Below are 72,089 nucleotides of genomic sequence, written 5' to 3' on the forward strand. Positions count from 1 at the left end.
CAGTCGAGATCGCACAACCGCTGAAACGTGGCCGATCGCCCACAGTCGCTGTGCCAGATCAAACGCAACCGCCCGCCAGCTCGCCCGCCGTCCATCAGCTTCCACTTCAAGGCTACAGAAGTCAATCTGACAGGCTTGTCAGGCCTCCTCGCCATTTTACTTTTGCTATTAAAGACAATTCTGGGGGGGCGCATGTGGCAGAGCCACTAAGGGACTCCGATCAATTGTATATAATTCCCTTTAATAATATGTTAGCTACAGCCTGAGTCTGTATCTTTGTTTTCACTGTTTACATGTACAGAGCGCGATCACTTTAATAGCGCGGGTAAACGCGATGACATCACGCCGTTCATCACGTGATCCCCCACCGGCGGGAAAAACGTCATGACGTCATGACGTCAGCCACGGGACCGCCCAAGCAGTCTTCGTGGAGCCTCCGAACTGACTAGACCTATATTCGATGTTCTCCTGTAGTTATCTGTTAAACTCTGTTAGTTTTCATTAAACCTCATTTATTTGATCGCCTGAGTGGACCTCAGTCTTTTGGCTAGGAACTAGACATTCCTACATTATTCACCATAATATATACAGGGTGTTTTATTCACTATAATATATTCAGGGTGTATTATTCTCTATAATATATACAGGGTGTGTTATTCTCTATAATATATACAGGGTGTGTTATTCTCTATTATATATAGAGGGTATGTTATTCTCTATAATATATACAGGGTGTGTTATTCATGATAATATATACATGGTGTGTTATTCACTATAATATATACAGGGTGTGTTATTCACTATAATATATACAGGGTGTGTTATTCTCTATAATATATACAGGGTGTGTTTTTCTCTATAATCTATACAGGGTGTGTTATTCTCTATAATATATACAGGGTGTGTTATTCTCTATAATCTATACAGGGTGTGTTATTCTCTATAATATATACAGGGTGTGTTATTCTCTATAATATATACAGGGTGTGTTATTCTCTATTATATATACAGGGTGTGTTATTCTCCATAATATATACAGGGTGTGTTATTCTCTATAATCTATACAGGGTGCGTTATTCTCTATTATATATACAGGGTGTGTTATTCTCTATAATATATACAGGGTGTGTTATTCTCTATAATCTATACAGGGTGTGTTATTCTCTATAATCTATACAGGGTGTGTTATTCTCTATAATATATACAGGGTGTGTTATTCTCTATAATATATACAGGGTGTGTTATTCTCTATTATATATACAGGGTGTGTTATTCTCTATAATATATACAGGGTGTGTTATTCTCTATAATCTATACAGGGTGCGTTATTCTCTATTATATATACAGGGTGTGTTATTCTCTATAATCTATACAGGGTGTGTTATTCTCTATAATCTATACAGGGTGTGTTATTCTCTATAATATATACAGGGTGTGTTATTCTCTATAATATATACAGGGTGTGTTATTCTCTATTATATATACAGGGTGTGTTATTCTCTATAATATATACAGGGTGTGTTATTCTCTATAATCTATACAGGGTGCGTTATTCTCTATTATATATACAGGGTGTGTTATTCTCTATAATATATACAGGGTGTGTTATTCTCTATAATATATACAGGGTGTGTTATTCTCTATTATATATACAGGGTGTGTTATTCTCTATAATATATACAGGGTGTGTTGTTCTCTATAATATATCCAGGGTGTGTTATTCTCTATAATATATACAGGGTGTGTTGTTCTCTATAATATATACAGGGTGTGTTATTCTCTATAATATATACAGGGTGTGTTGTTCTCTATAATATATACAGAGTGTGTTATTCTCTATAATATATACAGGGTGTGTTATTCTCTATAATCTATACAGGGTGTGTTATTCTCTATAATCTATACAGGGTGTGTTATTCTCTATAATATATACAGGGTGTGTTATTCTCTATAATATATACAGGGTGTGTTATTCTCTATTATATATACAGGGTGTGTTATTCTCTATAATATATACAGGGTGTGTTATTCTCTATAATATATACAGGGTGTGTTATTCTCTATTATATATACAGGGTGTGTTATTCTCTATAATATATACAGGGTGTGTTATTCTCTATTATATATACAGGGTGTGTTATTCTCTATAATATATACAGGGTGTGTTATTCTCTATAATCTATACAGGGTGCGTTATTCTCTATTATATATACAGGGTGTGTTATTCTCTATAATATATACAGGGTGTGTTATTCTCTATAATATATACAGGGTGTGTTATTCTCTATTATATATACAGGGTGTGTTATTCTCTATAATATATACAGGGTGTGTTATTCTCTATAATCTATACAGGGTGCGTTATTCTCTATTATATATACAGGGTGTGTTATTCTCTATTATATATACAGGGTGTGTTATTCTCTATAATATATACAGGGTGTGTTATTCTCTATAATATATACAGGGTGTGTTGTTCTCTATAATATATACAGGGTGTGTTATTCTCTATAATATATACAGGGTGTGTTGTTCTCTATAATATATACAGAGTGTGTTATTCTCTATAATATATACAGGGTGTGTTATTCTCTATAATCTATACAGGGTGTGTTATTCTCTATAATCTATACAGGGTGTGTTATTCTCTATAATATATACAGGGTGTGTTATTCTCTATAATATATACAGGGTGTGTTATTCTCTATTATATATACAGGGTGTGTTATTCTCTATAATATATACAGGGTGTGTTATTCTCTATAATATATACAGGGTGTGTTATTCTCTATTATATATACAGGGTGTGTTATTCTCTATAATATATACAGGGTGTGTTATTCTCTATTATATATACAGGGTGTGTTATTCTCTATAATATATACAGGGTGTGTTATTCTCTATAATCTATACAGGGTGCGTTATTCTCTATTATATATACAGGGTGTGTTATTCTCTATAATATATACAGGGTGTGTTATTCTCTATAATATATACAGGGTGTGTTATTCTCTATTATATATACAGGGTGTGTTATTCTCTATAATATATACAGGGTGTGTTATTCTCTATAATCTATACAGGGTGCGTTATTCTCTATTATATATACAGGGTGTGTTATTCTCTATTATATATACAGGGTGTGTTATTCTCTATAATATATACAGGGTGTGTTATTCTCTATAATCTATACAGGGTGCGTTATTCTCTATTATATATACAGGGTGTGTTATTCTCTATAATATATACAGGGTGTGTTATTCTCTATAATATATACAGGGTGTGTTATTCTCTATTATATATACAGGGTGTGTTATTCTCTATAATATATACAGGGTGTGTTATTCTCTATAATCTATACAGGGTGCGTTATTCTCTATTATATATACAGGGTGTGTTATTCTCTATAATATATACAGGGTGTGTTATTCTCTATAATATATACAGGGTGTGTTATTCTCTATTATATATACAGGGTGTGTTATTCTCTATAATATATACAGGGTGTGTTATTCTCTATTATATATACAGGGTGTGTTATTCTCTATAATATATACAGGGTGTGTTGTTCTCTATAATATATCCAGGGTGTGTTATTCTCTATAATATATACAGGGTGTGTTGTTCTCTATAATATATACAGGGTGTGTTATTCTCTATAATATATACAGGGTGTGTTGTTCTCTATAATATATACAGAGTGTGTTATTCTCTATAATATATACAGGGTGTGTTATTCTCTATAATATATACAGGGTGTGTTATTCACTATAATATATACAGGGTGTGTTATTCTCTATAATATATACAGGGTGTGTTATTCTCTATAATATATACAGGGTGTGTTGTTCTCTATAATATATCCAGGGTGTGTTATTCTCTATAATATATCCAGGGTGTGTTATTCTCTATAATATATCCAGGGTGTGTTATTCTCTATAATATATACAGGGTGTGTTATTCTCTATAATATATTCAGGGTGTGTTATTCACTATAATATATACAGGGTGTGTTATTCTCTATTATATATACAGGGTGTGTTATTCTCTATAATATATTCAGGGTGTGTTATTCACTATAATATATACAGGGTGTGTTATTCTCTATATTATATACAGGGTGTGTAATTCACTATAATATTCACAGGATGTGTTATTCTCTATAATATATAGTGTGTGTTATTCGCTTTAATATATACAGGGTCTGCTATTCTCTATAATACATGAAGCCTGTGATATTCACCATAATATATACAATTAATACCTGAAGGAATGAGACTACACGGTGGCATAGTGGTTAGCACTGTTGCCTCACAGCGCCAGGGACCCGGGTTCGAATCCGGCCTCGGGCGACTGTCTGTGTGGAGTTTGCACATTCTCCCCGTGTTTGCGTGGGTTTCCTCCGGGTGCTCCGGTTTCCTCCCACAGTCCAAAGATGTGCGGGTTAGGTTGATTGGTTCTGATAAATTGACCCTTAGTGTTAGGGGGATTAAATACGTGGGGTTACGGGGATAGGGTGGGATATGTGTTGGTGTAGGGGTTACGGGGATAGGGTGGGATATGTGTTGGTGTAGGGGTTACGGGGATCAGGTGGGATATGTGTCGGTGCAGGCTCGATGGGCTGAAATGGCCTCTATCTGCACTGTGGGGTTTCTGTGATTCTGTGATACACACTAGTTGTAGTTAATTCCAGTACCAGAGAGGCTGATTGGCAGTAATTAACATTTATCACGTGGTTCAAATGGTACTTACGCTTTCATTGGCAGGACTTAACTTATTGTGGCGAGTTCAGTTTGTATCTGCTGTCCAAATGCAGCAACTGCACCACATTCACTGCATGGTCTTGGTGAGGCAGACAGGGAGATGCCGTTTTCTCGAAGCTAACAGAATCTCGGTCAGAAACTGTTGGATATTGGCATTTAACCGCCCATCCGCCCCTCGCCTGAAGTTGCTGCACCATTTACGCATAAATAACAGCCAGCGCCATTAGCCTCACTGTTGTTTTGACAGCAAATTAAACTCCATTATATCCAGGTCTGAGCTATTGGGAAAAGCTGAGGTCTTCAAATAAAAGTTTTAATGAAGGGATTAAAGGCAATTTAATGGATACATTTAATTATGTTGCTGTAAAATATATTTTTTTTAGCCCAACCCTAATTTCAGTTACTGAGAATAAAAGACTAGTGAAAACAAATTCAGAAAGCATTTTGAGCAGTTTGTGGGACCCCAGCAGGCAGATTTCGCAATCAGCAGGTGACAAGTTTACAAAAGCAGCACCCTTTATAAATGTGGACCGTGGAATTCATAACAGGAAAAATTGTTTCCAAAACATGACAGCTGGAAGTCAAATAGTGCAGTCAGGAAGTATGTGCAGATGTAAGCTGCAAGTCCATCTCCCATGCCATTGCTCAAACCGGCCTAGAATCTGGGACGTACACAGTTGCAATACTTCACTGCTAACTTCAGGTCAATGGTCAGTACTTCCTATGAGGGAGTGGTCCACATAGACGAATCCAGGTCATTGTAGCTCTTAACATCAAGCAGAGAGGCTTAGGGGGGCCTCGATTTTAAAATTCTCATCCTTGTTTTCAAATCCCTCCACGGCCTCGCCCCTCCCTATCTCTGTAAACTTCCTCCAACCCTCCGAGATCTTTGCGCTCCTCCAATTCTGGTCTCTTGCACATTCCCAATTTACTTCGCTCAACCAACCTTCAGTTGCCGAGGCCCTAAGCTCTGGAATGCCCTTCCTGAACCTCTCCGTCTCACTACCTCTCTCTCTTCCTTTAAGATGCTTCTTAAAACCTGCCTCTGACCAAGCTTTCAGTCACGTGTCATAATATCTCCTTATGTGACTCAGAGTCAAATTTTGTTTGATAATCACTCCAGTGAAGCGCCTTGGGACATTTGACTATAAATGCAAATGCAGTACATTGATATGCAAGTTGTTGTAAAATTATGAGGACAGGTTGCATAAATTTGGCTTATATTCCCTTGAGTATAGGAAATTGAGGAGTGATTTGATCGAGGTGTTTAAAATGTTAAAAGGGTTCGATACTGTAGATCGAGAGGAACTATTTGCTCTGATGGAGGAATGAAGAACATGGGGACATAATCTTAAAATTAGAGCCAGGCCATTCAGGAGTGAAATCAGGAAACACTTTTTCACACAAAGGATAGTGGAAATTTGGTAAACTCTCTCCCCGAAAAGGCAGTGGATGCTGGGCCACTTGGAGCCAATAGATTTTTGTTAGGTAAGAGTGTCAAGGGATATCGACAATGGGCTGGAAAATGGAGTTGAGGTGCAGATCAGCCATGATTTATTTGAATGCCGGAGCAGGCTCGAGGGGTTGAATGACCTACTCCTATGTTACTAGAGGGCAATTATAAATGCTTGTAAATTTCTGGCTCTGGTTCAGAAGAAATCAGCATAAAAGGATAGTATTTCTTTTTCACTTCTAATAAAATTGTTTTGCATCGCTAACAAAATGTGACTTCTAGTGTGTGACGTCTGAGGTATGACAGCCTCGAAACAGGACTCAACATTTTAATGCATATGATAGATATGAATGTGACAAGCATCGTTCAGTCTGTTCCAAGCACACTGACACAATCCAATGCTAATCTGTTTTGCACAGCACTTTTTACTACACATGTCCCAGAGCTCTGTTTATTGCACATGGCTCTGCATTGAGTGGCAGATACTGCGCTAATCCTTCCTGGGCGTCAGGCTGGGGCTCCAGCGGCTGGCTCTACAGCTGAGACCGGCAGCGAAATCGGAGGCAATCAATAACGGACTGGGAGGGAGCACTCGGGAGACGGCCGGCGCGGCAAGCAGGTCAGCGTTTAGACCTCCGGCGGGAACGAGTCTCCAACAGTAAATTAAAAAAAAAAAGAGAACGGAAACCGCAGTAAACAGCGTTGTTATCGGCAGCAGCGGCGGGAAAGCGCGGGAAGCGCCATATCTTTGCTACAGAAAATAAAAAAAAGCGCGGGAAGCGCCATATCTTTTCTGAAATGCCTAAGTCTGGCAATATTGATGCTTTTGATAGCAAAATAGAGGATTGGACCACATACGTGGAAAGAGTAGAGGTATATTGCACTGCAAATGGAATAGAAGATGAAAAAAAAGCTTCAGTACTTCTGAACTTAATGGGCGCAATGACATACGGGCTGTTACGAAATTTAATCACTCCAGCCAAACCAAAGGACAAGAATTTTAAAGAAATTGTTGATACCCTGCAGGAGCACTTAAACCCAACACCGCTGCTGATAGCGGAATGATTCAAGTTCTTCAAGAGAAATCAACACAAGAATGAAAGTAACGATGATTACCTAACCGAATTAAGAAAGCTATCAAAGTACTGCCAATTCGGGGCAGGACTATCAGATTATCTTCGAGACAAATTCGTTTGCGGTCTCTTAAGTGAAGGAACACAAAAAAGACTGCTTTCTGAAAAAGTTTTAACATTGGACAAAGCTTTCAGTATGGCTGTATCATACGAAGCAGCAGCAAAAGGAGCTGCAGAGATACAACAAAAGACACAGGACTTCGGCACCCATGAAATGACACAGGGTTTCAAAAGATGTTATCGCTGTGGCAGATCCACCCATAACCAGAGGGACTGCTGGTTCAAGGACAAAGCATGCAGGCAATGTGGAAAGATTGGACACATTGCACGGGTATGCCGATCTGGACAAAATAAATCCACTGACAAAAAAAAAAAATCAATAAAGAAAAGTACAGGAAGGTACAAATGATGACGGACAGTAGCTCCAAAGACCAGAAGAGCGATAGCGACTTCGAAAACAAGAGACTAAGCTGTCTCAAATTACATAATGTACTTGCCAAAGATGATTATCAAACCATTTGGGTTACCCTCACAATAGCAGGGTCCCCAGTTAAAATGGAGCTAGATACAGGATCAGCTCTAACCGTAATAAATCGACGGGATTACGAGAGGCTATTTTCGCATATACCTCTAAAAGACACATCCATTATCTTAAAAACATATACGGGGCAGAAAGTATACCCCAAAGGAAAAATAAGGGTGCCTGTGGTATACAACGGCAAAGAAATACAAAAGTTGTATTTATACATTTTACAAGATGGTGGTCCACCGTTGTTGGGACGTGAATGGATAAGGAAGATACGTTTAGACTGGCACTCCATTCAGGCACTGACGGTGACCAGTAAGGAAAAAAACAATGATGACATCATACCTGAACGATTAAAAGACATCTTGGCCAACGCCAAAGAAGTGTTTCAAGAGAAACTAGGAACCTTGAAAGGCATCACCGCCTCAATAAAAGTGGAAGATGCAGCAATTCCCAAATTTTTTAAGGCACGACCGGTGCCATACGCAATATGTCCAGCAGTCGAGGCAGAGCTGGAGAATTTGGAAAAAGCAGGCGTATTATCCAAAATAGATTGGAGCGAATGGGCAACACCCATCGTTCCAGTCATGAAAAAAGCATTGAATAAAGATAATTCTGAAGAACAGAGAAAAATTCGCATCTGTGGTGACTTCAAGGTGACTGTAAACCCGGTCCTTCACACAGTACAGTATCCTCTTCCGAGGATAGAAGATATTTTCGCCTCACTATCCGGAGGGAAACGTTTCATCAAAATTGACTTGGCACAGGCATATCTACAGATGGAGGTTGAGGAGGCCTCTAAAAAGTATCTCACGATAAACACACACAAAGGCCTGTACCAGTACAATCGACTGGTTTTTGGAGTAGCATCAGCTCCAGCTATCTGGCAAAGAGCTATGGAGCAAGTCCTGCAAGGGATTCCGGGGACTCAATGCTACCTAGACGACATCCTTGTAACAGGAGAAAATGACAACGAGCACCTTGCCAATTTGGAGCAGGTGCTCACTAGGCTGAAAGAACGGGGCCTACGAGCGAATCGCCCCAAGTGCGAATTTTTCCAAAATCAGATATCATATTGTGGCCACATAATTAATAATGAAGGGTTGCATAAGTCACCTGAAAAAATTGAAGCGGTTATAAAAGCCCCAGCACCTGAAAATGTTTCACAATTAAGGTCGTTCCTGGGATTAATAAATTACTATCATAAATTTTTACCGAACTTATCAACTCTTCTACACCCTCTTAATGAACTTCTACAAACAGGAGTGATTTGGAAATGGAACAAAGACTGTAAACGTGCCTTCCATAAATGCAAAGACTTAATCACATCTGAAGAAGTTTTGGCTCATTACAACCCATCACTGCCAATCAGACTGGCGTGCGATGCATCCCCTTACGGCATAGGAGCAGTATTATCCCATAAATTCCCTGATGGCTCAGAACGGCCGATAGCTTTTGCGTCATGCTCATTAAACTCAGCTGAGCATAACTATGCCCAAATCGACAAAAAAGCACTCAGCCTGGTATGGGGAGTGAAGAAATTCAACCATTACCTACACGGACAAAAATTTACCTTGTTGACTGACCATCAACCCCTCATCTCCATATTCAACCCTAAAAAAGGTGTTCCCATTATGACAGCGCAAAGGCTACAGAGGTGGTCCCTTTTTCTAGGGGCACACCAATACAACATAGAATACAAAGGGTCAAAACAGCATGGGAATGCTGACGGTTTATCGCGCCTACCGTTGCCAACGGTAGAAGAGGCACCTACAGTAGACCCAGTAGAGATGTTCCACTCTACCATAGTGGAATGTCTACCAGTGACAAATTCTGCCATTGAAAGGGAGAGGAGAAATGACCCGACTCTCTCACGGGTCTACGATTTAACAGTGAAGGGATGGCCAGCACATGGCGAACCACTGTTGCCAGCATTCTCGCAAAGAAGAGAACAGCTGTCAGTGTGCCGAGGAACCTTGATGTGTGGATCCAGAGTGGTGATTCCACCCAAACTCCAGGATAAAGTGTATGGTGGCCAGGTATCGATGGAGACATCAAAGAAATGACCAAGAGCTGCCTAGGATGCCAGATGGTCCAAAACGCTCCACCACAAGTCCCTCTACATCCATGGGAGTGGCCCTCATCTCCCTGGCAAAGGGTGCACATCGACTTTGCTGGTCCATTTATGGACTCAATGTTCTTAATCGCGGTTGATGCACACTCCAAGTGGCCGGAGGTAATAAAGATGTCCTCCACCACCACGGAAAAAACCATCACAGTATTAAGGACCATATTTGCCAGGAATGGGCTGCCGGAACAAATATGTTCTGATAATGGACCGCAATTTGTGTCCGAAGAATTCAGAAAGTTCTTAAAAAACAATGGGGTTAAGCACTACACGTCCGCCCCATACCATCCCGCCACCAATGGATTGGCTGAAAGGTTTGTCCAGACCTTCAAGAAGGCCATAAAGGCCATGGGTAATGAAGACATAAAACTTCAGCACAAGGTGGATAACTTCTTATTCGCATACAGGAATGCAACACATATGGTTACCAACCAAACTCCCGCCATGATGTTCTTCAATAGAAACCTAAGATGCCGGCTGGATTTGGTCAAGCCCAACATCAGAAGGGACGTGGAGAACCGGCAGTTTCAAGGCATGAATGAAAGGCCAACTAGAACCTTCCAGATAGGTCAACAAGTTTTGGCTCGGGACTACCGTACCGAGAAATGGCAGCCTGGAACTATCTGCACACGACTAGGACCACTGATGTATACCGTGGACATCGGAGAAAGCATAATAAGGCGCCATGCTGACCAAATCATAAAGTCATCCGAAAAGGGACAACCTACACCACAACTCTATACATCTAACGATGAAGTAGAGATACCCATATCTACCTCCGATCTGGTGATACTGGAACCCGATGAACCCGACACTGGCATTCAAGCTGAATCAGCCTTGCCAGAAGAACCTACTACACCACCAGAAACTACTACACCCCCGAGGCGTTATCTGGACCGAGTCAGGAAGCCTCCTGAGAGACTAACTTATAATTAATTAACTACAGCAATGTATATTATTTTGCTTATAACATGTAATTAATAATTACTTAAAATATGATGTACTGGTTAGCTAAAAGGGGAGGAATTGTGGTGTATGTGCCTTTAAGAGCCCCAGGTGTGCTGTAATGCCGGTAATTGCCACTCGGGCTATATAAGCCTGTATATTGTGTATATCCGTTAGAACCCCCCCCCCAGACTTTGCTTAGTAAATACCTATGAACCAACTCCTGTCTTCAGTGTCTTTATCAACACACGGACACTACAAAAGGGAAGTCTTGGGAAAGATGATGCTTGAATTTGGAAGGAATCCAGATGAAGTGAACCCAGAGAGGCTTTTGATGCAGCAACTCTTAATCCAAAGCAAAGAATTTTTTTTCTAATTAAAGCCCAAACAGAATCACTCCCTTCTCGAAAAGAACCTCATGGCACAAATGATGAGTCACTCTGGCAGTCTGAATTACAAGCTGCAATGAATGTTTTGCATAGTTGATCACTGTTGGAGAAATAGACATCTCTGTGGGGGATATGGGCCCAATCCAGTCAAAATACAACCGAGTAAAATAGCCATTGCAGGGTTACACAACAAATAACACATCTCTAGCCAACATCTATTGAAGTTGAATGAAGCTTGCAACCCAAACTCGGATTCAAACAAAGGATTACTTAAAATAGTTCAGGCTGTCGAAACAATATCCCTTCTGAGTGTCTTTAATGCCACGTTGACTCAACAAGGCTTTTCAGTCCCATGCTGAGAAATATTGATTTTTGTTTTAATTAATTTAGCTAATGACTACCTGTCTGTCAATGCCCTTTGACAGTTGGCAACGTCTCTCTTTGGTTCTGTTTGTGGACTGAGAGGCCAAGCTTCAGAACTTTGCCCAAGCTGCTGTAAATAGGGCTATTGAATTGATCACAAGCATGAAATGTCATTTATAAGGCATATTCGTAGCTATCAATTATCCACATGCTTATATAATCTATTATTCCCTTTGTAACACCTCATTTCTAGTACGGTAGTGTAGTGATTATAGGGTTCAGTAGTGTAGTGATCATAGTACTGGACTGGTAACCATTGGCGCCCATGCCTTTTGTAGTGTATGTACCTTTAAGAGAGAACTACTTTTACAGCTCCTGTATAATGTAGTACCGGCAGTGACCACACCTGTATATAAGCCTTGAGCATGCCTCTGTACTGTCAGTCTTTAGACTACCCTCCTCCAGTAAAAACCTGTTGATTGTTAAGTTACAGCCTCCGTGTAGTTATTGGAAAACATCATACTTTAAGAATCACGGATTCAACAGTGGTGACGAGGTCGATTCGAATCTACCTGCAACTCTGCATTTCCCTTCAAGGATTCGCTCCGGGAGGGCGGTGGAAGAAAGTCGAGGCCAGAAGCACGGGCGTCGACCACGAGCAACCGCCCAGTCATCCGGCAGAGAGTGAACATCGCATGGGAGGCTGTTGAGAGCTGGGCCTGGTTCCCCAGCCACGACGATCCAGCAACAGACTGGCAACAGGTACAGCGCAGACCCTTCCCGGACAGCGGCAGCTGAAGCCGACCGACGGCATAGAAAAAGCCGAGCAGCGTCGATGGGGTAAGAGAGAGAGTGAAGCGCACAGGGCGCAGCCGGGGGTTGAAAACCGAGTGGCGTCGAGGAAAAACAGAACAGAGAGAGAGAGGGTAAAGCAGCAGCCGGGTTCAGGACCGAGCGGCGGCAACGGGAGAGGTGCACAGGAGAATGCGCAGAGCACAGCCAGGGCTCAAGGGCTGAACAGCATCCGCGGGGAGAAGAAGGGAGAGCGCGGGAGATGCCATTGAGCCACGGAGAAGAAGGGAGATCGCGGGAGACGCCATTTTAGAAGCCGCAGCGGAGAAGAAGGGTGAGCGCAGGAAGAAAGGAAAGCGCGGGAGACGCCATTTTGTGCCAGCGGAGAAGAAGGGAGAGCGCAGGAGACGCCATTTTAGACAGTTAAATCACACTCAGGGATGCTGAAGAGTGGCAGTATCACTGCGTTCGACAATGAAGTCGAAGATTGGGCGACATATGTGGAACGCATTGAGGTGTACTGCAGGGCGAATGAAGTGCTAGATGCTAGGAAAGCACTGGTTTTGTTAAATTCCATGGGTGCAAAAACTTATGGCTTACTGCGAAATCTAATAACCCCAGAGAAGCCCGTGGATAAGAATTTCAAAAGCATAGTGGAAATCCTACAGGACCACTTAAACCCCACACCGCTGCTGATAGCAGAAAGATTTAAGTTCCACAAAAGGAACCAGCACAAAAACGAAAGTAATGCTGAGTACTTAACGGAACTGCACAAGCTATCGAAACACTACCAGTTTGGAATGGGACTAGCAGATACGTTAAAGGACAAGTTTGTGTGTGGGCTTCAAAGTGAAGGAACCCAGAAACGGCTTCTATCAGAAAAGGATCTTACGCTGGACAAGGCTTTCAGCATGGCAGTATCACACGAAGCAGCCGCAAGGGGCGCTGCAGAGATACAACGGAGACCGCAAGAATATGGCACCAATGAAATGTCATATGGAGCTGGGAAGTGTTATCGCTGCGGCAGAACAACACACGACCAGAAGGATTGTTGGTTCAAGGACCAAGTGTGCAGACAGTGTGGAAAAGCAGGACACATAGCAAGAGTCTGCAGGTCAGGGAAGAAAACCAGCAGCAAGAAATCTCCACAGGAAAAGTACAAAAAGGTACATAAGGTGATGGACAGTAGTTCAGATGAACAGAAAAGTGATACAGACTCTGGAAGCAAGGAGCTGGGTTGTCTGAAACTACATAAGGTAATCAAAATGGAGGATCACCAGACTATCTGGGTCACACTCAAGATAGACGGAGTCCAAGTGAAAATGGAATTGGACACAGGATCAGCCCTAACAGTCATAAACCAAAGGGACTACAAGCGGCTATTTTCACATATACCCTTGAAAGCTACAGAGATTGTCTTGAAGACGTACATGGGGCAAAAAGTCTACCCCAAAGGAAAAATAAGGGTGAAAGTGATATACAAAGGCCAGGAAATACCTAAAATGGACCTATATGTATTGCCAGATGCAGGACCACCACTACTAGGACGTGAATGGATCCGGAAGATACAATTAGATTGGCATACCATACAGGCACTGAAGGTTGAGGCCAAAAAGGATGACGACGTCACACCTGGACGACTGTCAAAAATGCTAACTGACACACAAGAAGTGTTCCAGGAGGGACTCGGAACACTAAAAGGCATAACAGCAACGATTAAAATAGAGGAAAATGCAAGCCCAAAGTCTTTTAAGGCCAGACCAGTGCCTTATGCGATCCGACCAGCCGTCGAAGCAGAGCTGGAAGGGTTGGAATGTTCAGGAGTACTGTCCAACGTAGACTGGAGCGAGTGGGCTACACCCATCGTTCCTGTAATGAAGCGGTCGTTGAGTAATACGCCTGGGGAACCAAAGAAGGTCCGCATCTGTGGGGATTTTAAGGTGACAGTGAACCCAGTCCTTCACACGGTACAATATCCGCTTCCACGGATTGAGGATATTTTCGCCTCGCTATCTGGAGGTAAACGCTTCACCAAAATTGATCTGGCCCAGGCGTACTTGCAAATGGAGGTAGAAGAAGCCTCGAAACAATACCTCACGATCAACACTCATAAAGGTCTCTACCAATACAACTGGCTGGTGTTCGGGGTAGCATCAGCTCCAGCTATTTGGCAAAGGGCAATGGATCAAGTCCTGCAAGGGATTCCAGGGACCCAGTGTTATTTGGACGACATCCTGGTCACGGGCGAAAATGACAGTGATCACCTCGCCAACCTGGAGAAGGTGCTCACTAGATTAAAGGAATATGGGCTACGAGCTAATCGCCACAAGTGCGAGTTTTTCCAGAAGCAGATCTCGTATTGTGGCCACGTTATTGATGAAGAGGGGTTACATAAGTCCCCTGAAAAGATTGAGGCAGTAGTCAAGGCTCCAGCACCGGAAAATGTGTCACAACTGAGTCTTATGTTCATTAATAAATAGACATTCTTATTATGAACACAGCTAGCTTTTGCTAGACACTTTTTATTGAGCACATGTGGACTAGGTACAGTATCTGTAGAGGCTTCCATCTTGACTGCTGCCTTGTGGGTAGCCTAGTGCCTCATGGGTAATGTAGTCTTAATATACATACAGCTGGGTAGTGTAGTCTTATACATACAGCTATATACAGCTCTACACAGCTCTACGGCTCCACCTAGTGTCCACTATAGAATGACACGTTATTGATCATTACATCCCCCTTTCTTTGAGGTTTAACAAAATCAATATCAATCAACTTCCAAGAAAACAATAAAGATAATATCAGTAACACTTTTGTTAGTGCTCTATAAACATAAAATTTTCAAAACAGTCAACACATTTTCAAAGCTTTACATTGTACTCAAAGATTAAGTCTATCAGGCTCTTTTACTTCACTTGTGGATCTTCTCAACACGGGTAAGTCTGATGTGTCTTCATGAGATTGTTCTGGCGGTGAATGACAAGATGCAGTTGCGGCATTGTCATCAATCTGCTCTTGTATAGATCGAGGTCTCCTTGCGATCTTTGCTTGGAGAGGGTTTCAGTGTTTCCTTCACTCTTCATACCATAACTCTCAATGTAGTCAATGCACTCTCGAAAAACTGCTGGCAGCTGGAGCCCATCATACAGCATAGTCCTCTCAGCAGCCTCGGCTAATGGAACACCAAAGATTGGCCTGAGGGAAGAAGGAGTATCCACCGGAACTGCTTCCTGCTCTGGTGCAGGCTTCTTCTTTTTCTTTTTCTCTTTCCACTGCTTAACAACATCTGCTGCGGTTATATCTTTGGACTTTTTCTCCTTGTGTTTTTCCTCTTTCTGCTTTCCTTTGACCTTGAAGTCTTTTTCTTTCTTCTTGGAGAAACTAGGCTTTTTGAAGACATGGATACCCTTTGGCCTTTTCATCCTTGCTGGGCTCTCTGCTTCATCACCTGACTCATCTGGTCTGCTTATGGCACAGTTTATACGGTAGACTCTCTTGACCAGTTCTAAGTCTTCACAAGCTTTGTCACCTAGTATCGAATCAAGTCTTTCAGCCACAACAGAAAATATGAGATGATGCACTTTGTCTTTGACTGTCACTTTAAGTCTGCATACACCTAAGCTATCTATTTTCTGTCCATTATAGCTCTTCAGTAGTACTGACTTTTTCTGTATTTTGGGCTTTTCTTTCATATTTTTTATGTCACTCATACTGATTAAGTTTGCTTTTGCCCCAGTGTCCAGTTTCAATGTAACTAATGCTCCATTTATCTGCAGTGGGATCATCCATTTGTTCACTTTTACTGCATTGACTTTATGTTCAGCATTGTCCATTTCTGAGGGCTGCACATTTTCTGTATCTTTTTTGATATCGTCACATGACACCATTCCTACAAAAAATGTCTCACTTAAATCAGTGTCCTCAATTACATTAACTCGTTGCCCTTTCTTAGTTTTTACTTTTGAAAAGCATTGTTTGGCAAAGTGATTCTTTCCATTACACTTTGTGCACATTTTTCCAAATGCTGGGCTTTGTCTTAACTGGTGTTTGTAACCACAGCATTTACAATTAAAAATTTCATCCTCCGATTGCTTTTCATTTCTGTTCTGCCCACGTTTCTTCGCCTTGTAGGACACAGCACCGACAGCAGCATTATTACTCATTACAATCGCATCATTATTGATTTCACTGAAAGTCTTCGCGTGCTTTCGAGCTAACTCGCTGGCTTGGCATATTTTCACTGCATTTTCCAAATTTAGTTTGGTTTCTCTCAACAGACGTTCCCTGACTCTTTTATCATGAATACCAAACACAATCTGGTCACGAATCATGGATGATTTCAGCTCAGAGAAATTACATGTCTGTGCTTTCAGTTTCAGATCAGTTATAAAGCTATCAAAAGTCTCATTTTGCTGCTGTGTCCTTAAACAGAAGATGTATCTTTCATAGGTCTTATTCTTTTTGGGAGAGCAATGTGCATCAAATTTTTTTAGTACATATTCTAATTTTTCTCTGTTCTCCTCTGGATTAAATACAAATGTATTAAATACCTCTATCGCCTGTGGGCCTGCAACCATAAGCAGCAACGCTATCTTCCTTGCGTCTGGCTTCGTCCCGAATCCGATGGCTGCAATGTAGAGTTCGAATTGTTGTTTAAAAGTCTGCCAATTGTAGTCGATTTTTCCTGTGAGTTTCAAACGCTCTGGTGGCTTCAAATTCTCCATGTCGCTTTTCACAATTTTCAGCAGATCTTCATCATCCTGGTACCATCTTATGTTCATTAATAAATAGACATTCTTATTATGAACACAGCTAGCTTTTGCTAGACACTTTTATTGAGCACATGTGGACTAGGTACAGTATCTGTAGAGGCTTCCATCTTGACTGCTGCCTTGTGGGTAGCCTAGTGCCTCATGGGTAATGTAGTCTTAATATACATACAGCTGGGTAGTGTAGTCTTATACATACAGCTATATACAGCTCTACACAGCTCTACGGCTCCACCTAGTGTCCACTATAGAATGACATGTTATTGATCATTACACTGAGGTCGTTCCTCGGGCTGGTAAACTACTACCAGAAGTTCTTACCAAATTTGTCTACAGTATTACACCCACTGAACACCCGACTGCAAACAGGGGTACCATGGAAGTGGAATGACGAATGTAAATGAGCTTTCCAGAAGTGCAAAGAATTGATCACATCAAAAGAGGTGTTGGCCCATTTCAACCCAGCACTACCAATTCGGTTGGCATGTGATGCATCACCCTATGGTATTGGAGCGGTGCTGTCGCACAAATTCCCAGACGGGTTGGAGAGGCCAGTAGCCTTTGCGTCTCGGTCACTAACCTCAGCCGAGCGCAACTACGCCCAGATCGACAGGGAGGCCCTCAGCCTAGTATGGGGAGTAAAAGAATTCAACCACTATCTGCATGGGCAGAAGTTCACCTTGCTGACTGACCGCCAACCACTTGTCTCCATCTTTAATCCAATGAAGGGCGTTCCGGTGATGACTGCACAATGGCTACAAAGATGGTCCCTTTTTCTAGGGGCGAACCAATATGAAATAGAGTATAAAGGCATGAAACAGCATGGAAACGCTGATGGGCTATCACGCCTGCCACTGCCTACTGTGGAGGAAGCACTAGCAGTGGACACTATCGAGATATTTTATTCGTTGATAATTGAACGATTGCCCTAACTAACGCGGATATAGAGAAGGAGACCCGCAATGATCCGACGCTGTCTCGGGTATATGATTTGACGGTGAGGGGATGGCCAACACATGGCGACTCACTGTTGCCAGCATTCTCATCCAGAAGAGAACAGCTGTCAGTATGCCAGGGGACAGTGATGTGTGGATCCCGAGTGGTAATTCCACCCAAGTTAAGGGAGAGAGTGCTCAATGAGCTTCACGAAGGTCATCTGAGAGGGGTGAAAATGAAAAGCCTTGCTAGGGCTTATGTGTGGTGGCTGGGGATCGATCAACAAATCAAGGACCTAACAAAGAGCTGCTCAGGATGCCAGAAGTTCCAAAATGCACCACCACATGCCCCTCTACACCCATGGGACTGGCCCTCCTCTCCATGGCAATGGGTGCATATTGATTTTGCTGGTCCATTCATGGACTCAATGTTCTTAATAGCAGTGGATGCGCACTCGAAATGGCCTGAGGTGATAAAAATGTCCTCAACCACTACAGAGAAAACGATTGCAGTCCTACGGACCATATTTGCCAGGAACGGCTTGCCAGAGCAGATTTGCTCTGATAATGGACCGCAGTTTGTGTCCAAAGAGTTTCGGAAATTTATGAGAAGGAATGGGGTAAGGCATTACACATCCACCCCGTATCACCCAGCCACAAATGGATTGGCTGAGAGGTTCGTACAAACCTTTAAAAAGGCGATAAAGGCCATGTGCGATGATGAAATTCCGCTACAGCATAAGGTGGACAATTTCCTGTTAGCCTACAGAAATGCGACACATGCAGTTACCAACCAGACCCCGGCCATGATGTTCTTTAACCGAAGGTTGAGATCTCGTCTGGATTTGCTCAGACCAAATGTGCGAAGAAATGTTGAGGATAAACAATTCCAGCACATCAATGAGAAGCCAGCAAGGAGCTTCAATGTAGGACAACCAGTCTTGGCCCGTGACTACCGAACAGAGAAATAGTAACCCGGAACGATATGCACATGGCAGGGGCCATTAATGTACACAGTGGATGTCGGGGAGAACATTGTGAGATGCCACGTCGACCAGATCTTAGCGTCACAGGAACGAGTCAACCCCATGTCTCGCGTACCTGGGGATGAACCCGACATACCAGTATCATCTACCTCAGAAACAGTAGCAGCGGAAACTGATGAACTAACCGACGAAAGGGGGCCAGAATCGTCTCCGCACCAAGAACAAGAACCTCAGGAAAGGCGCTATCCAGAAAGGATCAGGAAGCCGCCCCAAAGACTGAATCTATAAATGGACTATTTCAGTTTAATGTGCATGTTAAAGTGTTAATTGTTATTTGAATATTATGGGTACTGCTAATCTAAAAGGGGAGGAATTGTAGTGTATGTACCTTTAAGAGAGAACTACTTTTACAGCTCTTGTATACTGTAGTACCGGCAGTGACCACACCTGTATATAAGCCTTGAGCATGCATCTGTACTGTCAGTCTTTAGACTACCCTCCTCCAGTAAACACCTGTTGATTGTTAAGTTACAGCCTCCGTGTAGTTATTGGAAAACATCATACTTTAAGGATCACGGGTTCAACATCTTTAGCTGCCTAAGTTCTGTAATTCCCTCCTTAATTCTCTCCACCTTTCTCTCCTCCTTTAATGGCTGTAACTATTTGTAACATCAAAGTTCTGATTGGTCCCCTTGGAGGGCAAGACCGGATTTCTAATTGGTCCCCTTGGAGGACAAGACACACCCAGCAGTTTTTCTGGAATGTGTGATTAGATCCTGCCTGCCTGAGTAATCAAGTACTTTGCAGTGTGTAATATGAGCCATTCATTGTGACAGCCAGCTCCAGAGTTCCACAATACTAACACTACTGCTTTCAGAGAACAGTAAGGCTCACCCTCCCGGGTTAGGAGCGCTCACACTGCCGAGTTCGGATAGGAAGGGGTGAGGCCATGGAGGGATTTTAACATGAAGATGAGAATTTTAAAATCAAGGCGTTGGTGGACAATGTTCCTCCTAATACAAAAGCAAACTACTGCAGATGCTGGAAAGCTAAAATAAAAACATAAAGTACTGGAAATACTCAGCTGGTCAGGCAGCATCTGTGGAAAGAGAAACAGAGTTAACGTTTCATTTCAATGACCTTTCATCTGAGTATTTCCAGCACTTTCTGTTTTTATTTTAATGTTCCTCCTAATTTTTTTGGGGTGCGTGGTCCCTTTAACGGGCTGCACGGGACCTCCAGCCAGCTGCACAGGGGCGATGGGTGAATGGGACCTGCTGCGTGTTGGGATACGGGCAGCAGAGTTTCGGACGAGCTCAAGTTGATTGAGGGTGGAAGACGGGAGGCCGGCCAGGAGAACATTGGAATAGTCGAGTCCGGAAAATAACACATCAACGTAAGGTTATGCATGTTGTCGGACCAACACAGAATATGTTCTCATTTTTTTAAATTCATTTATTTATTGCCCAATCCTGGGTGCCCTTGAGAGGGTGGTAGTGAGCTGGCTTCTTGAAGAGCTGTGGCCTGGGGCAGTGAGGTGGGAGGGGGAGGAGAAGGCGAATGTGGAGAAGTGGGTGCAAGAACATGAACCAGGCCTAACAGAGGGCGGGAGATCGTGATCTTTCTTCCCATTTGGATCACGTTCTTCCCCCCTCCCCACTGTTCTCACTGTGCTTCCCCCCCGCCACCACCAACAAGCTCCTAACCTTCTCCCCCTTCTCTATCCTCTCTCCTCTTCCCCCTTCAATCTCCTCTCTCCCTCCCCCTCTAATTTCCCCTCTCCCCCGTCGATCTCTCTCTCACCCCCTCCGATCTCTCTCTCCTTCCGATCTCTCTCTCCCCCCCTTCAATCCCCTCTCCTCCCCGCCCACCCCATACCCACCGCCCCTCCCCCCCCACAGCTATCAACCCGATCCCCTGACCTTCTCCACACGGAGCTGAGGTAAGTGTGGCCACAGCCACTGCACTGTTTGGTACTGCACATGCGTGACCAGATTGAGTGCGCATGCGCAGTACTAAACAGGCGCACATGCGCAGAGAGAGTCAGAATGCGTTGCAAATAATCACTCCATCCTTTAAGACACTCCTTAAAACCTGCATAAGGGATATGGGGACAGGGCGAGAAATTAGAGTTTAGGTAGATCAGCCATGATCTTATTGAATGGCGGAGCAGGCTCGAGGGGCCGTGTGGCCGACTCCTGCTCCTACTTCTTACGTTCTTACCTCTTTGACCAAGCTTTTGCTCAGCCAATATCTCCTTATGTGGCTCAGTATCAAATACGCTCCTGTGAAGCGCCTTGGGTCGTTTTACAACATTAATGGTGCTATATAAATGCAAGTTGTTGTTGTTGTTGTCATAAATTCAAATCCAGACGTGGCAAGTTGTGAGCTTAAATTCAATAAATCTGGCCATTTGTGAGCTGGCACTGGGGAAAAAGATAGCTATAAAAGCTGTCAGATTGATGTAAGAACACCACTGATTCCTGAAATGCCCTCCAGGTTGTACATGTGCAGATACCTTCAGCAGACACTGTGAGGGTTTGCGTACTGAGCCAGCTTCACACCGCAAAACCATTGTGCCGGCCCCGTACATCAGGGCATTCGGGCCATAATGGGCAGTTGTGTCGTGATCTAAAGAAAGACTTGCAAAGAAAGACTTGCATTTCTATCGCGCCTGTCACGGCCACCGGACGTCTCAACGCGCTTTACAGCCAATGAAATACTATTTGAAGTGGAGTCACTGTTGTAATGTGGGAAAGCACATTGACATGATTGCAAGGCAATCAAAGGGGGCTCGGAGTGTCAACGGAAGGCCTGGGGACCCACAAAAAAATGGGATCTTCACTACAGCTGATTCAACACACGCCAATAAGTTTACACTGAATAATGTCGTCAGCTGCACAGGACCCACGCAACAGGACTCAATGGCACTTTGTAATTTATTGCAAAGGGAATGGAGTATAAAAGTAGGGAAGTCCTGTTACAACTGTACAGGGCGTCGGTGAGACCACACCTGGAGTACTGCGTACAGTTTTGGTCTCCTTATACTTGTATTGGAGGCAGTTCAGAGAAGGTTCATGAGGTTGATTCCGGAGATGAAGGGGTTGTCGTCTTATGAGGAAAGGTTGAGCAGGTTGGGCCTATACTCATTGGAGTTTAAAAGAATAAGAGGTGATCTTATTGAAGCATATAAGATTCTGAGGGGGCTTGACAGGGTAGATGCAGAGAGGATGTTTCCCTTCGTGGGGGAATCTAGAACTAGGGAGCATAATTTCAGAATAAGAGGTCACCAATTTAAAACGGAAATGAGGAGGAATTTTTTCTCTCAGAGGGTCGTGAATCTCTTCCCCAGAGAGCTGTGGAGGCTGGGTCATTGAATATATTTAAGGTGGAGATAGACAGATTTTTGAACGATAAGGGAGTCAAGGGTTATGGGGAGCGGGCAGGGAAGTGGAGTTGAGGCAAAGATCAGATCAGCCATGATCTTATTGAATGGCGGAGCAGACTCGAGGGGCCAAATGACCTACTCCTGCTCCTATGTCTTATGTTCTATGTTCGATGTAATGTAAAGGCACATAGACTGGTGATGGGGAGAACGAGTGGCTGACAGCAGTGTGATTACGTGAAGCATGACTCGGAGGAGCGTGCCAGGTGCACCAACACCTCCTGCCAACCCCGCTGAAAAGTCCCTTTTGTTTTTCTAATGCCTTTTCACTGCCTGACTGAGATGATCTTTGTTTATTGTCCAACCACGTTTTTAATCTCTTTCCAGATTTCTAAAAGGCCTGCTCACAGGCTATTAAACCCGTTAACTGCTCGTGGTAGTATGGCATGGCTCAGTTGACAGCAATCTTGCCACTGAGTGAAAAGGTTGTAACTTTAAGCCACACTCAAGAATTTGAGGGCAAAATCTCGGCTGACACTCCAGAGCAGTAGTGAGGGAGAGCTGCCTTGTCAGAAGTGCCGTCCTTTAGGTAGTGTGCTAAACTGAGCACCAATCTGCATATTCCATTGGAATGAATGGGGTTTAACGGTCCTAGGCCACTATTCCAAGAAGAACAGGAAATTCTCCACGTGTCCTAGCCAACATTCCTCTCTCAAACAACATGAGTAAAACAGAATAACTGGTCATTCATCACATTGACTGCCTCTATGCTGTTAGACTGCTTATCCAATATTCAGTCTTGGATGAGTCTTTACTTCCTCCAGCTCAAATTGGGAACACCAAAGGCGAGGAGTTGAATTTCCACGGCAATTCTGTCGATTGTCCAAATATTAGATTCCAGTCTGTAATCACTCCCAGGTATCCATTATTCTATATTGAATGAGAATGTAAAAGGTATGATCAGCAAGTTCGCAGATGACACGAAAATTGGTGGGGTGGTCAATTGCGAGGAGGAAAGCCTCAGGCTACAGGACGATATAAACGGGTTGGTCAGATGGGCGGAAAAGTGGCAAATGGAATTTAACCCTGAAAAGTGCGAGGTGATGCATTTTGGACGGACAAATAAGGCAAGGGAATACACAATGAGTGGTAGGACCCTAGGAAGTACAGAGGGTCAGAGGGACCTTGGTGTACATGTACATAGATCCCTGAAGGCAGCGGAACAGGTAGACAAGGTGGTTAAAAAGGCATATGGGATACTTGCCTTCATTAGCCGAGGCATAGAATATAAGAGCAGGGAGGTTATGATGGAGCTGTACAAAACGCTGGTGAGGCCACAGCTGGAGTACTGTGTGCAGTTCTGGTCGCCTCACTATAGGAAGGATGTGATTGCTTTGGAGAGGGTGCAGAGAAGATTCACCAGGATGTTACCTGGGATGGAGCGCCTCAGCTATGAAGAAAGACTAAACAGGCTGGGGTTGTTTTCCTTGGAGCAAAGAAAGCTGAGGGGGGACCTGATTGAGGTATACAAAATGATGAGGGGCATAGATAGGGTAGACAAAGAGGAACTTTTCCCCTTAGTAGGGGGGTCAATAACAAGGGGGCATAGATTCAGGGTAAGGGGCAGGAGATTTAGAGGGGATTTGAGGAGGAACTTTTTCACCCAGAGGGTGGTTGGAATGTGGAACTCAATGCCCAAAAGGGTGGTAGAGGCAGGAACCCTCACAACATTCAAGAAGCATTTGGATGAGCACTTGAAATGCCATTGCATACAAGGCTATGGACCAAATGCTGGAAAATGGGATTAGACTGGACAGGGATGGATGGGCGGCGCAGACACGATGGGCCGAAGGGCCTCTTTCTGTGCTGTAAAACTCTATGACTCTATGACTATATATAAACCATCTGAACCCCTCAATTAGATTCCTGTCTGCAATCACTCCCAGGTATCCATTATTCTATATATAAACCATCTGAACCCCTGGATTAGATTCCAGCCTGTAATCACTCCCAGGTATCGATTATTCTATATATAAACCATCTGAACCCCTCGATTAGATTCCAGCCTGTAATCACTCCCAGGTATCCATTATTCTATATATAAACCATCTGAACCCCTCGATTAGATTCCAGTCTGTAATCACTCCCAGGTATCCATTATTCTATATATAAACCATCTGAACCCCTCGATTAGATTCCAGCCTGTAATCACTCCCAGGTATCCATTATTCTATATATAAACCATCTGAACCCCTCGATTAGATTCCAGTCTGTAATCACTCCCAGGTATCCATTATTCTATATATAAACCATCTGAGCCCCTCAATTAGATTCCAGCCTGTAATCACTCCCAGGTATCCATTATTCTATATATAAACCATCTGAACCCCTCGATTAGATTCCAGTCTGTAATCACTCCCAGGTATCCATTATTCTATATATAAACCATCTGAACCCCTCGATTAGATTCCAGTCTGTAATCACTCCCAGGTATCCATTATTCTAAATATAAACCATCTGAACCCCTCGATTAGATTCCAGCCTGTAATCACTCCCAGGTATCCATTATTCTATATATAAACCATCTGAACCCCTCGATTAGATTCCAGCCTGTAATCACTCCCAGGTATCCATTATTCTATATATAAACCATCTGAACCCCTCGATTAGATTCCAGTCTGTAATCACTCCCGGGTATCCATTATTCTATATATAAATCATCTGAACCCCTCGATTAGATTCCGGTCTGTAATCACTCCCAGGTATCCATTATTCTATATATAAACCATCTGAACCCCTCGATTAGATTCCAGTCTGTAATCACTCCCGGGTATCCATTATTCTATATATAAACCATCTGAACCCCTCGATTAGATTCCAGTCTGTAATCACTCCCAGGTATCCATTATTCTATATATAAACCATCTGAACCCCTCGATTAGATTCCAGTCTGTAATCACTCCCAGGTATCCATTATTCTATATATAAACCATCTGAACCCCTCGATTAGATTTCAGCCTGTAATCACTCCCAGGTATCCATTATTCTATATATAAACCATCTGAACCCCTCGATTAGATTCCAGTCTGTAATCACTCCCGGGTATCCATTATTCTATATATAAACCATCTGAACCCCTCGATTAGATTCCAGTCTGTAATCACTCCCAGGTATCCATTATTCTATATATAAACCATCTGAACCCCTCGATTAGATTCCAGCCTGTAATCACTCCCAGGTATCCATTATTCTATATATAAACCATCTGAACCCCTCGATTAGATTCCAGTCTGTAATCACTCCCAGGTATCCATTATTCTATATATAAACCATCTGAACCCCTCGATTAGATTCCAGTCTGTAATCACTCCCTGGTATCCATTATTCTATATATAAACCATCTGAACCCCTCGATTAGATTCCAGTCTGTAATCACTCCCAGGTATCCATTATTCTATATATAAACCATCTGAACCCCTCAATTAGATTCCAGCCTGTAATCACTCCCAGGTATCCATTATTCTATATATAAACCATCTGAACCCCTCGATTAGATTCCAGTCTGTAATCACTCCCAGGTATCCATTATTCTATATATTAACTATCTGAACCCCTCGATTAGATTCCAGTCTGTAATCACTCCCAGGTATCCATTATTCTATATATAAACCATCTGAACCCCTCGATTAGATTCCAGTCTGTAATCACTCCCAGGTATCCATTATTCTATATATAAACCATCTGAACCCCTCGATTAGATTCCAGTCTGTAATCACTCCCAGGTATCCATTATTCTTTTTATAAACCATCTGAACCCCTCGATTAGATTCCAGTCTGTAATCACTCCCAGGTATCCATTATTCTATATATAAACCATCTGAACCCCTCGATTAGATTCCAGTCTGTAATCACTCCCTGGTATCCATTATTCTATATATAAACCATCTGAACCCCTCGATTAGATTCCAGCCTGTAATCACTCCCAGGTATCCATTATTCTATATATAAACCATCTGAACCCCTCGATTAGATTCCAGTCTGTAATCACTCCCAGGTATCCATTATTCTATATATAAACCATCTGAACCCCTCGATTAGATTCCAGTCTGTAATCACTCCCAGGTATCCATTATTCTATATATAAACCATCTGAACCCCTCAATTAGATTCCAGCCTGTAATCACTCCCAGGTATCTATTATTCTATATATAAACCATCTGATCCCTCGATTAGATTCCAGTCTGTAATCACTCCCAGGTATCCATTATTCTATATATAAACCATCTGAACCCCTCGATTAGATTCCAGTCTGTAATCACTCCCAGGTATCCATTATTCTATATATAAACCATCTGAACCCCTCAATTAGATTCCAGCCTGTAATCACTCCCAGGTATCTATTATTCTATATATAAACCATCTGAACCCCTCGATTAGATTCCAGTCTGTAATCACTCCCAGGTATCTATTATTCTATATATAAACCATCTGAACCCCTCGATTAGATTCCAGTCTGTAATCACTCCCAGGTATCCATTATTCTATATATAAACCATCTGAACCCCTCGATTAGATTCGAGTCTGTAATCACTCCCAGGTATCCATTATTCTATATATAAACCATCTGAACCCCTCAATTAGATTCCAGTCTGTAATCACTCCCAGGTATCTATTATTCTATATATAAACCATCTGAACCCCTCGATTAGATTCCAGTCTGTAATCACTCCCAGGTATCCATTATTCTATATATAAACCATCTGAACCCCTCGATTAGATTCGAGTCTGTAATCACTCCCAGGTATCCATTATTCTATATATAAACCATCTGAACCCCTCGATTAGATTCCAGTCTGTAATCACTCCCAGGTATCCATTATTCTATATATAAACCATCTGAACCCCTCGATTAGATTCGAGTCTGTAATCACTCCCAGGTATCCATTATTCTATATATAAACCATCTGAACCCCTCAATTAGATTCCAGTCTGTAATCACTCCCAGGTATCCATTATTCTATATATAAACCATCTGAACCCCTCGATTAGATTCCAGTCTGTAATCACTCCCAGGTATCCATTATTCTATATATAAACTATCTGAACCCCTCGATTAGATTCCAGTCTGTAATCACTCCCAGGTATCCATTATTCTATATATAAACCATCTGAACCCCTCGATTAGATTCGAGTCTGTAATCACTCCCAGGTATCCATTATTCTATATATAAACCACCTGAACCCCTCGATTAGATTCCAGTCTGTAATCACTCCCAGGTATCCATTATTCTATATATAAACCATCTGAACCCCTCAATTAGATTCCAGCCTGTAATCACTCCCAGGTATCCATTATTCTATATATAAACCATCTGAACCCCTCGATTAGATTCGAGTCTGTAATCACTCCCAGGTATCCATTATTCAATATATAAACCATCTGAACCCCTCAATTAGATTCCAGCCTGTAATCACTCCCAGGTATCCATTATTCTATATATAAACCATCTGAACCCCTCGATTAGGTTCCAGTCTGTAATCACTCCCAGGTATCCATTATTCTATATATAAACCATCTGAACCCCTCGATTAGATTCCAGTCTGTAATCACTCCCAGGTATCCATTATTCAATATATAAACCATCTGAACCCCTCAATTAGATTCCAGCCTGTAATCACTCCCAGGTATCCATTATTCTATATATAAACCATCTGAACCCCTTGATTAGATTCCAGTCTGTAATCACTCCCAGGTATCCATTATTCTATATATAAACTATCTGAACCCCTCGATTAGATTCCAGTCTGTAATCACTCCCAGGTATCCATTATTCTATATATAAACCATCTGAACCCCTTGATTAGATTCCAGTCTGTAATCACTCCCAGGTATCCATTATTCTATATATAAACTATCTGAACCCCTCGATTAGATTCCAGTCTGTAATCACTCCCAGGTATCCATTATTCTATATATAAACCATCTGAACCCCTCGATTAGATTCCAGTCTGTAATCACTCCCAGGTATCCATTATTCTATATATAAACCATCTGAACCCCTCAATTAGATTCCAGCCTGTAATCACTCCCAGGTATCCATTATTCTATATATAAACCATCTGAACCCCTTGATTAGATTCCAGTCTGTAATCACTCCCAGGTATCCATTATTCTATATATAAACTATCTGAACCCCTCGATTAGATTCCAGTCTGTAATCACTCCCAGGTATCCATTATTCTATATATAAACCATCTGAACCCCTCAATTAGATTCCAGCCTGTAATCACTCCCAGGTATCCATTATTCTATATATAAACCATCTGAACCCCTCAATTAGATTCCAGCCTGTAATCACTCCCAGGTATCTATTATTCTATATATAAACCATCTGAACCCCTTGATTAGATTCCAGTCTGTAATCACTCCCTGGTATCCATTATTCTATATATAAACCATCTGAACCCCTCAATTAGATTCCAGCCTGTAATCACTCCCAGGTATCCATTATTCTATATATAAACCATCTGAACCCCTCGATTAGATTCCAGTCTGTAATCACTCCCAGGTATCCATTATTCTATATATAAACCATCTGAACCCCTCGATTAGATTCCAGCCTGTAATCACTCCCAGGTATCCATTATTCTATATATAAACCATCTGAACCCCTCAATTAGATTCCAGCCTGTAATCACTCCCAGGTATCCATTATTCTATATATAAACCATCTGAATCCCTCGATTAGATTCCAGTCTGTAATCACTCCCAGGTATCCATTATTCTATATATAAACCATCTGAACCCCTTGATTAGATACCAGTCTGTAATCACTCCCTGGTATCCATTATTCTATATATAAACCATCTGAACCCCTCGATTAGATTCCAGTCTGTAATCACTCCCAGGTATCCATTATTCTATATATAAACCATCTGAACCTCTCGATTAGATTCCAGTCTGTAATCACTCCCAGGTATCCATTATTCTATATATAAACCATCTGAACCCCTCGATTAGATTCCAGTCTGTAATCACTCCCAGGTATCGATTATTCTATATATAAACCATCTGAACCCCTCGATTAGATTCCAGTCTGTAATCACTCCCAGGTATCCATTATTCTATATATAAACCATCTGAACCCCTCGATTAGATTCCAGCCTGTAATCACTCCCAGGTATCCATTATTCTATATATAAACCATCTGAACCCCTCGATTAGATTCCAGTCTGTAATCACTCCCAGGTATCCATTATTCTATATATAAACCATCTGAACCCCTCGATTAGATTCCAGTCTGTAATCACTCCCAGGTATCCATTATTCTATATATAAACCATCTGAACCCCTCGATTAGATTCCAGTCTGTAATCACTCCCAGGTATCCATTATTCTATATATAAACCATCTGAACCCCTCGATTAGATTCCAGCCTGTAATCACTCCCAGGTATCCATTATTCTATATATAAACCATCTGAACCCCTCAATTAGATTCCAGCCTGTAATCACTCCCAGGTATCCATTATTCTATATATAAACCATCTGAACCCCTCGATTAGATTCCAGCCTGTAATCACTCCCAGGTATCCATTATTCTATATATAAACCATCTGAACCCCTCGATTAGATTCCAGTCTGTAATCACTCCCAGGTCTCCATTATTCTATATATAAACCATCTGAACCCCTCAATTAGATTCCAGCCTGTAATCACTCCCAGGTATCCATTATTCTATATATAAACCATCTGAACCCCTCGATTAGATTCCAGTCTGTAATCACTCCCAGGTATCCATTATTCTATATATAAACCATCTGAACCCCTCGATTAGATTCCAGTCTGTAATCACTCCCAGGTATCCATTATTCTATATATAAACCATCTGAACCCCTCGATTAGATTCCAGTCTGTAATCACTCCCAGGTATCCATTATTGTATATATAAACCATCTGAACCCCTCGATTAGATTCCAGCCTGTAATCACTCCCTGGTATCCATTATTCTATATATAAACCATCTGAACCCTTCGATTAGATTCCAGTCTGTAATCACTCCCAGGTATCCATTATTCTATATATAAACCATCTGAACCCCTCGATTAGATTCCAGTCTGTAATCACTCCCAGGTATCCATTATTCTATATATAAACCATCTGAACCCCTCAATTAGATTCCAGCCTGTAATCACTCCCAGGTATCCATTATTCTATATATAAACCATCTGAACCCCTCGATTAGATTCCAGTCTGTAATCACTCCCAGGTATCCATTATTCTATATATAAACCATCTGAACCCCTCGATTAGATTCCAGTCTGTAATCACTCCCTGGTATCCATTATTCTATATATAAACCATCTGAACCCCTCAATTAGATTCCAGCCTGTAATCACTCCCAGGTATCCATTATTCTATATATAAACCATCTGAACCCCTCGATTAGATTCCAGTCTGTAATCACTCCCAGGTATCCATTATTCTATATATAAACCATCTGAACCCCTCGATTAGATTCCAGTCTGTAATCACTCCCAGGTATCCATTATTCTATATATAAACCATCTGAACTCCTCGATTAGATTCCAGTCTGTAATCACTCCCAGGTATCCATTATTCTATATATAAACCATCTGAACCCCTCGATTAGATTCCAGTCTGTAATCACTCCCTGGTATCCATTATTCTATATATAAACCATCTGAACCCCTCGATTAGATTCCAGTCTGTAATCACTCCCAGGTATCCATTATTCTATATATAAACCATCTGAACCCCTCAATTAGATTCCAGCCTGTAATCACTCCCAGGTATCCATTATTCTATATATAAACCATCTGAACCTCTCGATTAGATTCCAGTCTGTAATCACTCCCAGGTATCCATTATTCTATATATTAACCATCTGAACCCCTCGATTAGATTCCAGTCTGTAATCACTCCCAGGTATCCATTATTCTATATATAAACCATCTGAACCCCTCGATTAGATTCCAGTCTGTAATCACTCCCAGGTATCCATTATTCTATATATAAACCATCTGAACCCCTCAATTAGATTCCAGTCTGTAATCACTCCCTGGTATCCATTATTCTATATATAAACCATCTGAACCCCTCAATTAGATTCCAGCCTGTAATCACTCCCTGGTATCCATTATTCTATATATAAACCATCTGAACCCCTCAATTAGATTCCAGCCTGTAATCACTCCCAGGTATCCATTATTCTATATATAAACCATCTGAACCCCTCGATTAGATTCCAGTCTGTAATCACTCCCAGGTATCCATTATTCTATATATAAACCATCTGAACCCCTCGATTAGATTCCAGTCTGTAATCACTCCCAGGTATCCATTATTCTATATATAAACCATCTGAACCCCTCGATTAGATTCCAGTCTGTAATCACTCCCAGGTCTCCATTATTCTATATATAAACCATCTGAACCCCTCAATTAGATTCCAGCCTGTAATCACTCCCAGGTATCCATTATTCTATATATAAACCATCTGAACCCCTCGATTAGATTCCAGTCTGTAATCACTCCCTGGTATCCATTATTCTATATATAAACCATCTGAACCCTTCGATTAGATTCCAGTCTGTAATCACTCCCAGGTATCCATTATTCTATATATAAACCATCTGAACCCCTCGATTAGATTCCAGTCTGTAATCACTCCCAGGTATCCATTATTCTATATATAAACCATCTGAACCCCTCGATTAGATTCCAGTCTGTAATCACTCCCAGGTATCCATTATTCTATATATTAACCATCTGAACCCCTCGATTAGATTCCAGTCTGTAATCACTCCCAGGTATCCATTATTCTATATATAAACCATCTGAACCCCTCGATTAGATTCCAGTCTGTAATCACTCCCAGGTATCCATTATTCTATATATAAACCATCTGAACCCCTCGATTAGATTCCAGTCTGTAATCACTCCCAGGTATCCATTATTCTATATATAAACCATCTGAACCCCTCGATTAGATTCCAGTCTGTAATCACTCCCAGGTATCCATTATTCTATATATAAACCATCTGAACCCCTCGATTAGATTCCAGTCTGTAATCACTCCCAGGTATCCACTATTCTATATATAAACCATCTGAACCCCTCGATTAGATTCCAGTCTGTAATCACTCCCAGGTATCCATTATTCTATATATAAACCATCTGAACCCCTCAATTAGATTCCAGCCTGTAATCACTCCCAGGTATCCATTATTCTATATATAAACCATCTGAACCCCTCGATTAGATTCCAGTCTGTAATCACTCCCAGGTATCCATTATTCTATATATAAACCATCTGAACCCCTCGATTAGATTCCAGCCTGTAATCACTCCCAGGTATCCATTATTCTATATATAAACCATCTGAACCCCTTGATTAGATTCCAGTCTGTAATCACTCCCGGGTATCCATTATTCTATATATAAAACATCTGAACCCCTCAATTAGATTCCAGCCTGTAATCACTCCCAGGTATCCATTATTCTATATATAAACTATCTGAACCCCTCGATTAGATTCCAGTCTGTAATCACTCCCAGGTATCCATTATTCTATATATAAACCATCTGAACCCCTCGATTAGATTCCAGTCTGTAATCACTCCCAGGTATCCATTATTCTATATATAAACTATCTGAACCCCTCGATTAGATTCCAGTCTGTAATCACTCCCGGGTATCCATTATTCTATATATTAACCATCTGAACCCCTCGATTAGATTCCAGTCTGTAATCACCCCCAGGTATCCATTATTCTATATATAAACTATCTGAACCCCTCGATTAGATTCCAGTCTGTAATCACTCCCAGGTATCCATTATTCTATATATAAACTATCTGAACCCCTCGATTAGATTCCAGTCTGTAATCACTCCCAGGTATCCATTATTCTATATATTAACCATCTGAACCCCTCGATTAGATTCCAGTCTGTAATCACTCCCAGGTATCCATTATTCTATATATAAACCATCTGAACCCCTCGATTAGATTCCAGTCTGTAATCACTCCCAGGTATCCATTATTCTATATATAAACCATCTGAACCCCTCGATTAGATTCCAGCCTGTAATCACTCCCAGGTATCCATTATTCTATATATAAACCATCTGAACCCCTCGATTAGATTCCAGTCTGTAATCACTCCCAGGTATCCATTATTCTATATATAAACCATCTGAGCCCCTCGATTAGATTCCAGTCTGTAATCACTCCCAGGTATCCATTATTCTATATATAAACCATCTGAACCCCTCGATTAGATTCCAGCCTGTAATCACTCCCAGGTATCCATTATTCTATATATAAACCATCTGAACCCCTCGATTAGATGCCAGCCTGTAATCACTCCCAGGTATCCATTATTCTATATATAAACTATCTGAACCCCTGGATTAGATTCCAGTCTGTAATCACTCCCAGGTATCCATTATTCTATATATAAACCATCTGAACCCCTCGATTAGATTCCAGTCTGTAATCTCTCCCAGGTATCCACTGTTCTATATATAAACCTCCTGAACCCCTCGATTAGATTCCAGTCTGTAATCTCTCCCAGGTATCCATTATTCTATATATAAACCATCTGAACCCCTCAATTAGATTCCAGCCTGTAATCTCTCCCAGGTATCCATTATTCTATATATAAACCATCTGAATCCCTCGATTAGATTCCAGTCTGTAATCACTCCCAGGTATCCATTATTCTATATATAAACCATCTGAACCCCTCGATTAGATTCCAGTCTGTAATCGCTCCCAGGTATCCATTATTCTATATATAAACCATCTGAACCCCTCAATTAGATTCCAGCCTGTAATCTCTCCCAGGTATCCATTATTCTATATATAAACCATCTGAACCCCTCGATTAGATTCCAGCCTGTAATCGCTCCCAGGTATCCATTATTATCTATATATAAACCATCTGAATCCCTCAATTAGATTCCAGTCAGTAATCACTCCCAGGTATCCATTATTATTGGCCCAGAAATTCCAGAACGGGGCTTGCAGCGCGTGCAAGCCCCATATTTACACTTACCCCGCGCTACTGACGATCAGCTCCAGGGACGTCTGGACTTGGTGAATGAAAAAGAAGATTCCCGGGCAGCGTATGACGTCACGCCGCCCAGGAGTGCAGCCAGCGCGAAGCCAGGAGCGGGCAGTGTAAGTGAGACACGCCCCTTGAGGTCTCAGTTTCACTGGACATGCCCCCAATGTTTCTGTCAAGCTGCTAATCATTTTTACATGCAAAGCAGCAGTTTAAATAGGTTTTTGGAAGTTTTTTGAAGATTTTGGTAACTTTTATAAACTCTTTTAAATGTTTACATTATTTTGAGTAATCTGAAGTAGTTTTAAAGAGAATTAAAGCAATTTAAAGACTTTTAAAAGCCGTAAAAGAATTTTTTAAATTCCATTTATTTATTTAGCAATGTCGTCGTCATACGTGTCTTCACACTGTTTCCTTTGGGGAACTGTATGAAGTGGTGGAAGGATTTATGGCCGTGATTAACGCTCATTCCGTGACCGTAACCATCTTTGAACCAGCCATTAGGGCGGTTAGTCCTATGGCGGGAGGGTTTTACGGGCTCCCACAAGCTATACAAGGAGGGGGGGCCACCCACACCCACGGACGCAAATATCCCACTGGATGTCAACCCAGAATTTAGAGCCGGAGCTCCGACTCCACTTGCCGGGACTATCTGGAGCGGGGTTCGAAACCCTACCCTGATCTGGCCCAGCGGCGGGGATCCTACCGCTATGACAAAGGCCCAATCCGATTAGCAACGTGAAATGGCAGCATAGGGCTCCAGTCACGGGGAGGGAAAAGGCGCAGGAAACGTATGGGTGTCACCTTTTGTGCGGAGTGGGCCTTTTGCGTAGCAGTAAGCATCCCCGCCGCTGGGCCAGAAGGAGTAGGGTTTTGAACCCCACTCCAGACAGTCCCGGCAAGTGGAGTCGGAGTTCCAACTTTAAATTCTGGGTGGACATCCAGCGGGATACTTGCGTCCGTGGGTGTTGGTGGCCCCCCCCCCGCTCAGATGGGTTGTGGGAGCCCGTAAAACCCTCCCGCCATAGGACTAACCACCCTAATGGCTGGTTCAAAGATGGTTACGGTCACGGAATGAGCGTTAATCACGGCCATAAATCCTTCCACCACTTCATACAGTTCCCCAAAGGGAACAGTGTGAGGATACGTACGATGATGACCTCTTGCGCAATGCACCTCCTTGGGCCCTCAGTCGCAGATGCGAGGGGGCAAGTCGTGCAATTGTTAAATTTTTCATTTTATTGACATGTAAAATGTTGGCCCAGTAATTCCCTTCCAACTGCGCGAGTACGGTCGGGGTACTTACGCATCTGGCCGGATGAAATGCCGGTTTTCAGCATGCACAGTGCTTTTGGGGAAAACCGGCATTTCCTGTCCTCTGAACGAAGGGGTTCAGAGGCAGAACGCGTGCGACTGCACAGGCAGCGCGTGCGCAGTATAATTCGCCGCTTTCATTACTGCTTTCAGTGAGGTCAAGTCCTTACAACTTACACATGAAAAAAGCATGGGTACAGTTGCTCCAGAGGCTGCGGAGGAAGATATTTCTTATCGTGGAGCTTCTGAAAGTATGTATGTCTGTATATATTCCTTTGCGTGTTATGTATATATTCCTTTACTTATGTGTATGAATGTATTATTTAATTATGACTTTCAGAGAAAGTAACTTATTTGAAAATCATAATTAAAAACATACATTCATACACATTAGTAAAGGAATATAAAACATACATACATATACGTAAAGGAATATATGTGGACATACATACATAACTCATTCTCACATTCCATTCACACAGCCACAATTGCTCCTTCTACCTACCGTTCTGAAAACCCTTTAAAAAAAAAAAATTTTTAACTTTAAAACTTACTTAAAATTTCTTAAAATAACTTCCCTCCCTTTCCCAAACAAAAATATTGCATTTCAGAAGCTCCACGATAAAATGTTTCTTCCTCCGCAGCCAATGAACCACTTTACACTTGCTTTTTTCAAGTGTAACTTCTGAGGACTTACCCTCACGGATTTCATGAATGAAATCTACGAAGTTCACTGCGCAAGCGCTGCCTGTGCAGTCGCACGCGCTCGAGGTCTGGAAATGCCGGCGTTCCCCGCATGCGCTGTTCATGCTGAACGCCGGCATTTCCAACGGCCAGATGCGTGAGTACCCCGAGCGCACTCACGCCTTTGGCCGCGAATTTCTGGCCCATTATCTATATATAAACCATCTGAATCCCTCAATTAGATTCCAGTCAGTAATCACTCCCAGGTATCCATTATTATCTATATATAAACCATCTGAGCCCCTCAATTAGATTCCAGCCCTGTTGCCTGTCTCGGGGAGAAGCCCACGGAATTGTGGGCAAATTATTGACCTGGTTAGGAAATTGGCTGAGCGGCAGGAGACAGAGAGTAGGGATAATGTGTAGGTACTCAAATTGGCAGGATGTAACTAGTGGTGTGCCGCAGGGATCTGTGTTGGGGCCTCAACTATTCACATTATTTATTAACGACTTAGATGATGGCATAGCAAGTCATGTATCCAAATTTGCCAATGACACAAAAATAGGCGGCATTGTAGGCAGTGTAGATGAAGGCAAAAAATTACAAAGGGATAGCAATAGATTAAGTGAATGGGCAAAACTGTAGCAAATGGATTTCAATGTAAGCAAATGTGAGGCCAACCACTTTGGAACTGAAAAGGATAGAACAGAGTTCTTTTTAAATGGTAAAAAGCTAAAAACGGTGGATGTCCAAAGAGACTTGGGGGTCAGGTACATTGTAGGGGGTGTCGTGTGCGCCCAGTCAGCTTCACCTCTGACTGTCCCTTGAGCGGTTCGAATCGCTCCCACACCCCTGGGTTCTAGACACCAGACTTAGGTACAGGCGGCGATACAGAAAACCGAGTAACAAGTGGTTTGGTGTAAGAAAACCAAGATTTTATTAAAACAGAACAGAACACAATCTTATGAGAATTACTGATATAAAATACAGGCATAAACAATTACACTTATATGGGAATGGGGAACACATGGCACATCGAGGGAAAACAATTACATTAACAATCCCCCTTATCCTTATCCCACCCCCTATACCTAACTAGATTAAGCTATGAGGGGCCAGGAATTCATGCTCACCAATCCAAAACCTGTTGCTTTAATGGTTGTGAGTTTTGAGGTTTGGTCTTGCTGTCCTTTGGGGTACCCCATCACCACGTGGTCTCAGGGCGCGGCGCTGGAGTTGTTGATGCGACACACCTTCCCTCTCCTTAGCTACCGTCATCGTCTCGTCATGATGGGTTTTCTTCTTCTTCTCCCTCGGGCAGTCGGCGGCGGTAACGTTGCAGTTGGGGGTCGTTTGGCGGTTTTCACTGCTTACTTGATTTTACTACCCATCCTTTGAACACCAGTATATTCGTCGCGGGCGTGGACACCCGTGTCTAAGGCCTGCTTATTCGCAGTGTTCAAATGCCAACTTATTCTCACTGTCCATACATACACTGCTAATTTCTTCCCCAAACGCCAGCTTATAACTGGGCATTTGGTTTTTGCCAATGCATCTTTTGCTACCCTTCTCTGCACTTGTCGGTTTTACCTTCTTCTTCATCTCATCTCGTCTCGTCCCTTTGTGGCCTGTGTGTCCTGTGTGACTTTGAACTCAGGTCTCGTTCTCCTCCCGCGTTTGGTCCCAGTGTAATGGGCGTCCTTGGTTGTTGAGCAGTGCGGGGAGCGAGAAGAGAACCCGCCATGAGGCCAGGGCACGAGTACGAGCGGTAGCAGGCCAAGGCCAAACAAGAGTCAATGGAAGAGCCCAGAGAGCTACTGATAGGCCTACAGTTATACCCGTTCTTCCACTCCTTATCTGCACGCCAAATCAGGTCAGTCCATTGTTTAACTTTTGGCGGGCTTGTTTTAAATGATTACAACCATTTGTTTTAGCGACTTTAGGAGTGGTTGTCTCCGGGTCTAATGGCCCCGATGTCCTGGTTGCTTTGTCATGGATAAGACTTAATTGTCCCCATCCTACCTTGATGGCTACTTTGAGCTGTTATCAATTAAACATGCAGAAAGCTAATGGCCACGGTTATAGGCCCATTCTACTTTGATTTGACTCAAGTCGAATAAATGCGTATTCTGTGTTTACTTTGTCTGGCTGGCTCTCAAGAGTCCCGTTCTCACAGATTCCTGCATTTTAAATATCGTCCCTGAGCCTGCTTGTCTGCAGAGTCTTGCTTTTAAAAATCCTGTCAATTTTGGTCACGAGGTTTACAGAAGCCATTTTGGGTACCCTGCTTTTAATAACTTGTCCAAAACAGGATCCCTTGATCCATAACTCAGGGAGTGCGGGAATTTTGAGAACCCTGCAACTTACAACATAGATCATTAAAATGTCATGAACAGGTACAGAAAATAATCAAAAAGGCTAATGGAATGCTTGCCTTTATATGTAGAGGACTAGAATACAAAGGGTTAGAAGTTAGGCTGCAGTTGTACAAAACCCTGGTTAGAACACACCTAGAGTACTGGGCACCACGCCTTAGGAAGCATATATTGGTCTTGGAGGAAGTGCAGCGTAGGTTTACCAGAATGATACCCGGACTTCAAGGGTTAAGTTATGAGGAGGGATTACACAAATTAGGGTTGTATTCCCTAGAATTTAGATGGTTAAGGGGTGATCTGATCGAAGTTTTCAAGATATTAAGAGGAACAGATAGGGTAGATAGAGAGAAACTATTTCCGCTGGTTGGGAATTCTAGGACTAGGGGGCATAGTCTAAAAATTAGAGCCAGACATTTCAGGAATGAAATTGGGAAACACGTCTACACACAAAGGGTGGTCGAAGTTTGGAACTCTCTTCGTAAATGGCAATTGATGCTAGATCAATTGTTAATTTTAAATCGGAGATTGATAGATTTTTGTTAACCAAAGGTATTAAGGGATATGGACCAGGGCAGGTATATGGAGTTAGGTCACAGATCAGCCATGATCTCATTGAATGGCAGAACAGGCTCGAGGGCTGAATGGCCTACTCCTGTTCCTATGTTCCTATGACCAGTTGTCACGAATTGTGAATTTTCAAATATTTTAATATTTGCAAAGTAATAAGTAAAGACAGATTACTGCTTTGTTTTACTTCACAAAGGGTTTGCTGGCCTTTATACTTAAGGCTTTGGATTATTTTGTTTGCCCGAAGTGCTAAGTGTAAATGGTGTTTGCGGGCGCTAAGGTGGAAGTCTGGAAATGGATCCCAAACATTCAATTCAGAATCAGGAAAATCTTTATCGCTGTGTAATAAATTCAATTGTGGGTTTAGTTGTGATTCTGTGTTACAACTGAGCCAGTATTTGGGATAGTGACTATCGACTATTGTAAAGGTGCGAGGGTGGATTTTCATCTGCACTGCACCTGTCGAATTGGCGTCCTCCAGGTACAGTGAAGAGGAAAATGGGGAGTGACGTTCATTACGCCAGGTCTCTACCCCCACTCTGGGACTTCCAGGGGCATTTCCAGTTTGAACTCACACGAAACTCACTAATTGAGAATATGGCTTGAATGAACATTCTGTTACCATGGAGCAGGAGAAGACTGGCATTCACTCTGCCAACTCTCAGGCCTTTGTTCTGGTCAAAGGCACTGATTCTGTTCCAAGAACCTGTCTTCAACTGCTGCAGAAGGGGCGGTGAGAATTCTGCTGAACTTTTGTTAGAAGTTATAACTGCCTTGTACTCTGGCATTGGTTTAATTTGTTACCTTTTGCAACACTTCCTGGTTTTATAAATAAGCTTGATTAGTCTTTTGAAGCTATGGTCTATGTAGGAAGTAAGGACTTGCATTTACGTAGCGCCTTTCGTGACCTCAAGATGTCCCGAAGCGCTTTTCAGACAATGAAGTATTTTTTGAAGTGTAGTTGCTGTTGTAATGTTGGAAACGAGGCAGCCAATTTGCGCACAGCATGATCCCGGAAACAGCAATGAGATAATGACCAGATAATCTGTTTCAGTGATGTTCATTCAGGGAACTCCCCTGCTCTTCTTTGAATAGTGCCGTAGGGCAAATGGGGCTTCAGTTTAACGTCTCATCCAATGCACGGCCCCTCCGACAGTGTAGCACGCCCTCAGTGCTGCACCGGAGTGTCAGCCTAGATGTTGTGCTCAAGTGCCTGGTCGTGAACCCACAACCTTCTGACTCAGAGTCGAGAGTGTTACCCATTGAGCCACAGCTGACACCATATTTCCACTTTCCAAATGGCCTGAAGATGTATTGAGAATTATGGTGTGCAACAGATAATTTTATTATTCTCCATTCCCACTCGGACCTCACCGTCCTCGGCCTCTTGCATTGTTCCACGGAAGCTCAACGTAAACTCGAGGAACAGCACCTCATCTTCCGATTAGGCACTTTGCAGCCTTCCGGACTCAATATCGAGTTCAACAATTTCAGATCATAACCTCGGCCCCTATTGCATTTTTACTTATATTTTTTTCTACCCCTTTGTTTTGGGTTTTCCCTCCCCCCCCTTTCCTTTATTTTCTCTCTCCCACATGGCAGCTGTCTCTCATCCTGCCAGTACACTTCACACCTAATCTGAGCCATCTTTTGTCTCCACTGTCCTATTACCATCTCGTCTGGTTTTGAATACCTCTTAATGTCTCTTTTACTTCTTTTGCTCTATCGCAGCCCTGCCTTCAATCTATTTCATTTCCTTTCCAGTTTTGAAAAAGGGTTTCGACCCAAAACGTCAACTCTAATTTCTCTCCACGGATGTTGCCTGGCCTGCTGAGTTTTTCCAGCATTTTCTGTTGTTATTTCGGATTTCCAGCATCTGCAGTATTTTGCTATTGTAATTTTATTATTTGTTTGCAGGATGTTGTAACACTGACAAGGGCATGTTTATTGCCCGTCCCGTACTTGAATGAGCTGACTGGCCGCCTTGAGATGATTGCTTTTGCAGCAAATCAGCTTGCTAATCTACCTCAGAGGGCACTGAGCCAACCAACCCCAACCGCATAGTGTGGGACTGGAGTCACATAGAAAAAAAGGACTTGCATTTACATAGAGCCTTTCGTGACCCAGGCTAGTCAGGGGTGGCATATTCACTTCCCTGAAGGACAATAGTGAACTTATGTTTTTTATGGGCAGTTATTTTATTGCCAGTCAAGTGCCAGATTTATTGAATTCAGTTGCACAACTTGCCTGTGGTGGGATTTGAACTTATGACCTCCAGTGCCATAACCACTACACCACCGTACCCGCACATCTGGGCTTGCCGTTTATGGACAATGTCATCAGGCTGTTGAACAAGAAAACGCCTTGGAAGAACTCCAAACGGTAACAACCGTGTAGAAAAGAGCCAGCAACGTTTACTATGAACGGTCATTTCTGCATCGCTGGGTGAAAGTGGTAAAATCACATTCCTTTGGATCGCATACATGCAAGCCCTGCATTCCCGAGGCATCACAGCTCATCGGGGGCAAACCTCTTGGCGTGACTGCCCTGCCTTCTTTGCGTCGCTGCTGCCCGGTGACCTGAATTTTGTCATTTGTGCAGGTTAGCCACTGGCGTGCTTCTTCGCTCTGATCGCCCGTTCAAATGGAGGTCAAAAATGAGCACGAGAACCATTACGTTTTAAAAAAAGCATGAAAATTGCCTGTTATCCAGGCTACTGTGCATTATAATAATCATAATTATAGTAATAAGAGGTTGTGCCTTGGAATTTCACAATCACCCGCCTGCCTCATAAATGCTCATAATTTTTCAATATAATTTGCTTTGTGATCTCAATCGGGGAAGGGGGGGGGGGGGGGGGAACAAGCGTTTGATCTGAAAAAAGACACTTGGAGACTCGCGCAGTTAAAGCTGATAATGTATTCCCTCCTACAAAGCTAAATGTCTTCTCCCAACCCCTTAATGCGCTTGGTTTTCGCTGTATGAAGTACATTGGTCCCATTCCCCTGCAGTCGTTAATGGGCCGCGGTTTATGGTCTGCATCTACCATTACTCTGGGCAACGGGGATCTGACAACAGCACAGAATTTCCCAATCACATTGCTCAACCACAGGCAGGGCTTCCGTTTCAATCCCAACAACATCTTGGCCCGAATCCAAATCTCTCTAATCCCGCAGCTCTTTTCTATCAAACTCCGTGTTGTGAGCTATATTTCTCCCTGATCTCTTGGGCCCCCGTCCTCCCTGAAAATACATATGTTTCAGTCCCGCCCCTGAACCCCCACAACAACAACACCTTGCATTCATATAGTGCCTTTAACGTAGTGAAACATTCCAAGGCGCTTCACAAGAGCGTTATCAGATAAAATTTGACACCGAGCCACATAAGGAGATATTAGGTCAACGAGTTAGATTTTAAGGAGCGACTTAAAGGAGAGAGAGGTGGCGAGGCTTAGGTAGGGAATTACAGCGCTTAGAGCCTAGGCAGCTGAAGGCAGGGCCGCTAATAAGAACATAAGAAATAGGAGCAGGCGTAGGCCATACGGCCCCTCGGGCCTGCTCCGCCATTCAATAAGATCATGGTTGATCATCGACCTCAACTCCACTTTCCCGCCCGATCTCCATATCCCTTGATACCCCTCGAGTCCAAAAATCTATCGATCTCAGCCTTGAATATACTCAAAGACTCAGCATCCACAGCCCTCTGGGGCAGAGAATTCCAAAGATTCACAACCCTCTGAGTGAAGAAATTCTTTCTCATCTCGGTCTTAAATGGCCTACCCCTTATCCTGAGACTATGCCTCCTAGTCCTAGACACTCCAGCCAGGGGACACAACCTCTCAGCATCTACCCTGTCAATCCCCTTCAGATTCTTGTATGTTTCAATGGTGGAGTGAAATAAATCGGGGATGAACCCCCCCCCCCCAACATTGTCCACATCATGTCTATGATTGGTCTGGTACATTTTAATGGTTTTGTTTTACTCTTTTTTTACAGTAGATATTTTTGGCTTCCAACTTCTCACAGGTGAACCCCTGTTCTCTCCATCCCAGTAAAATGTTGTAACTTTTTTTTAATTCATTGATGGGATGTGGGCGTCGCTGGCTAGGCCTGCATTTAGTGCCCATCCCTAATTGCCCTTGAGAAGATGGTGGTGAGCCGCCTTCTTGAACCGCTGCAGTCCATATGGTGTAGGTACACCCACAATGCTGTTAGGAAGGGAGTTCCAGGATTTTGGCCCAGCGACAGTGAAGGAACGGCGGTACAGGTCCAAGTCAGGATGGTGTGTGGCTTGGAGGGGAACTTGTAGGTGGTGATGTTCCCATGCGTCTGCTGCCCTTGTCCTTCTAAGTGGTAGAGGTCGCGGGTTTGGAAGGTGCTGTTGAAGGAGCTTTGGCGAGTTGCTGCAGTGCATCTTGTAGATGGTACACACTGCAGCCACATTGTGCCGGTGGTGGAGGGAGTGAATGTTGAAGGTGGTGGATGGAGTGCCAATCAAGCGGGCTGCTTTATCCTGGGGAATGAACAGAAACCCTTTTACAGATCACCTCAGCTGAGGGTTTTATTCTGTGCCTTCCCAGAAACCTCCTGGTTGCAGAGGGCAGCAAAATAACGCTACACTAGTCCTTACTTTAGGGCTGCCAAAAACCGTAGTATACAGTAATAGAATAAGTAAATGGTAACAGTAACACAATATATATTTTTACAGTTGTTGCTCAGCTTTTCTAGCTCCTCATATCGTTTTAAAAAAATTAACAGAACTATAGAAGTGTACAGCACAAATAGGCCATTTGGCCCTTTATGTCTGTGGCAGCTGTTTGTAGAAAAATCCAAAGCAAATCCCCCTGCCCTGCTGTTTCTACAAAGCCTTGTATCTTCCTCTCCTTCTTGTGCTGAAATGTGCTACAACTTAATCTTCAGATGCAGAAGTCTTTGTTTTCCCCCTTCACTAAATATGGAGGTTGTCCGGCTTGACTAACTCTTTTTGGAAGTTCTATACAACTTCTGTTCAGAGCCTCCAGATAGTCTCTCTGATTGATCAATACCGTTGAAATGGTAATGGGGACTTCAAGAATTTAAATAGCTGTCTGTTAAATTCAAATCACATAAAATGATTGTATTTGAATCGAGTGGCTTGGCCCCTGAATCGGACACTTGATTTTCTTGGGGGAGATTATGGCAACAAAATGAATTGAAAGGTTATTCAGTGGGTAAAGCTGGTCTTTAACCTCAGTGCTAGAATTTCAAAAAGTCAATATCTAGCTAATCCTGGAACAAAATGTGTCATTTCTGTCACAGGCTCCACCCTCAGTCCTTTTTCTTCCTTTGACATTCTTGGCCTCACCAAGTGAAATTTCCAGAAGGCCCAGGGATAAATTGGGTTGTTCAGTTCAAAACCTAACCGGAAGAAATGACATCCTTCTGTGCTGTAACCATTCTATGATTCCAAGAAACCGTATTTGCATCAGTGGGAAAAATTCTAATACATATCTGGTCATTTGGTTCTTAGGTGGTGTTCCTGTCCATTCATGTCCCTTTTTTGTGAGATCTTTACATGGACTCTGGGGTTGGCTTTGGGTCTTGGGAGCTGCCTACAACATCTACACAGTTAATTGCAACAGCCCTCTGTCTAGATGGGCACTAAAATGGAAAATGTCTGATTGTAGATAGAATCGTAGAATGATTCAGCACAGAAGGAGGCCATTCGGCCCATCATGCCTGTGCCAGCTCTTTTGAAATAGCAGTCCAATTAATCCCATTCCCCTGCTCTTTCCCCATAGCCTTGCAAAGTTTTTCCCCTCAAGAATGTATCCAATTCCCTTCTGAAAGTTAATATTGAATCTGCTTCCACCACCCTTTCGGGCAGTGCATTCCAGATCGCAACAACTCGCTGCGTAAAAAAACTTCTCATCTCGCCTCTGGTTCGTTTGCCAATTACCTTAATTCTGTATCTGCCAGTTATCGACCTTCCTGCCAGTGGAAACAGTTTCTCCTTATTTACTCTTAGCAAAACCCTGCAAGCAACTTCACCAGGCACTGTGAGGGTTTGAGTACTGAGTCAGTGTGAATGTTTTATACTCAACACTACAAGACCATACATCAGGGCACTCGGGCCATGATGGCTAGTTATGTCATGGTCTGAGCACATTGGCATGATTACAAGGCAATCATTGGGACCTCTGGATCTTCACTAAAGCTGATTCAACGCGAGCCAATAGGTTTACACTGAATAACGTCATCAACTGCACAGGGGTCAATGGCACTGTCGTAAATGGTACATAGACTGGTGATAGGGTGAGCGAATGGCTGACAACAGAGTGATTACGTGAAGCATGACTCGGAGCAGAGTGCCAAGTGCATCAACAGCTCCTGCCAACCCCGCTGAAAACTCCCTTTTCTTTTCTAATGACTTTTCACTGCCTGACTGAGATGATCTTTGTTTATTGTCCAACCACTTTTTGACCTCAATCCAGATTTCTAAAAGGCCTGCTCACAGGCTATTAATTTCCCATTAACTGCCTGTGATTGTATGGTATGCTCAGTTGATAGCACTCTTGCCACTCAGTCACAGCGCTGTGGATTCAAGGACTTGAGCATGTAATATAAAAACATAAGACGTAGGAGCAGGAGTAGGTCATTTGGCCCCGCGAGCTGGCTCCGCCATTCAATAAGATCATGGCTGATCTGATCTTGGCCTCAACTCCACTTCCCTGCCCCTCCCCATAACCCTTGACCCCCCTTACCTTTCAAAAATCTCTCTATCTCCACCTTAAATATATTCAATGACCCAGCCTCCACAGCTCTTTGGGGAAGAAAATTCCAAAGATTCACGACCCTCAGAGAGAAGAAATTCCTCCTCATTTCCATTTTAAATGGGTGCCCCCTTTTTCTGAAATTATGCCCCCCAGTTCTAGATTCCCCCACGAGGGGAAACATCCTCTCTGCATCTACCCTGTCAACCCCCTTCAGAATCTTATATGTTTCAATAAGATCCCCTCTCATTCTTCTAAACTCCAATGAGTATAGGCCCAACCTGCTCAACCTTTCTTCATTAGACAACCCCTTCATCTCAGGAATTAACCTAGTGAACCTTCTTTTAACTGCCTCCAATGCAAGTGTATCCTTCCTTAAATAAGGAGACCAAAACTGTACGCAGTACTCCAGGTGTGGTCTCACCAATGCCCTGTACAGTTGTAACAGGACTTCCCTACTTTTATACTCCATTCCCTTTGCAATAAAGGTCAACATTCCATTTGCCTTCCTAATTACTTGCTGTCCCTGCATGTTAACTTTTTGTGATTCATGTACAAGGACCCCCAGATCCCTCTGTACCTCAGCATTTTGTAATCTCTCCCCATTTAAATAATAATTTGCTTTTTTATTTTTCATACCAAAGTGGACAACCTCGCATTTTCCCACATTATACTGACTATACAGTAATCTAGACTGACACATCGGTGCAGTACTGAGGCCGTGCTGCAGTGCCAGAAGAAGCACCCTGTTGAGCTGTTATACTGAGAGGCTGCCTGTTCCAGTAATTCAGGTGAATGTTAAAAGTCCCATGGCACTATTCGAAGAAGAGCAGGAAATTCTCCCAGTTCCCAACATTCGGCCCTCAACCAATATCACTAAAAACAAGTTAACTGGTCATTCGTCGTATTGACTGATTTCTGCTGTCAGACTGCTTGTCCTCATCAAACTGAAAGGCTTGCTGGGCTCCTTCAGATAGCATTAAGAGATGTATTTTGGGACAGGAGTCACGTGTAGGCCAGACTGGGCAGGAGTGGCAGGCTTGCTTCCCTCCACATCCCACTTGACACTTACATCCCTGCACGCTTACCCATTCCCTCTCTCTCTATGGTCACATTCACCTAACTATTCGACTATGCAGCCCTCACACTCCCTATCGCTGTGATGCTATGAAAACAACTTGCAACACACAGGGAGGGTCCTTGGTCTTGCCACCTCACTCCATCGTTGTCTCCTTCTAGCCATCAATGATATGGATTCTCTGCACTCACTCCTTCATTCTCACTCAAACTCCACTTGTCTCCCTCATTGCAGGAAAAGAGAACTCACAATAAGAGGGAAAGAGTGAGGACAGGAGGAGGGCCTCCCTCAGTAGCCCAGCTCACCCCCTGGGAGGAGGCGGTCCTGGAGATCGTAGGACTGGAGGATGAGGCGCAAGTGGGGGACGGACAGACGGGTGCATCAGAGCAAGCTGGTGACAGAATAGTTAATCATCTCTCTCATTGACATTGCATGAGTCACTGATAATGATTCTGATGCTCTAACAGATTGGCTTTTGATCATCTGCAATATTCAATGTGCATGTAACCTTGGCCTCACATCTCTGACTCTTTCCTTTACTCCCCCACAGGACCATCGAAAGCCCCCGTCCCCACTATCCAGGAGGAACAGCCTGAGCCTCCAGACTCCTCAGAGGAAGCTGCAACCTCTGAGGGCGCAGCGTCAGCAGAATTAAGCACACCCAGCACCAGCGCAGACACTCACACCTCGGTGGTACCTTCGCGAGATAGAGTAGAGTTGTCACCTGGTATATCACAGCTCACAAGTGAGCATCAGCAGATTGTGGAGACAGGGACAGCAGTGGAGAGTCCTCGTCGGAGGACGCAGGACTCTGCCAGCTCGGCTCAGCTGCATGTCGACCCTCTGCCTCTGGGTCCATCCAGAAGAAGAGCGGTGCTGGAACTCCAGGAAGAGGTGCAGGAGTCTCTGGCAGGTATTGTCTCCAGGGTCGCTGCGAGTGTGGAGCGAATGGAGGAGTCCATCATGAACATGAGCAGAGCCTTTGTGGAGGCGTTGGCGCATGAACGCATCACCGCGGAAAGGATGGCAACCTCCGTGGAAAGAATGGCTACCTCCATGGTAAGGCTGGCTACTGTAGAGGAGAGGATGGTTACGGTAGAGGAGAGGATGGCTACGTCCATGGAGGAGCTCAGTCGCCAGGGTATGGAAAACATGGTCTTTGTTCAGAATAGAATGACATCTCTTGAGGAGCGATGGTCAGCTATTGAGCAAACAAACCAGACCTTCAGGCAAGTCCTCTGGAGTAGGACTTCCAGTGCAGAAATGGGTCCTCATGGCCCCCCTGCAGTGCAGCAAGGTGCTGTCAAGCCACTTGCTAGCTCTGAAGTGGGGCTGACCCATGAGAGGGATGTTGGCGACAGACAACAAGGAAGTGGGGGCTCCTCTCCAAGCGCTCACACGACCATGCCAATGCAAAGCCCTCGGTCAGAGCCCCACCAGAGTCCCCACCCAACTGAGATCGGCGTCTCAACCCCTGCACAGCCGCAGGAGCAGCAGACTGTTGCTGAGCCCTCACAGGTTCGCAAACCCAGAGGACGCACGCCAAAGGTGTCGAGACAGGAGCAGCAAGAAAATGAGCAAGGGGCCTCCACATCTGCTGAAGCCACAGGGGAGGCACCACGTAGGAGTATGTGTAAGAGGAAGATAATGCACAAGTAGTCACAAGGGTAGTCACTTGGGTGTCATGTGTTTATTTTTGAAATGCCATCAGTTGCTTGTTTCAAAAAAATATTCTGATGGCAAACTGTTGCAGTTGTGGACTGTGTCATTTCGCAAATGGGACTTCCACAATGAGGGCTTAGGGCAACTTGCAATTGTCAGTATGGTGGTCAGAGTGATAGGAATCCGCAGGTTCTTGGCCATTGTCAATGCTCTGGTAAGAAGGTGCGAGACAAAAGTTTTTGATTGGCCAGGCTAAGCAAATCTGGCCAAGATGAGTGCGTCCCTTGCATCCTGGCCAGCAATGTGTTCGCATGCTGCTGGCGCTGGTTGATATGCCTCTGCAAGCTGGTCGTTGTCGTTCTCCCCCTCCTCCTCCTCCTCATCTGAGGAGGCTATGTAATGAGCCACTTGTTCCTCAGGCATCTGCAAGCCACGATGCTGTGCCATGTTGTGAAGTGCACAGCAAACCATGACGATTCTGGAGACCCTGGCTGCTGAGTACTGCAGGGCTCCACCTGATCGATCCAGGCATCTGAAGCGCATCTTCAGCAAGCCGATGGTTTGCTCGATTAAGGATCTGGTGGAAATGTGGCTGGAGTTATAGCTCTCCTCAGCTTCGTTGGATGACCTCCTGAACGGTGTCATTAGCCACATCTTCAGGGGATAGCCCTTGTCTCCAAGTAGCCATCCGTTAAGTTGGTCTGGCGGACTGAAGAGCAGAGGCACACTAGACTGGCGCAGGATGAAGGAGTCATGGCAAATGCCAGGGTACTTGGCACAAACATGCAAACTTTCCTTCTTGTGGTCACACACCAGCTGTATGTTCAGGGAGTAGAAGCCCTTGCGGTTGACAAAAATACCTGGATTGTGATGGGGTGCCTTAAGGGCCACATGTGTGCAGTCAACGACGCCCTGTACCCTTGGAAAGCCTGCCAGATTGTCAAACCCAACCGCAAGCGTGGTTACACTGGCTTGATCCTTGAAGAAATGGATGTGATTGTGCGCAATGGCAAAGAGGGCATCGGTTACCTGCGTGATGCAAGTGTGTGTGGCCGCCTGGGAGATGCCGTTGATGTCTGCTGCTGATCCCTGGAATGAACCTGAAGCAAAAAAGGTGAGTGTGGTGGTGACTTTGACGGCCACTGGTAAGGGGTGTCCACCTGCTCCTCTGAGCTCCAGGTATTGTTGCAGCATTGCGCAGATGTCACCCACTACCTCTCGCGAAAGTCGGAGCCGCCTTTGGCACTGCTGCTCAGACATGTTGAGGTAGCTGATCCTCTGTCTGTAGACCCCGTTTGGGGGGTATCTCCTGCGCCGACGGGCTTCCATGCGCTGGTGCCTTCTGGCCTGTGCAGCTTCAGGTGGGTGAGCAGTAGCTTGGCACTCCTGTTGTTGCTGCTGCTGTTGGTGCTGCTGTTGTTGATGGTTCTGCTGCTGCCACGGCTGGTCTTCGTCCGAATGTGATGTCCAGGAGGAAAGGAAATAAATGGTTCCCATGCCTCTGGTATATGCCTCAGTTGAGGAAGCGCTCAGTCAAGGTGGGGAGAGGGGTTTCCCAGCAGGTCACACTGGAGATGGGTGTCAGGCTCCAAACTTCCACAACAATGAGTATGCCTGCTAAAAGTTCCCCAGACCTGAGACAACAAAGTTCTGCCACCTGCAAATGAAGATTGCTGAAAACTCCTTTTTAATGGTGGAGCTGCAGCTGTTAGTAATCAGTCCCCACTTGTGCTGCCGCCAGGTTTCGCTGGCGTGTTTCAGAGGAGACGTGCAGCATGTGGAAAAACTGTTAAAATCACAAAGGACCCTCAAAATGGGATTATAGAGGCACTTAACTGGTTGTCAAGGGCCTTAAGGGCCCATCCCGCCTCTTGGAGGCGGGATGGAAACAGGGTCAGAAAACACGCATCTGGGAAAATTGCTTGGAGGTGGGATGGAGGTGGGATCGGGCCGGCCCGCCAGTTTTTGCGATTTTAACACCTCACATGCCTCCAATCCCGCCTCCTCGGGCCTGGCAAAATCTAGCCCTACGCGGCTCAGTAAGGATTCTTCAATCTGATTGATTGAGGAGACAAGCTGTTGCTTGCTCTGTTCACACAGGTCCCAGATCCCCTGTAGAGGCTGCCACGCTGTTTTGGCTCTCGAATAAATGCAAGTTCTAGTACAAAAGCCCACAGAGAGTCTGTGGGCAAATGTTAGTGTAATGAACGGCGAGCACCATTCCTTTACCGCTGACCGCAAAATCTGGGACATTGAGTCTAATTTGAATAGTTAATACCTTTGTGGAAATTCAAGATGCATGTGTACTCCCAGTGTCATGGAATATTGCCCTTCGTTTCACTACGTGAAGGCCCTTAACTTCCAATTGTATCTCACACCAACCACATTTATTTTCAGTCACCCTGTGCGAGCAGGTTGGAAGTTCTCCTGCAGGATTGCTCCTTGATTTGGCCAATACAGAGGCCCATGTCTAAACCTGGGCAAGCAGCCAGTTACGCTGTCAGGCCATTCTACACAGGGATGCATAGAATTACCAGGCAGAGTGACTTGTCCGCTTGCCCATGTTTAGAACTTTGGGTGACCATGCCGTATAACCATATAGTACGTATCAGAATCTTCTAAAACCTCTGGGTGCCTCATGGGACTGACTGGCTTATTAATTCAGATTTGACAATTATCATTTAAAATTTTAGTTTGGACTGAACTATTCTTTTGTTGGCAGTGGTCTCCTCGTAGGAGGATAGTTGGAGATGCTCTGATATGGTTGAGTTTTTCCCAATCACCAGTCTGTATAAAGCAGCTAAAAGCACCTTCACAAATGGGTGTGGTAGTGTAGTGGTTAAAGTGCTGGACTGGAACCCCAAGGCTTCATAACCCCACCATAAAAAGTTATTAAAATTGGACTCAATAAATCTGGCAGCAAGGGGAAAAAAGGACCACGAAAGCCACAATTTTCTCATAAAACCCATCTGATTAACTATTGGCCTTCCAATGAGGAAGGGAAGCTTCCAACCCTACCCAGTCTGGCCAACACATGACTCCTGTCCTGAAATACCCGCTTGACTCAATGCCAGCTAAAGGAGTCTAGCATGCCAATTAGTCAACCACTCCATCCATCCTCCTGCTCTCCTCTGCTCTATTGCCCAGCTCTGCTTTTGCTTGTTTCCCTTCCTGCTGTCCCAACACGGTCGGTTCACCTCCAGCAATGCCTTCTCTTGCCATGCCACCAAGGATCTATCCTTTGCCCCCTCCTCTTCCTCATCTACATGCTGTCTCTTGATGATATTGGGGATGGCATTAAAAGGGAAATTAGAGAAGCGTGCAATAAGGGCACAGCAGTCATCATGGGTGACTTTAATCTACATATAGATTGGGCTAACCAAATTAGTAACAATACTGTGGAGGAGGAATTCCTGGAGTGTATACGGGATGGTTTCCTGGACCAATATGTCAAGGAACCAACTAGTGATCAGGCCATCTTAGACTGGGTATTATGCAATGAGAAAGGATTAATTAGCAATCTTGTTGTGCGAGGCCCCTTGGGTCGGAGTGATCATAATATGATAGAATTCTTCATTAAGATGGAGAGTGAAGTAGTTGACTCAGAGACTAAGGTCCTGAATTTAAATAAAGGGAACTATGATGGTATGAGACGCGAGTTGGGTAGGATTGATTGGGTAATGTCACTCAAAGGGTTGACGGTGGATAGGCAATGGCAAACATTTAAAGATCGCATGGATGAACTACAGAATTTATTTATCCCAGTTTGGCATAAAAATAAATCAAAAAAGGTGACTCAACCGTGGCTAACAAGGGAAATTAGGGATAACATAAGATCCAAAGAGAGGACATATAAATTGGCCAAAAAAAGCAGCAAACCTGAGGATTGGGAGCAGTTTAGGATTCAGCAAAGGAGGACAAAGGGATTAATTAAGAGGGGGAAAATAGATTATGAAAGTAAGCTTGCAGGGAGCATAAAAACTGACTGTAAAAGCTTTTATAGATGTGTGAAGAGAAAAAGATTGGTGAAGTCAAGCGTAGGTCCCTTTCAGTCAGAATCAGGGGAATTTATAATGGGGAACAAAGAAATGGCAGACCAATTAAATACATATTTTGGTTCTGTCTTCACAACGGAGGACACAAATAACCTCCCAGAGATGTCGGGGAACATAGGGACTAATGAGAGGGAGGAACTGAAAGAAATCAGTATTTGTAGGGAAATGGTGTTGGGGAAGTTGACAGGATTGAAGGCCGATAAATCCCCAGGGCCTGATAATCTACATCCTAGGGTACTTAAGGAAGTGGCCCTGGAGATAGTAGATGCATTGCTGGTCATCTTCCAGAACTCGATAGACTCTGGAACAGTACCCATGGATTGGAGGGTAGCTAAATGTTGCCCTGTAGGAACGGAGGTTCCTATCAAAAAGACTGAGTTCGACTCAGGCAATTAAAACAATGAACTTTAATGGAACAAAACAGATTTTAACTAGAAACTGCTGGAATACATCGAATACAGGTCTGCTCTCCTTGAGGGACCCACGAGGACTGATCCTCTGGTCTGAAAGCTGACGTCATGATGTCATCACGTTCTTCCTGCCATTGGGGAATCACGTGACTAACGGCATGGCGTCATCACGTTGAAACCACGCTGTAAAGGTAACTAGACATTGTACAGTCAAACAGTGTAATTAAAGGTACAGGCACAGACAGTAACTACATTGCTGTTAAAGGAATTATGTACAACCGCTCTGAGTCCTTTGGTGGCTCCGCTACATACGCCCCCCCAGAATTATCTTTAACAGAAAAAGTGAGACGAGGGGGAGGTCTGACAAGTCTGTCTGATCGACTTTGATAGCCTGGCAGAGGAAGTTGATGACCGGTGGTCGAGCTGGCAGTCGATTGTGGTTGAGCAGGCGCAGCGAGCGTGGTCGAGGTGGCGGGCGGCTTTGGTTGAGCTGGTGTGGCGGCTGCGGGCGGTTGGCCACGTTTTGGTGGTTGAGCGACGACGACTGGGTGGTCCAGGTCCAGGTGAGCCGGCTTCAATCGGTCCACCGAGATGTGATCCGGCTTTCCTCCGACGTCTACCGAAAAGGATTTGTCTCCTGGTTCGATGACACGGAAAGGACCAGTGTAAGGGGGCTTGAGCGGATCCCGGTGAGCGTCGTGGCGGATGAATACATACTCAGCATTCTTCAGTTCCATTGGCACATGGGAGTTCTGTGGTGGCTAACGAGTTGCTGGGAGGCGGACCATGGCTCTGTGGGAGAAGGGAGGAAATCCCCTGGTACTTGGAGAGGCTGGCCGTAGACGAGTTCAGCTGAGGACGATTCCAGGTCTTCTTTGGGTGCCGTACGAAGACCCAAAAGGACCCATGGAAGTCTGTCCACCCATCCTGCACCTTGAAGACTGGCCCGAAGGGCGGCTTTAAGCGACCTGTGGAATCGCTCGCAAAGGCCGTTCGCCTGTGGATGATAGGCAGTGGTGCGATGAAGTTTGGTGCCGAGCCCCTGAGCTACAGCGTTCCAAAGCTCTGAGGAAAACTGTGGCCCATGGTCGGAAGAGATGTCCGCCGGTACCCCGAAACGGGCAACCCAACAGGAGATGAAAGCTCTAGCGATGTCTGCTGAAGTGGTGGAAACCAAAGGAATTGCCTCTGGCCACCTAGCGGTGCGGTCCACCATGGTGAGGAGATGAGTATAACCCTGAGAAGGCGGAAGCGGCCCCACAAGGTCCACATGCACGTGGTCGAAACGACGCTCCGGAACAGCGAACGTAGCCACTGGAGCTTTAACATAACGCTGGACAGACTACGCAGGTATTAGCCCAGTCACGGACATCGAGGTGCATACCTTTCCAGATGAACTTCGCCGACATAAGCCGTTGTGAAGCCTTCAACCCAGGGTGCGACAACCCATGTATGACATCAAACACCTTCCGGTGCCATGCGACCGGCACGATAGGTCGGGGAACGCCCATGGAGACGTCGCAAAGGAGCGTGGCGCCTGTGGCCTGGAAAGTGACGTCGGTCACTTGGAAACTAGAGGGGACGGTTCTGTATGATTGGACCTCAGTATCCGAGGCCTGATCTGCAGCCATGAGGGCGTAGTCGATCCCCAGGTGAACCGTGTGGACCGTCGCACGGGAGGGGCAATCCACCACCAGGTTGTCCTTACCAGACACATGTTGAATGTCTGTGGTAAATTCGGAAATAAACGTCAAGTGACGTTGTTGATGAGCAGACCACGGTTCGGCGGTCTTGGCCATGGTGAACGTAAGAGGTTTGTGGTCGACAAAAGCCGTGAAGGGACGTCCTTCCAATAAGAACCAGAAATGGCGAATGGCGAGGAAAAGGGCCAGTAGCTCCCGATCGAAGGTGCTGTATTTTTTTTCATTTTTCCGTAGTTGACGGCTGAAAAACACCAGCAGTTGCCACGTGCCGTTGACCCACTGCTCTTGCACTGCGCCGATGGCATAGTCTGACGCGTCTGTGGTAAGGGCGATGGTGGCACCTGGAAGTGGGTGCGCCAGCATGGTTGCGTTGGCCAAAGTGTTCTTGGTGTTGATGAACGCCTGGACCATCTCGGCTGTCCAGCTGATTGGATCCTTACCGGACTTGCCCTTGAGAGCCCCGTAAAGGGTTGCATAAGCTGTGCCACCTTAGGGACAAAACGGTGATAGAAGTTGACCATCCCCAGAAACTCTTGCAAGGCCTTGACGGTTGGCGGGTGCGGGAAAGAGGTAACCGCTTCCACCTTCGTCATTAAGGGGATGGCGCCGTCCGATGTTATGCGGTGTCCCAAGAAATCGATCTGCTGCAGGCCGAACTGGCACTTGGCCGGGTTGATGATTAAACCGTGTTGGCTGAGGCGCGTAAAGAGGGTATGCAAATGGGAGATGTGCTCTTCCTTGCTAGCACTGGCGATGAGAATGTCGTCAAGGTAGACGAAGATGAAGCATAGGTCTCGGAGCACGGAGTCCATTAAACGCTGGAACGCCTGTGCTGCATTCTTCAAGCCAAACGGCATCTGCAGGAACTCAAAGAGGCCAAAAGGGGTGATGACTGTGGTTTTCGGGACGTCTTGCGGGTGCACGGGAACCTGGTGATAACCCTGGATGAGGTCGACTTTAGAAAAGATAGAATTTCCCGCCAAATGGGCCGAGAAATCCTGAATATGCGGAATCGGGTACCGATCAGGAGTGGTGGCATCATTTAGGCGTCGGTAGTCACCGCATGGCCGCCAGCCACCGCCCGGTTTCGGAACAATGTGGAGAGGCGAGGACCAGGGACTATTGGATTGGCGAATGATCCCGAGCCGCTCCATCGTGTCGAACTCCGCTTTTGCAGCTGCGAGCTTGCCGGGTTCGAGCCTCCTAGGCCGCGCATAAACCGGGGAGCCAGTAGTGGTGATATGATGTTCAACACCATGCTTCGTTGCCGAGGAGGGGAAAGTGGGCCTTGTCAGCTCCGGAAACTCTCCGAGGAGCCGAGTGAAGTCATCCGGAGGAGGGAAGGCGCAGGCAATAGAGCGCGACACGGAGGTACCGTGGTAGCACGGAATCGAGTGGAACGTGGCCGCGTTGATCAACCGGCGGTGCCGGACATCGACGAGGAGGCTGTTGGCACACAGAAAATCCGCCCCTAGGATGGCCTGTGAGACTGTGGCTGTGACGAATTCCCAACAGAAGCGCTGACCGCCGAAACAGACTTGGACCCGCCGCTTTCGGAAAGTTCGAATTGCTGCGCCATTAGCCGCTACGAGGGAAAAACCGAGGTTCCCAGCCTGCATATCGAGCTTCGACGCAGGTAGAATGCTACACTGCGCCCCGGTGTCACAAAGAAAACGTCGACCCGATAGGGAATCGGTGATATAAAGAAGTTTCCCCGTAGATCCGACGGCCATCGCAACCGCGGAGAGCCCATTAGACCCGGTCCTCCTTTGCCAGGAACGCTGCAGGAGCTTTGTTGTTTTTTTATTGGGCGAAAAACTGCAGGGGGAGCGGCAACATCATGCTTTCGCGCCAAAATGGGCGTGGTAGGAGCACCAGCCCGCTGCAGGAGGAGCTGGAACCGCGTCTGTGGGGGATGGGCGCCTCGTGGCCGCGCAGCACTGCTGGGTTACCGTGAAAATCTTATCGGCTTCGGCCGCAAGCTTGGCGCAGTCTGTAATGTCGGATCTGGCTAGGGCAGCCTGTACCTGCTCCGGCGTTTGGTAGAGGAAAAGCTCCCGGAAGAGGAAGCATTCCGGTTCAGCACCCAAGAGCGTGAGCATTTGGCTCATGAGCTCGGACGGTTTGGAGTCCCCGAGGCCAGGCATCGTGATGAGCCGGCGAGCGCGCTCTGTCTTCGAGAGCCCGAAGACCTGAAGCAACCACGCCTTAATCGCATCATACTTGCTGTCAGTAGGAGGACTACCGAGGAGGCTGATGATCCGTGAGGCAGTTGCACTGTCGAGGCGGAGACCACGTAATAATAATGGGTCTGATCCGCGACGATGTTCCTGATGGCGAACTGGGCTTCAGCCTGGATAAACCAGGCGTCTGGTTGTTGCTCCCAGAACTGTGGCAGTTTCAGAGTCACGGCGTTCGTGTCCATGATGACTCTTCCATGAAAATTGTTCGTAGAAGTTGGGGTCACCAATGTAGGAATGGAGGTTCCTATCGAAAACACTGAGTTCGACTCAGGCAATTAAATAAATGAACTTTAATGGAACAAAACAGGTTTTAACTAGAAACTGCTGGAATACATCGAATACAGGTCTGCTCCCCTTGAAGGCTCCACGAGGACTGCTCCTCTGGTCTGAAAGCTGACTTCATGATGTCATCACGTTCTTCCCGCCATTGGGGAATCACGTGACTAACAGCATGATGTCATCACATTGAAACCGCGCTGTAAAGGTAACTAGACATTGTACAGTCAAACAGTGTAATTAAAGGTACAGACACAGACAGTAACTACATTGCTGTTAAAGGAATTATGTACAGCCGCTCTGAGTCCTTTGGTGGCTCCGCTACAACCCCACTATTCAAAAAAGGTGGTAGAGAAAAAGCGGGGAATGGCATAGTGGCTAGCACTGTTGCCTCACAGCGCCAGGGACCCGGGTTCGAATCCGGCCTCGGGCAACTGTCTGTGTGGAGTTTGCACATTCTCCCTGTGTTTGCGTGGGTTTACTCCGGGTGCTCCGGTTTCCTCCCACAGTCCAAAGATGTGCAGGTTAGGTTGATTGGCTATGATAAATTGACCCTTAGTGTTAGGGGGATTAAATACGTGGGGTTGTGGGGATAGGGTGGGATATATGTTGGTGTAGGGGTTACGGGGATCGGGTGGGATATGTGTCAGTGCAGGCTCGATGGGCCGAAAATGACCTCTATCTGCATTGTGGGGTTTCTGTGATTCTGTGACATCGGTAGTGGGGAAAATGCTAGAGTCCATTATAAAAGATGTAATAGCAGAGCACTTGGAAAGCAGTGACAGGATCAGACAAAGTCAACATGGATTTACAGAAGGTAAATCATGCTTGACTAATCTACTGGAATTTTTTGAGGATGTAACTAGTAAAATAGATAAGGGAGAACCAGTGGATGTGGTGTATTTGGACTTTCAGAAGGCTTTCGATAAGGTCCCGCATAAGAGGTTAGCGTGCACCAGGGAGCAGGTAGGTGATTGGTTGGTGAGTATTTCTCTTTTTTCAATACAAGCTTGAATTCTGTGGTGTTAAATTTCTGTGGTGTAGTGGGGATAGTTGGTAAATAAAGCGCCCTAGAGCATACCTGTAACTGGGGTATTGAATAAATTTTTAAAGAAATTAAAGGGGTAAGTCATGGCAGGAGAGTTCAGACCCGTGCTCTGCTCCTCCTGCTCTATGTGGGAAGTCAGGGATGCTGCCAGTGTCCCTGATGACCATGTGTGCGGGAAATGCATCCAGCTGCAGCTACTTGTAGACCGCATTGCGGCGCTCGAGCTGCGGGTGGATGAATTTTGGAGCATGCGCGATGCTGAAAGGCTCGTGGATAACACGTTTAGCGAGTTGTGCACGCCTCAGGGTAGGGCAGCACAGGGGGTGACCATCAGGCGGAGCAACAAAGGCAGGCAGGTAGTGCAGGGAACCCCTGCGGACATCCCCCTTTCAAACAAGTATACCGCTTTGGATACTGTTGAGGGGGATGACTCACCAGGGGAAGGCAGCAGCGGCCAACTTCCTGGCACTGGGGGTGCTCCTGCTGCCCAGGAAGGGGGGAAAAAGAGTGGGAGAGCAATAGTGGTAGGGGATTCTATAGTAAGGGGAACAGATAGGCGTTTCTGTGGCCGTAGACGTGAATCCAGGATGGTTTGTTGCCTCCCTGGTGCCAGGGTCAAGGATGTCACTGAGCGGCTGCAGGGCATTCTGGAGGGGGAGGGAGAACAGCCAGTGGTCGTGGTCCACATTGGTACCAACGACATAGGTAAAAAGAGGGATGAGGTCCTGCAGCAAGAATTTAGGGAGCTAGGTGAAGGATTAAGGAGCAGGGCCTCAAAGGTTGTAATCTCTGGATTACTCCCGGTGCCACGTGCTAGTAAGTATAGGAATAGGAAGATAGAACAGATGAATGCGTGGCTAAAAGGATGGTGCAAGGGGGAGGGCTTTAGTTTCCTGGATCACTGGGTCTGCTTCTGGGAAAGGTGGGACTTGTACAAGTCGGACGGTTTACACCTGAACCAGGGGGGAACCAATATCCTTGCGGGGAGGTTTGCTAGCACTGCTGGGGAGGGTTTAAACTAACTTGGCAGGGGGTTGGGGTACAGAGTGGAGCTATAGTAGGGGGTGATTTACGGCCAAATACAGAGGGAAAAACAAGTCAGCTGGGAAGGCAGAGCAAATATGTGAAGGCAAAAGAGAATATGGCAGGGCTGGAAGGCATTTATTTTAATGCAAGGAGTCTTGCAAATAAGGTGGATGAACTGAAGTTGTTGTTGAACACATGGGAGTACGATATTGTCGCTATCACGGAGACATGGTTGAGGGAGGGTCAGGACTGGCAGCTCAATATTCCGGGGTATAGAATCTTCAGGCGAGACAGAGGGGGGTGTAAAAGGGGAGGGGGTGTTGCAATATTAATTAAGGAGTCAATTACTGCTGTAAGGAGGGATGATATATTAGCGGGTTCCTCTAATGAGGCCATATGGGTAGAACTTAAAAACAAAAAGGGGGCAAGCACTTTGCTGGGAGTGTACTATAGGCCCCCAAACAGTCAGGGGGAGATAGAGGAACAGATATGTCGGCAAATCTCCGAGAAGTGCGAAAATAATAGGGTAATAATAGTGGGGGATTTCAACTTCCCCAATATAAATTGGGACAGTCAGAGTGTGAAAGGCTTAGAGGGTGCAGAATTCTTAAAGTGCATCCAGGAGAGCTTTTTGAGCCAACATGTAGAAAGTCCTACAAGAGAGGGGGCGGTACTGGACCTAATTCTGGGGAATGTAGCCGGGCAAGTGGTGGAAGTGTCAGTAGGAGAGCATTTTGGCGACAGTGACCATAATTCGGTGAGATTTAAGGTGGTCATGGAAAAAGACAAAGACGGCCCGGAAATAAGGGTTCTAAATTGGGGGAAGGCCGATTTTAATATGATAAGGCAGGATCTGGCCAAAGTGGACTGGGAGCAGCTGCTTATAGGAAAATCCACATCAAAACAGTGGGAGACTTTCAGAAGGGAAATAGAGTACAACGCCAACATGTTCCTGTAAAGGTCAAGGGTGGGACCAACAAGCAAAGGGAACCTTGGATGACAAGGGATATACAAAAATGCATTAGAAATAAGAGGGGGGCTTTTGGCAGTTACAAAAGACTAAAGACAGAAGAAGCCCTAGAGGAGTATAAAAAGTGCAGGGGCATACTTAAAAAAGAAATTAGGAGGGCGAGGAGGGGCCATGAAATAACACTGGCGAGCAAAATAAAGGAAAATCCTAAGATGTTTTATAAGTATATTAAGGGCAAGAGGATAACCAGGGAAAGGGTAGGGCCCATTAGGGACCAAAGTGGCAATCTGTGTGTAGAGCCAGAGGATGTAGGCGGGGTTTTAAATGAATTTTTTGCATCTGTGTTCACTATGGAGAAAGACGATGCAGACATAGAAATCGGGCAAGGGGACTGTGACATACTTGAACATATTAGCATCGAGAGGGAGGAGGTGCTAGCGGTTTTAGCGGGCCAAAAAGTGGATAAATCCCCAGGCCCGGACGAGATGTATCCCAGGCTGCTGTGGGAGGCAAGGGAGGAGATTGCAGGGGCTCTGACACTAATTTTCAGAACCTCTCTGGCCACAGGGGATGTACCAGAGGACTGGAGAACAGCTAACGTAGTACCATTATTCAAGAAGGGTAGCAGGGATAAACCAGGGAATTACAGGCCAGTGAGTCTAACATCTGTGGTGGGGAAATTATTGGAAAAAATTCTGAGGGACAAAATTAATCTCCACTTGGAGAGGCAAGGATTAATCGGGGATAGTCAGCATGGCTTTGTCAAGGGTAAATCATGTCTAACAAATCTGATCGAATTTTTCGAGGGGGTGACTAGTGGGGTGGATGAGGGAAATGCTGTGGATGTGGTGTACATGGACTTCAGTAAAGCTTTTGACAAAGTCCTGCATAGGAGACTGGTCAAGAAGGTAAGAGCCCATGGGATCCAGGGTGCCTTGGCGCGTTGGATCCTAAACTGGCTGAGTGGCAGGAGGCAGAGGGTGATGGTCGAAGGTTGCTTTTGTGACTGGAAGCCTGTGTCCAGTGGGGTACCTCAGGGATCGGTGCTGGGTCCCTTATTGTTTGTGATCTACATAAATGATTTGGATGAAAATGTAAAAGGTATGATCAGTAAGTTCGCAGATGACACGAAAATTGGTGGGGTGGTAAATTGCGAGGAGGAAAGCCTCCGGCTACAGGACGATATAAACGGGTTGGTCAGATGGGCGGAAAAGTGGCAAATGGAATTTAACCCTGAAAAGTGCGAGGTGATGCATTTTGGACGGACAAATAAGGCAAGGGAATACACAATGAGTGGTAGGACCCTAGGACCCTGGGTTTCCTCCCACAGTCCAAAGATGTGCAGGTTAGGTTGATTGGCTATGATAAATTGACCCTTAGTGTTAGGGGGATTAAATACGTGGGGTTGTGGGGATAGGGTGGGATATATGTTGGTGTAGGGGTTACGGGGATCGGGTGGGATATGTGTCAGTGCAGGCTCGATGGGCCGAAAATGACCTCTATCTGCATTGTGGGGTTTCTGTGATTCTGTGACATCGGTAGTGGGGAAAATGCTAGAGTCCATTATAAAAGATGTAATAGCAGAGCACTTGGAAAGCAGTGACAGGATCAGACAAAGTCAACATGGATTTACAGAAGGTAAATCATGCTTGACTAATCTACTGGAATTTTTTGAGGATGTAACTAGTAAAATAGATAAGGGAGAACCAGTGGATGTGGTGTATTTGGACTTTCAGAAGGCTTTCGATAAGGTCCCGCATAAGAGGTTAGCGTGCACCAGGGAGCAGGTAGGTGATTGGTTGGTGAGTATTTCTCTTTTTTCAATACAAGCTTGAATTCTGTGGTGTTAAATTTCTGTGGTGTAGTGGGGATAGTTGGTAAATAAAGCGCCCTAGAGCATACCTGTAACTGGGGTATTGAATAAATTTTTAAAGAAATTAAAGGGGTAAGTCATGGCAGGAGAGTTCAGACCCGTGCTCTGCTCCTCCTGCTCTATGTGGGAAGTCAGGGATGCTGCCAGTGTCCCTGATGACCATGTGTGCGGGAAATGCATCCAGCTGCAGCTACTTGTAGACCGCATTGCGGCGCTCGAGCTGCGGGTGGATGAATTTTGGAGCATGCGCGATGCTGAAAGGCTCGTGGATAACACGTTTAGCGAGTTGTGCACGCCTCAGGGTAGGGCAGCACAGGGGGTGACCATCAGGCGGAGCAACAAAGGCAGGCAGGTAGTGCAGGGAACCCCTGCGGACATCCCCCTTTCAAACAAGTATACCGCTTTGGATACTGTTGAGGGGGATGACTCACCAGGGGAAGGCAGCAGCGGCCAACTTCCTGGCACTGGGGGTGCTCCTGCTGCCCAGGAAGGGGGGAAAAAGAGTGGGAGAGCAATAGTGGTAGGGGATTCTATAGTAAGGGGAACAGATAGGCGTTTCTGTGGCCGTAGACGTGAATCCAGGATGGTTTGTTGCCTCCCTGGTGCCAGGGTCAAGGATGTCACTGAGCGGCTGCAGGGCATTCTGGAGGGGGAGGGAGAACAGCCAGTGGTCGTGGTCCACATTGGTACCAACGACATAGGTAAAAAGAGGGATGAGGTCCTGCAGCAAGAATTTAGGGAGCTAGGTGAAGGATTAAGGAGCAGGGCCTCAAAGGTTGTAATCTCTGGATTACTCCCGGTGCCACGTGCTAGTAAGTATAGGAATAGGAAGATAGAACAGATGAATGCGTGGCTAAAAGGATGGTGCAAGGGGGAGGGCTTTAGTTTCCTGGATCACTGGGTCTGCTTCTGGGAAAGGTGGGACTTGTACAAGTCGGACGGTTTACACCTGAACCAGGGGGGAACCAATATCCTTGCGGGGAGGTTTGCTAGCACTGCTGGGGAGGGTTTAAACTAACTTGGCAGGGGGTTGGGGTACAGAGTGGAGCTATAGTAGGGGGTGATTTACGGCCAAATACAGAGGGAAAAACAAGTCAGCTGGGAAGGCAGAGCAAATATGTGAAGGCAAAAGAGAATATGGCAGGGCTGGAAGGCATTTATTTTAATGCAAGGAGTCTTGCAAATAAGGTGGATGAACTGAAGTTGTTGTTGAACACATGGGAGTACGATATTGTCGCTATCACGGAGACATGGTTGAGGGAGGGTCAGGACTGGCAGCTCAATATTCCGGGGTATAGAATCTTCAGGCGAGACAGAGGGGGGTGTAAAAGGGGAGGGGGTGTTGCAATATTAATTAAGGAGTCAATTACTGCTGTAAGGAGGGATGATATATTAGCGGGTTCCTCTAATGAGGCCATATGGGTAGAACTTAAAAACAAAAAGGGGGCAAGCACTTTGCTGGGAGTGTACTATAGGCCCCCAAACAGTCAGGGGGAGATAGAGGAACAGATATGTCGGCAAATCTCCGAGAAGTGCGAAAATAATAGGGTAATAATAGTGGGGGATTTCAACTTCCCCAATATAAATTGGGACAGTCAGAGTGTGAAAGGCTTAGAGGGTGCAGAATTCTTAAAGTGCATCCAGGAGAGCTTTTTGAGCCAACATGTAGAAAGTCCTACAAGAGAGGGGGCGGTACTGGACCTAATTCTGGGGAATGTAGCCGGGCAAGTGGTGGAAGTGTCAGTAGGAGAGCATTTTGGCGACAGTGACCATAATTCGGTGAGATTTAAGGTGGTCATGGAAAAAGACAAAGACGGCCCGGAAATAAGGGTTCTAAATTGGGGGAAGGCCGATTTTAATATGATAAGGCAGGATCTGGCCAAAGTGGACTGGGAGCAGCTGCTTATAGGAAAATCCACATCAAAACAGTGGGAGACTTTCAGAAGGGAAATAGAGTACAACGCCAACATGTTCCTGTAAAGGTCAAGGGTGGGACCAACAAGCAAAGGGAACCTTGGATGACAAGGGATATACAAAAATGCATTAGAAATAAGAGGGGGGCTTTTGGCAGTTACAAAAGACTAAAGACAGAAGAAGCCCTAGAGGAGTATAAAAAGTGCAGGGGCATACTTAAAAAAGAAATTAGGAGGGCGAGGAGGGGCCATGAAATAACACTGGTGAGCAAAATAAAGGAAAATCCTAAGATGTTTTATAAGTATATTAAGGGCAAGAGGATAACCAGGGAAAGGGTAGGGCCCATTAGGGACCAAAGTGGCAATCTGTGTGTAGAGCCAGAGGATGTAGGCGGGGTTTTAAATGAATTTTTTGCATCTGTGTTCACTATGGAGAAAGACGATGCAGACATAGAAATCGGGCAAGGGGACTGTGACATACTTGAACATATTAGCATCGAGAGGGAGGAGGTGCTAGCGGTTTTAGCGGGCCAAAAAGTGGATAAATCCCCAGGCCCGGACGAGATGTATCCCAGGCTGCTGTGGGAGGCAAGGGAGGAGATTGCAGGGGCTCTGACACTAATTTTCAGAACCTCTCTGGCCACAGGGGATGTACCAGAGGACTGGAGAACAGCTAACGTAGTACCATTATTCAAGAAGGGTAGCAGGGATAAACCAGGGAATTACAGGCCAGTGAGTCTAACATCTGTGGTGGGGAAATTATTGGAAAAAATTCTGAGGGACAAAATTAATCTCCACTTGGAGAGGCAAGGATTAATCGGGGATAGTCAGCATGGCTTTGTCAAGGGTAAATCATGTCTAACAAATCTGATCGAATTTTTCGAGGGGGTGACTAGTGGGGTGGATGAGGGAAATGCTGTGGATGTGGTGTACATGGACTTCAGTAAAGCTTTTGACAAAGTCCTGCATAGGAGACTGGTCAAGAAGGTAAGAGCCCATGGGATCCAGGGTGCCTTGGCGCGTTGGATCCTAAACTGGCTGAGTGGCAGGAGGCAGAGGGTGATGGTCGAAGGTTGCTTTTGTGACTGGAAGCCTGTGTCCAGTGGGGTACCTCAGGGATCGGTGCTGGGTCCCTTATTGTTTGTGATCTACATAAATGATTTGGATGAAAATGTAAAAGGTATGATCAGTAAGTTCGCAGATGACACGAAAATTGGTGGGGTGGTAAATTGCGAGGAGGAAAGCCTCCGGCTACAGGACGATATAAACGGGTTGGTCAGATGGGCGGAAAAGTGGCAAATGGAATTTAACCCTGAAAAGTGCGAGGTGATGCATTTTGGACGGACAAATAAGGCAAGGGAATACACAATGAGTGGTAGGACCCTAGGAAGTACAGAGGGTCAGAGGGACCTTGGTGTACATGTACATAGATCCCTGAAGGCAGCGGAGCAGGTAGATAAGGTGGTTAAAAAGGCATATGGGATACTTGCCTTCATTAGCCGAGGCATAGAATATAAGAGCAGGGAGGTTATGATGGAGCTGTACAAAACGCTGGTGAGGCCACAGCTGGAGTACTGTGTGCAGTTCTGGTCGCCTCACTATAGGAAGGATGTGATTGCTTTGGAGAGGGTGCAGAGAAGATTCACCAGGATGTTACCTGGGATGGAGCGCCTCAGCTATGAAGAGAGGCTGGACAGGCTGGAGTTGTTTTCCTTGGAGCAGAGAAGGCTGAGGGGGGACCTGATTGAGGTGTACAAAATAATGAGGGGCATAGATAGGGTAGATAAAGAGGAACTTTTCCCCTTAGTGGGGGGGTCAATAACAAGGGGGCATAGATTCAGGGTAAGGGGCAGGAGATTTAGAGGGGATTTGAGGAGGAACTTTTTCACCCAGAGGGTGGTTGGAATGTGGAACTCAATGCCTGAAAGGGTGGTGGAGGCAGGAACCCTCACAACATTCAAGAAGCATTTGGATGAGCACTTGAAATGCCATTGCATACAAGGCTATGGACCAAATGCTGGAAAATGGGATTAGACTGGACAGGGATGGATGGGCGGCGCAGACACGATGGGCCGAAGGGCCTCTTTCTGTGCTGTAAAACTCTATGACTCTATGACTCTAAGGCACATGGGATTGGGGGCAAGGTATTGACTTGGATAGAGAACTGGTTGGCGGACAGAAAGCAAAGAGTTGGAATAAATGGGTCATTTTCCGAGTGGCAGGCAGTGACTAGTGGGGTACCGCAAGGATCGGTCCTAGGACCCCAGCTGTTCACAATATATATTAATGATCTGGACGAGGGAATTGGATGTAATATCTCCAAATTTGCAGACGACACAAAGCTGGGTGGGAGGGTATGCTGTGAGGAGGATGTCATGAAACTCCAGTACGATTTGGACAGGTTGGGTGATTGGGCAGAAACATGGCAAATGCACTATAATGTGGATAAATGTGAGGTTATCCACTTTGGTGGCAAAAACAGGAAGGCAGATTATTATTTGAATGGCAATAGATTGGGAGAAGGGGAAGTGCAAAGAGACCTGGGTGTTCTTGTGCACCTGTCGCTGAAGGTAAGCATGCAGGTGCAGCAGGCGGTTAAGAAGGCAAATGGTATATTGGCCTTCGTAGCAAGAGGGTTCGAGTACAAGAACAAGGATGTCTTGCTGCAGTTGTACAGGGCCTTGGTGAGACCGCACCTTGAGTATTGTGTGCAGTTTTGGTCACCTTACCTGAGGAAGGACGTTCTTGCCATGGAGGGAGTGCAGCGAAGATTCACCAGGCTGATACCTGGGATGGCAGGAATGACGTACGAGGAGAGATTGTGTCAATTGGGCTTATACTCACTGGAGTCTAGAAGATTGAGAGGGGATCTCATCGAAACCTATAAAGTTCTGTCAGGTCTGGACAGACTAGATGCACAAAAGATGTTTCTGATGGCTGGGGAGTCCAGAACCAGGGGTCATAGTCTAAGGATAAGGGGTAAGCCATTTAGGACTGAAATGAGGAGGAATTTCTTCACCCAGAGAATGGTGAACCTGTGGAATTCTCTGCCATAGAGGGCGGTGGAGGCCAGTTCATTAAATATATTCAAGAAAGAGTTGGATATATTTCTTGAGGCTAAAGGGATCAAGGGATATGGGGAGAAGGCAGGGACAGGGTACTGAATTTGGATGATCAGCCATGATCGCATTGAATGGTGGAGCAGGCTCGAAGGGCCGAATGGCCTACTCCTGCTCCTATCTTCTATGTATCTATGTTTCTATGAGGCGCTTGTTTATTCCACAAGGGGAGTCTCTGAGACGTCCAAAAATTTAATTTTTTATGGCGAAGCCTACCCCATGGAGGCGGCGCTCTTCTTCAGGTTTGCCTTTCCAGAAGAAGGTGTAGCCACCGCCTCGCTCCTTGAGCTGGCCGTCCCCTGCCCGCCGGGTCTCACGACTTGAACCCACGACCATCTGACTTAGAGCTGAGAGTGCGACCCACTGTGCCAGCGCTGACACCATCCTGCGGATGAGATGTAAAATCTAGGTCCCAAGTGCCCTTTCCAGTGGTTTAGGTCAACATTGAAGATCCTGTGGCCCATGGAACAGGATGTTCTCTCCAGGCGTACCCTCTAATATTTCTCCCTTAACAAACCACCCAAAAAAATTGCATGAAAACTTAGCATCCCATTGTTGCTTATGGGATGTTGCTGCTGCAATTGCCAAGGTAACAAATCCCCTGCACTCACTCCCAAAAGTAATTCATTCTGCAACATACTTTGAGACATTCTAATGTGATCAGGCGCTCTATAAAGGAAGGCAAGTGTTACTTATTATTACGACTGAGGCAGGTCACTGATTGTGGCCGTTTCCCCATAAATTGTAAACCACAGCTTAAATCATCTTAAAAGCGGGTGAAACACTAGTTGATCTCACCGTGGTTCAGTGGCCCTGTGTACGTTCTAAACGACATGTACGTTCAAGGCAGCCAAGTGCGAGTGGTAATTCCAGTCACTTTAATGAGTTCATTATGAATTAATTGAACTCTGGCTACATATGAGCCAATTCATAATTGAAGAGCCAAAGTCCCCTCCCCTCCCTCCCTCACAAGCTTGCGTGATTCATCGTGTGCCAAGAAAAACGCCCATTAGATGATTTAATTGTGAGTATGAAGCTTCTTTTTTTTACTTTCCCCTCTCCATTGAAGCAGCGTCTGCCACATGTATAGGTTGCACGCTGAACGGCAGACGTGCCGGAGCTCAGGTATTCCCCATCCCTCCCTCCCTGCCAATAAGAGCACGTCAAGCAAACGGGAGCCCTCTGATTGGGTGCAGTTGACTCGCCAGCAGCGAGACAGAGGTCGGGTCAGACCCAGAAAAGGCAGATCTATTCCTAGCCAAGGGAACGCGGGCACCGGTATTTACCCTCCCCCTCCCATGTGCCAAAATTCTTCCATTGAAGCTCAGCGGCATTTCCTATATTTGGAGTGCATTCGCGTACCAAACCTCTCCTCGTGTGTCTCTGTCTTCCGATTGCAAATGATTCTCTCTCTCGTCCCCCTTCTCGGGATTCTTGTGACACGTGGATCTCGATGCGGCGCCGCTTCGTATCCCGCGCATGACTCATCATATGAAACTTACACGCGTAGAGAAATTGATCTACGTGTGAATGGACGTGTAGCTGGGACCAGCTGATTGCAGCCAGAGTCACCCCACCAGTCGCCCTTTACTTTATCGGGCGATATGCCCCGTTGGGTGATACATGCAAACAATGCATTTCTTTGCATTGCACCTGTGTGTGTGCTAGACTTCATTTTACACACACACACTAAAGGCGATGCACGAGGCAGGCAAAATCACGGGAATTGCATATATACTGTACTTGAAAAGGCTATGGAAAAAGAGCAGGGGAGTGGGACTAATTGGATAGTTTTTTTTCCCAAAAGCGCCGACACAGGCACTTTGCCGAATGGCCGTCTTCTGCACTGTACGATTCTGTGAGAATTAAACATCGCATGAATTTCAGGCAAAAGGCGGCCAAATTGAAAACAGAAAAGAATTGATGTCTTAGGAAGTGTTCACCCGATGCGTTCTATACATCCCATTCCCGTAATTGCAAAATATTTCCTCAGTCCCGTGACATCCTGATGAAAAATTGGCTCACAATGGAATGCCTGTTTGTGTCTGTTATAATGCAAAGTGAAGAGTCTGTAGTAATATGGATTGAACTAACAACAGCTTGCATTGATATAACACCCCTAACATAATGAAACACCCCAAGGCGCTTCACAGGTAGATGTGAATCAGACAGAAATCCACACCGGGCCAAAGGAGACATTAGGACAGGTGCCCAATAGCTTGATCAAACCACGATGGGAGGGAGAGGCGGACTGGGAATGGGGGGCACAAGTCCTGTCCTGGGGTGATGTAAAAGGTGACATATTCTGAGGGGGTCCCAATATATGTTGAGACACTGCCAAGGCACCCCCTGCAAATATTGACACACATGTAGGTAGCAAGGGGGAGGCTGTAAATATGGAACTCTCTCCCCCAAAAAGCTGTGGATGCTGGGGCAATTGAAATTTTCAAGACTTGAGTTCGACATTTTTATTAGGTGCTGGTATCAAAAGTTGTGGTACAGGAGACTGTAAAAATTGACACACAACAACAACAACATGTATTTATATAGCACCTTTAACATAGTAAAATGTCCCAAGGTGCTTCACAGCAGTATTTTGAAATTGAGGCATTGCTTAACCAAGAGCCAAGATCAGCGAGCACTTGGTGTGAGTTAGGACACGGGCAGCCGAGTTTTGGATGACCTCAAGTTTACATAGGGTAGAATGTGGCAGGCCAGCCAGGAGTGCGTTGGAATAGTTAAGTCTAGAGGTAATAAAGGCATGGATGAGGGTTTCAGCAGCGGATGAGCTGAGGCAAGGGCAGAGACGGGCGATGTTACGGACGTGGAAATAGCCGGTCTTAGTTATGCCACGGATATGTGGTCGGAAACTCATTTCAGGGTCAAATATGTCACCAAGGTTGCGAACAGTGTGGTTCAGCCTCAGGCAGATGTTAGGGAGATGGATGGAGTCAGTGGCTAGGGAATGGACTTTGTGGCGGGGGTCGCAAACAATGCCTTCGGTCTTCCCAATATTTAATTGGAGAACATTTCTGCTCATCGTTCAAGCAGTCTGACAATTTAGACACTGAGGAGTGGTCGAGAGAAGTAGTGGTGAGGTAGAGTTGAGTGTCGTGAGTGTACATGTGGAAACTGGCGCTGTGTTTTCAGATGATGTCGCCAAAGGACAGCATGTAGATAAGAAATAGGAGGGGCCAAGGATAGATCCTTGGGGGACACCAGAGGTAACGATGTGGGAGCAGGAAGAGAAGCCGTTGCAGGTGATTCTCTGGCTATGATTAGATAGATAAGAATGGAACCAGGCGAGTGCAGTCCCACCCAGCTGGACGACGGTGGAGAGGCATTGGTGAAGGATGGAATGGTCAACCATGTCAAAGGCTGCAGACAGGTCAAGAAGGACGAGGAGGGATAGCTTACCTTTGTCACAGTCACAAAGGATGTAATTTCTGACTTTGATGAGAACCGTTTCGGTACTGTGGCAGGGGCGGAAAACTGTTTGGAGGGATTCATACATGGAGTTGCAGGAAAGATGGACACAGATTTGGGAAGCGACAGCACGTTCAAGGACTTTGGAGAGGAAAGGGAGGTTGGAGATGGTCATTTGCAAGGACGGAGGGGTCAAAGGTTGCTTTTTGAGGAGCGGGGTGATGACGGAAGATTTGAGGGAGAGGGGGACAGTACCTAAGGAGAGAGAACTGTTAACAATGTCAGCTAACATGAGAGCCAGAAATGGAAGTTGAGTGGTTAGCAGTTTAGTGGGAGTAGGGCCGAGGGAGCAGGAAGTGGGTCTCATGGAAAAGGTGAGCGCGGAGAGGTCATGAGGGGAGATCGGGGAGAAACTGGAGAAAGATGTGAGCTCAGGGCTAGGGCAGGAGGAACCTTAGAAGAAGATTGGCCCAGTGGGCTAGGGGAAGGAAGGGAAGTGGCTGAGGCAGCTGAACGGATAGTCTCAATCTTAGAGACAAAGAAGTCCATGAGCTTGTCGTGGAACTCCCAGGAATTCCCTGCAAATATTGACACGCCTCACACTCTAGGGACTATCTGATCTGTACCACAACTCCATTTATTCACCTTTGATCCATAACTCTTGATACCCTCACCTAATAAAAATATGTCGCTCTCAGTCTTGAAAATTTCAATTGTCCCAGCGGCCACAGCTTTTTGGGGGAGCAAGTTCCATATTTCCAGTACTATTTTTGGCTTCCTGATTTCACTGCTGACTGACCTAGCTCTAATTTTAAGATAATGCCCCCTTCTTTTGGCTTCACCCACCAAAGGAAATAATTTCTCTGTATCTACCCCATCAAATCTCTTTATCATTTTAAATATCTCAGTTAGATCACCCCTCAACCATCTAAACT

Source organism: Somniosus microcephalus, chromosome 9, assembly GCF_052327205.1.
Source record: "Somniosus microcephalus isolate GS21.2 chromosome 9, FLI_Smic_1.0, whole genome shotgun sequence".
Lineage (NCBI taxonomy): Eukaryota > Metazoa > Chordata > Chondrichthyes > Squaliformes > Somniosidae > Somniosus > Somniosus microcephalus.